Consider the following 60,948-nt stretch of genomic DNA (forward strand, 5'->3'; position numbering starts at 1 on the left):
AGACATTGTTTAAATTAATTACTTAATTGCCACAGTCGTTCCCCTCCCAGTGGTGCAAAGGGACAAAGAAAAAGTGGAGACATTCAATGCTTTTTACTTCAGTCTTAAATAATACTGTCAGACCTTGGGCTGCCCAGCCCTCTGAGTGAGCAGACCACGAGTGTGGGAATGGTGACTTTCCATTTGCAGACACTGAAATTGTAAGGGACCAGCTGTATCAGCTGAATGTTCATAAGTCCATGGGTCCTGATGGGATTCATCCCAGAGTACTGAAGGAGCTAGCGAATGTTATGGCAGGACCCCTCTCGATCATCTGCCAAAGGTCTTGGGAGTCTGGGGAGGTCCCTGCTGACTAGAAGCTAGCCAACGTTATTCCAATTTACAAGGAGGGCATGAGGGAAGACCCAGGGAACTACAGACCTGTTAGTGTAACCTCAGTAACTGGAAAAATTGTGGAGAAGATCATACTGAGTGCTATTGAAAGTCATTTAAAGGACAATGCAACCATCAGGCACAGTCAACATGGATTCACAAGGGGAAAGCTCTGGTTAACTAACTTAATATCCTTCTACGATAAGGTCACTCACCTAGTGGATGAAGGGAAGGCGGTGGATGTAGTTTATTCTGGATTTTAGTAAGGCTTTTGATACTGTCCCTCACAGCATCCTTCTGGACAAGTTGTCAAACTGTGGGATGAGCAGGTACATGGTGCGCTGGGTGAAGAACTGGCTGAACAGCAGGCTCAAAGGGTTGTGAGTGGGGCTACATTTGGCTGGTGACTGGTCAACAGCAGTGTTCCTCAGGGTTCAGTTCTAGGGCCAGTCCTGTTCAATATATTTATCAATGATCTGGAGGCAGGAGTTGAATGCACTATTAGCAAGTTTGCTGATGATACCAAACTGGGAGGTGCTGTTGACTCTCTCATGGGACAAGAGGCCTTGCAGAGGGATCTAGACAGATTGGAGCACTGGGCAATGATTAATGAGATGAAATTTAGCAAGTTGAAAGGCTGGATTCTGCACCTGGGACAGAGTAATGCTGGACACAAGTATAGATTGGGAGAGGAGTGGCTGAAGAGCAGCCCTGCAGAAAGGGATCTGGGGATACTGCTTAACAGCAGGCTCAACATGAGTCAGCAGTGTGTCTTGGCAGCCAAGAGGGAAAACCGTATTCTGGGGTGCATTAAACACAGCATAACCAGATGGTCGAGAGAGGCAATTATCCTGCTGTATTTAGCATTGGTGCAGCCTCACCTTGAGTACTATGTGCAGTTCTGGGCCCCACAATTTAAGAAGGATGGTAAGGTCCTTGAATGCGCCCAGAGGAGGGCAACCAAGCTGGTGAAAGGGCTGGAAGGCATCTCCTATGAGGAGCGGCTAAGGACTCTGGGTTTGTCTAGTTTGGAGAAAAGGAGGCTGAGGGGTGACCTCATTGCTCTCTGCAGCTTCCTGAGGAGGGGAAGTGGAGAGGGAGGTGCTGATCTCTTCTCCTTGGGATCCAGTGACAGGATGCGTGGGAACGGTTCAAAGCTGCACCAGGGGAGGTTCAGACTGCACATTAGGAAACATTTATTTACCGAGAGGGTGGTCAGACACTGGAACAGGCTTCCTAGAGAGGTGATCGATGCCTCATGCCTGTCAGTGTTTAAGAGGCATTTGGACAATGCCCTTAATAATATGCTTTAACTTTTTGTCAGCCCTGAAGTGGTCAGGCAGTTGAACTAGATGATCACTGTAGGTCCCTTCCAATGGAACTATTCTATTCTAAGATTGAACGTGCAGTAGGAATGGGACAGGGCAGGCAGGGCCATGAGACAGTGGCTTCAGGAGTGACCTGAACCCCTGCTCCATATTCAGCCCTGTTCAGGGCTGGACAGGGAAGAGGTGAACTTCCACTCTAAGGAGACAGTGAAAAAGTCAGTGCTTGCCTTGTATTTTTGCCAGTTTATTCTAGCACAGAGAAGAGTCCTGGCTCCTACAACAAGCCAGCTCAGGCCGGTCCCTGAGCCAGGGATTGCCACAGCAGGGACCCTCCCGTTTCCAAAGGAAGCTGTGAAGCAGCTTTCCCAGCCCACAGCTTCTATTTCGGACCCACCCACCATGCCAAATTCCTCCTCATCTCCCCTTTCCCAGCACAACCACTCCCTCCACGAGGGCCAGGCCCTGCCAGGCTGCCACCTTTACCTCACTCAGACAAGAGACAGAGTCCCTCTAACCACACTGACCTGTGCAACCATGTTGGTGACATCACCAGTGTTGGCGGGCAGCAGGACAGTGTTGGAGTCTTTGGCAAGTTTGAAGAAGGCGCTCACGAGTCTCTCTGCCACAGAGAGAGAGGCAGCAGTGTTGCTGTGCTGGGGAGAGAGGGCCAAGGCTCAGCAGTGAAGAGGTGAGTCACATACCACCAAGAGCTCATCTGTGCCCCTACCCTCAAGCCCACCCCGAGCTGGTAGCAGCCCCCAAGACAACAAAACTCCTCACTGCTACTGAAGACGCCAGGGAACATCAGAGAGAAAGCTAGGTGCTACCGTGGCCTTGGTTTCATCTCCCCCAGTGCTAGCGCCAAAGCTGTAGCTGCTCCAAGGAACCATTGCTCACCTGCTGTGCCAGAGCAGCTGCCAGAAGCTGAATAAGCCTCAGCCTCCGCCCTGGCCTTGACCGGTACGGCACTGGCTTCTCCTGCAATGAAACACAGCAAAATGCACATCAGAACCACAACAAAGTGCTACTAAGGAGCAAATCAAGACAATTTTGTGCATGCAAAGCCTCCTCTTCCAAAACAACAGCATGCTGATACTCCTGCAACACACCTCCTGCCACCCCAGGCTGCAGGGCAGCAACACAAGCTGGAGCTCAGCTCAAGTGCACCAGCAAGGAAGGATCAGTGTAGCTGAGGAAGCCTGGCCTACAGACAGTGATGTGGTCTGCTCCTTGGGAGCATCACCCCTCAGTGAAGAGGGCTACAGATCCCCCAGGCCTCACATGTTCTAGCCCAAGGCACTACCAGCAGCTTTGTTAATTTGTTCGACCTTCTCAGCTTCTGACACCAGGATCTGGGCCTGCTTCTGCCTCTCAGTCATGTTGATAGCCGATTCCTGCGTCCCCTCTGACTCCAGCACCATTGTCTGCTTCCGTCGCTCTGCCTCCACCTGCAAACACAGGTCAGATGCCAGCCTGCCACGGCTGTGCTGAGGAAACCCCATCCACAGGGCAAGTGCAGCAAGGACACACTCCTACATCCTGCTTGGGCAAGCATGGCTTAGCAGAGGATAAGAACACAGCTACAAAACACCAAGCAATCCCTGGTGAGGGCTGGTTCTGCTTCTCATGCTGCACAGTCCTCCCCAGCCCGGTCCACGCCTAACCAGCCACTTCCCCCTCCTCCCCTTCCAGCCCAGAGATCTGGCACTCTGATTTTCTCAAGGGGAAACCTTCAGCTCTGGGATTTTCCTCCTGCAGAGCCCAGCAGGGATTTTAAAGGGAGCTGTCAGGGCCCTGGTAAGACCCCACCTGGAGTACTGCGTCCAGCTCTGGAGCCCCCAACATAAGAAGGACATGGACCAGTTGGGGAGGGTCCAGAGGAGGGCCACGAAGATGATAAAAGGGCTAGAGTACCTTTCCTATGAGGACAGGCTGAGAGAGTTGGGGCTGTTCAGCCTGGAGAAGAGGAGGCTCTGGGGAGACCTTATAGCAGCCTTCCAATACCTAAAGGGGGCCTACAGGAAAGATGTGGAGAGACTGTTCATTAGGGCCTGTTGTGACAGGACTAGGGGTAATGGTTTCAAAACAGAGGTAGATTTAGATTAGATATTAGGAAAAAAAAATTTATGATGAGGGTTGTAGAACACTGGAACAGTTTATTCAGAGAGGTGGTAGATGCCCCATCCCTGGAAACATTCAAGGCCAGGTTGGATGAGGCACCTGATCTAGTTGGAGATGTCCCTGCTCCTTGCAGGGGGGTTGGACTAGACGACCTTTGAAGGTCCCTTCCAACCCTAACCATTCTATGATTCTAATAGGGAAGAAAAGAAAACTCGTGGGTTGAGATAAAGGCTGTTTACTAGGATAGCAAAAGAAAATATAATTATATATATATAAAACTAATGATAATAATACTAATAGAAAAAAGCAATAATAATTTTAAAAACCCAAACGAACAAAAACAACGAATGATGCACAATTTCTCACCACCCGACAACCCGATGAATGATAGAGCCTGTCCCGAGCAGCAATCACAGAACAAAAAAAAAAAAAAAAAAGAGAAAAAAAAAAAAAGTAAACAGCGAGAGAGGAAAAAAAGAAGCCGCTCGCTGGCTCGTCCCCCCACTTGAGTACTGAGCATGACATTTATGGCATGGAATACTCTCTTTGGCCAGTTTGGGTCAACTACTCTGGCTATATTCCTCCCAGCTTCCTGTATCTGCACATTAGCAAAACCTGGGAAGACAGACAGTGTCCTTGGTCTCTTTAGCAAGAACTAACAACATCAGGGTGTTTATCAACATTCTTCACATATGAAATACAAAACACATCAGCTACTGAGAGGAAAATTAACTCCATCCTTGCCGAAACCAGGACAGTATCCACCCCTTGTTCCATACCATCTACGTCATGCTTTGATACATACACACAGATACTCCCTCAGTCTATGGGCCATTCCTCAAAAATGTCTGTTGACTTCATTTAGTCCACGACTTTGGGCTCCATCTGTCATAACAGTCTTTCCAGGCAGGAGGGATGGTACGTAGTATTGGATTGTTGCATGCTGCATCCAGAGCTTGCAGGTGGTACATCTGGCATGACTGGTGTATCATATCCATGATCTGCAAGTTGAAGATGTTGATCTCGAGGAAGTTGTTGGGTGCCAGTTCGGGTTCCATCACTGCTCAGTTTCATCAAAGTTCATTCTTCACTGATCAGGGTAATTCTTGCTGCAATACCTTTGACAGGACATATAACAACTATAGAAATGATGCCATACCAGTATTACACAGTAGTTAACATCATACAGTTCAGATTATTGGCTATTTTCACCTAGAATCAAAACTCTTTGACATATGCATCGGACTTCCCCATCCTCTCACATTACCCACCAAGTACACCCTGGTCATAGAGCAAAAGCAATAACACACAGGGGTTTGCCTTTGCCCAGAGGAGGAATAACCCAGACTGTTTTTCCCAACGTATTCCTTACATGCACCATATGGACTTGACCTCCTTGTACAGGATGTAAAAGTTCAGATTGGGCAGGGCCAGCTCGATTGGTGGATCCCCGAGTGTTGACTAACCAGGTGGCTTTGGCTAAATGTGTATCCCAATGTTGGAAGGTTCCACCACCCATTGCTCTCAGGGTAGTCTTTAGCAGTCCATTGTACTGTTCAATCTTTCCAGAGGCTGGTGCGTGATAGGGGATGTGATATACCCACTCAATGCCATGCTCTTTGGCCCAGGTGTCTATGAGGTTGTTCCAGAAACGAGTCCCGTTGTCTGAGTCTATTCTTTCTGGAGTGCCATGTCGCCAGAGAACTTGCTTCTCAAGGCCCAGGATGGTGTTTCAGGCAGTGGCATGGGGTACAGGATATGTCTCTAGCCACCCAGTGGTGGCTTCCACCATTGTAAGCACATGGTGCTTGTCTTGGTGGGTTTGTGGGAGTGTGATGTAATCAATGTGCCAGGCCTCTCCATATTTGTATTTCAGCCATCATCCTCCATACCACAGAGGCTTTAACTGCGTGACTTGCTTAATTACAGCACATTTCACATTCATGGATAAGCTGTGCAATAGCGTCCATAGTCAAGTCCACCCCTTGATCATGAGCCCATTTCTATGTTGCATCTCTTCCTTGATGGCCTGAGGTGTCATGGGCCCACCGAGCTAAAAATAGTTCACCCCTGTGTTACCAGTCTAGGTCCACTTGGGAAACTTTAATCTTAGCAGCCTGATCCACCCACCGGTTGTTTTGATGTTCTTCAGTGGCCCGAGTCTTGGGTACGTGGGCATCTACATGACGCTTTCACAACCAGATTCTCTAGTCGGGCAGCAATATCTTGCCACAATGCAGCAGCCCAGATGGGCTTGCCTCTGCGCTGCCAGTTGCTCTGCTTCCATTGCTTTAACCACCCCCACAGAGCATTTGCCACCATCCATGAGTCAGTGTAGAGATAGAGCACAGGCCATTTTTCCTGTTCAGCAATATCTAAAGCCAGCTGGATGGCTTTCACCTCTGCAAACTGACTTGATTCACCTTGGCCTTCAGTGGCTTCTGCTACTCGTCGTGTAGGACTCCACACAGCAGCTTTCCACTTCCGATGATGTTTTCCTACAATATGACAGGACCCATCAGGGAACAGGGCATATCATCCCTCATTTTCTGGCAGATTATTATACAGTGGGGCTTCTTCAGCACATGTCACCTCTTCCTCTGGCGGCATTCCAAAATCTTTGCCTTCTGGCCAATCTGTGATTACTTCTAAGATTCCTAGGCGATTTGGGTTTCCTATTCGGGCTCGCTGTGTGATCAGTGCGACCCATTTACTCCACGTAGCATCAGTTGCATGATGCGTAGATGGGACCTTCCCTTTGAACATCCAGCCCAGCACTGGTAGTCGAGGTGCCAGGATGAGCTGTGCTTCTGTACCAACCACTTCTGAAGCAGCTCGAACTCCTTCATATGCTGCCAGTATCTCTTTTTCAGTTGGAGTATAGCAGGCCTCAGATCCTCTATATCCTCGGCTCCAAAAGCCCAGACGTTGACCTCGAATCTCCCCCGGTGTTCTTTGCCAAAGACTCCAGGTAGGGCCATTCTCCCTGGCTATGGCATAGAGCACTGTGATGGTTTAGCCCAAATCACCACACAGTTTCTCGCTCACTCTCCCCCTCCCCAGGGGGATGGGGGAGAGAATTGGGAAGGAAGGAGAACTCGTGGGTTGAGATGAAGACAATTTACTAAAATAAAAGGGAAAACTACAATAACAGAATATAAGGATATTAAAAATATACAAAGTGAACAATATGTGTTTTCTCACCACCCGATGTCCCAATGACCGATACAGCCCGTCCCGAGCAGCGATCACGGAAACAAAACCGAGCAGCAAGCAAAGGAGTAAAAAGGGAGCCAGCAAGGTAGGGGGAACGATGCCAGCAAAAACAAGCAGGAAGGATGGATGCCAGGAAGGCAGATACCCACCCTGGCCTGCCCCCACTTATATACTGAGCATGACATTTATGGCACGGAATACTCTCTTTGGCCAGTTTGGATCAATTATTCTGTCTGTCTTTCTCCCAGCTTCCTGCATCTGCACATTTGCCAGACTTGGAAAGCAGGACGGTGTCCTTGGTCTCATTCACAACAACTGGTATCATCAGGGTGTTTATGAACATTCTTCACACACAAAATCCAAAACATACCAGCTACTGAGAGGAAAAATTAACTCCATCCCTGCCAAAACCAGGACAAGTACGTTTTTCACATCTTTTCCTGTCCAGACTGGCCCAAGGGCTACTGCATGAACAACCTCCTGTTTAGTTTGTTCAAAGGCTTGTCGTTGTTCAGGGCCCCATTTAAAATTGTTTCTCTTTCGAGTCACTTCATAGAGAGGGCTTACAATCATACTGTAATTTGGAATATGCATTCTCCAGAAACCCATAATGCCCAAGAAGGCCTGTGTTTCCTTTTTGTTAGTTGGTGGAGCCATAGCTGTTATTTTGTTGACCACATCCATTGGAATGTGACAACGTCCATCTTGCCATTTTACTCCTAAAAACTGGATCTCTTGTGCAGGCCCTTTAACTTTGCTTTGTTTTATTGCAAAACCGGCTTTCAGAAGGATTTGGATTATTTTCTCTCCTTTTTGAAAAACTTCTGCTGCTGTGTTGCCCCATACAATGATGTCATCAATGTATTGCAGGTGTGCTGGAGCTCCACCCTTTTCTAGTACAGTCTGGATCAGTCCATGGCAAATGGTGGGGCTGTGTTTCCACCCCTGGGGCAAACGATTCCAGGTGTACTGGACGCCCCTCCAAGTCAAAGCAAACCGTGGCCTGCATTCTGGTGCCAAAGGGATGGAGAAGAACGCACTCGCAATATCAGTGTTGGCATTCCACTTGGCTGCTTTTGACTCCAGTTCATACTGAAGTTCTAGCATGCTTGGCACAGCAGCACTCATTGGTGGTGTAACCTCATTTAGGACACGATAGTCTACTGTTACTCTCCATTCTCCATTAGATTTTTCACACTGGCCATATGGGACTGTTAAAGGATGACTGCATCTTGCTGATCACTCCCTGGCTCTACAGTTGACAAATCAGCTTACGGATTGGGATCAGGACATCTCGGTTGGTGTGATATTGCTGCCGGTGCACCATGGTGGTAGTGACTGGCACCTGTTTTTCTTCGACCCTCAGCATCCCCATAACGGAAGGGTCCTCCGAGAGACCGGGCAAGGTAGACAGCTGTTTATTTTCCTCCGTTTCCACAGAGACTGTACCAAAAGCCCACCGGTACTCTTGTGGGTCTTTGAAATACCGTCTTCTGAGATCTATACCAAGAATGCACAGAGCATCTGGGCCAGTCACTGCCGGAGTTGACCAGCCAATTCATCCATTGTTGGTCCCTCTCAGTCTTTCAAACTCAGTACTGCCAATGAGTTGGCATATGATGATGGTACGCTCCGTAGAAACCTCCTCCACATGAGCCGTGTGCACTGGATCTTTGGGTGACTCCTCACTGTCTAGGTCACTATAAACGACTTCCAGCACAGATAACTCCCTCAGGTACTGGATACCTCTCTCCGTGGTGGTCCACTTGCCTGGGTGATAGGTAACATCTTCCTTGAAGGGATATCTTTCCTTCATAATTGACAGGAGTCACCTCCAGAGGCTGAGAGCTTGTTCACCTCTTCCAATCACTTGGTCAATGCCCCCTTCCCTAGAAAGAGATCACAGCTGTTTAGCTTCCTTACCTTCTAATTCCAGGCTACTGGCCCCACTATCCCAGCATCAGAGCAGCCAGGTGACAAGGTGCTCCATCCTAGCCGAAACCAGGACACCAGCTCACCTGGAAGACTGTTGAGGGAGCATTTGCCAAGTTCAGATCTCATGGTGGTCTGGGCCACCTGGGTCACTGCATACTCAGGATTTTCCACCCCATATCTGGCAGAAGAACCAGATGGTAGTGTCAAGAGAGACCCCAAATGAGGCAGAATGGGCAAATCCTAAGCACTAAGATGAGAAACCTGCCACAGACACCTCTGCCAAAGAAAAGCAGGGTCCAGAGCTGAGATTGGCCTTCCCCTCCTCCTCTCATTCCCTCAGGAGGGAACAGGGTGCTCAGTCCACCCGCCTCACAGAGCACAGCAAACCAAGCAGAGGCTGAAGCACACGTCACGGAGAGAAGCGAGCCAGAAGAGCCAGGCAAACAGTGCTTGAGGAGCTGCCAAGGCAGCCAGCTGGGTGATGCAGCATACACAGACCGTGCTGGGTGCAGCCAGAGACACTAGGAGGCTGTCAGTTTGACTCATGCTGAGTGTCAGCGCAGCAGGGACAGTATCATGTAGGGGTCCATAACCCGCAGATAGAGCACACCGTCCATCTGCAGGGTGACATTATGTGCCAGGAGAGAATGACACATTCTGTTTAGTGAAGCAGCAAAGTAAAGCCATGGCAACCCCCTCTCTCTCAACAGAATTAGGAGAGCTGGGCAGGGTCATCCCTTTCCTTCCTGGCGTCAACAGCATTGCATAGAAGAGGGATTGGCTGAAACAGATCTCCTTATGCAAAGGGCTTTGTAGAAAGTATCCCGACATTCCCTACAAAATGCCTCACTTTGACATTTTAATACACAAGAAGTCTCAGGTCTCCAGATCAAAACATTTAATACTGTAGTTATGTTTAAAAATAAAATATTTAAGGGAAAAATAATAAAAAGCTTAATACTAAAATTGTAACAGAGCTGTCCATTAACTTGATCTGAAGTCTTTTTTTACAGAAACACAGGAGAGATTTTTCTTGGTTCAAGACAGGAAAACATCTGAAATCTGAAAAACTGATTCCTGCCCAAGTGCGTTCAACCCAGCAAGAAGGGGCAGCCACAGAGAGCAGACAGGACCTCCTAGGGTTCTCCCACTCACAATGCCACAAGAACAGTCCAGTTTGGGTGCCCAGGGACAGGGCTGAGTACAGAGTATGGGACATCTCCACTCTTCCCTGTGGTGTCCCTTGCTCACCCTGGATGCAGTGGAAAGAAAAAGGCAGGACACAGAAGCTGTTGCTTACCTAGGGTGACAGCTGACTGCTCTGGAACATTAACGATGATTTATTTGAGACTGCACATAATGAATTTGATCCAGTAGAGGGATGAGGAAGTTCAAACCCTGGAAAAAGGGTGAGATTAGATGTCTGAGCCCTCTAATTTGGGGTTTCACCCTCCCAGAGAGCTCAGCCAGACTAGAGAGGGCTGTGCAAACAAAGCTCAAGTATACTACATGCTGTAGATGCTGCAGGCAGAGCAGACATGCTTCCTACACAGAGGAAATTTAGGTTTCTCAGTGCTTTTAACACCTCACCAAAGGAAATTAGTCTACAAGCAGCCAAAAGGATCCAAATCTGGAAGAATAAGCACACCATCCCCCAAATTCTCGTGCAAAAGACGTGCCTCGCTACAGCTTTAGGAACCTGCTGAATCCAGAAGGGAAGAAAAGCAGCTCCTTACAGTCTCAAGAATTCAGTGAAATTTGCCCATCTTCTCCACCACCCAAGCCTCCTGCTGTGGTACAAAGAGCACTCCAGTATTCATGGGCAGGCCAGAGTTCAAGTGGTATAGTGCTGGGGCCAACCACGCTGAACGCTTCAGCTGTTGGGAGCGCTGGAGAAAGGAAAGAAACAGGATGGAGGCTGACTGCTGGCACCTCAGAGCCTAGTACCATCCCTGCACGAGCACAGACACACCTGTGTGCTGTGCTGGGCAGCCCTGCCCCAGCCCCTTGCATGTGACAACCCTCCTCCTCCAGGCCCTTTTCTCCCATCTGGGATTGCTACTCGTGGCCCCGATACACCAGGACAAGAAACATCACTGACACCTCGAACAAGCACACACCATGAGGGGACATGGGCTGTCCCCAGGATCAGTGCAAGTGTCAGGGTCTCACCCCAGTGTTGGAGCTTTCTCCACATCTTCCCTTCCCTCACATCCCTGCATAGAGGGAGGAATAAAGCCTCTCTGATACTATAAGGGAAAGGAAGGTGTGGGGTGGGGTCTCTTCTGCCCCACTCAGCCCCCTGTAACCTGGTCAGGCTCCTTCCTCCCATTCCTCTCCACCTCCAACCTTGGTCCCAGATCCCCCTTGCCAGCCTGCCCCTCCCCAGCTGTGTCTACCTTCTGGCTCCCCCCAAGGACCTGCTCCCCCTGGTTACTCTCTCACCATCCTCCCCACAGCCACAACCCCTCACTCTCCCCAGCCTCTCCTCACTACCTCCCATGCTCAGCTCCCCACAGCCTCCTCACTAACCCCCATATCCCGCCCCCCCAACCCACCCCGCAGGTCTCCGCAGCCCCTCACATTCATTTCTTCTACACTCATTTCCTCCCCAGCCCCACATCCCCCAACCCATCCCCCCCTCCCCCAGTTCACCTCACCACTCCTCATACCAGGTTGACTTCAGTCCCCCAACACCACTTCCCTAACCAAACTCCCACCCAGCCCCCTCAGTACCCCCATACCCATTTGCCCCCCGGCCTCCTCTGCGCACCTCAATACCCCCATTCCTACCCAGCTCCCCCTAGCCGAGCCCCCATGAGCCTCTTCCATCCCACCCTCCACCCATCTCCCCAGGGCTTCCTCAGAACCCTAACGCCGGCTGGCCAGTCGGCTCTCCAAAGCCTCCCCCAGCCCCACCTGCAGCAGGCCAGAGGCGAGGCGAGGCGAAGCCCGGCCCGACACCCTGCCCACACCAGCGTCGAGCCATCGCCATTCCCTCCACCGCCCCGGAAGGCCTCCCGGGGGGCCCTGCCTCTTCCGGGTGAGCCGCCCAGGATACCCCGGCCCGCCGCAGCGGCCGCTGCCCCTGGTTCCGCCGTCCCCGGGAGTGGCGAGATGCGGTGGCTGGGCTCGATTTACAAACGGGCGTTTATTAAATTAAAAACAAACACGAAAAGTACCGGTAAAGCCTCGCCAGGCAGATGCCAGCCTCCCCGCTCCAGCTGGGCCACGGCGAGCAGGGCCGTGGGGTGAGGGGGGAACCCCCCCGGGTCCCGGTCCTGTGGGATGGGGGGGCCTCCGGTGCCGGGGGGGGGCACGACCCTGGGACCCTGGTGCATGAGGCAAGAAGTACCCCAGGACTCGGTGCTGTGGAGGGAGCAGGCCCCCACTGTATGCGAGGGGGAGGGAGGGGTGAGTGGGATCCCAGCCCCTCCCAGCCCAGCAGGGCCAGAGCCTCTCAGTCTCCCCATGGAAGGGGAGAGCAGGGCCTTGCCCCTCCAAGTGTGGCAGAGGCCTGTCCTGTCCCGTCCCATCCCCATGCCCCAGCTCTGCCAGCCGAAGCTCTGGCAGAGTGATGTGAACAGAGGGTGGGCTTTGGTTAAAATGATGGCTGTCTCAGGGAGCCCCTGGTCCCAGGATCATGCCTACTCCAGCAAGGCTGCAGCCTGACAGTCCTTCCTGCATGAGCCTAGCAGAGACCTCAGTTCATGGGGATTACACAGATGGGGTACATGCAAGCTCATTTTTCCTTTGTCCCCTGCCCCTCTCACCTCTCTGACCCACCTGGGGCTCCTGAGGCTGCAACAGGGACAAGCACTGCTCCAGATCACCCCCAAACACCCTGAGGGTCCAACCTGACTTCCATTTGATGCCCTCTGCTGCTTCCCCTCTTCCCAGGGACTAAGCCAGGGCTCCTGCCCATCCTCCAGCCATCATGCCGCCAGCAGACCCCTGCCCAAAGCCATCTCCAGGATGGGATTCACCCCACACATGCAGATGGTGCAAGGCTCTGATTTTTTGGCAACCTCTACCTTCTCTCAGATCATAGAATCACAGAATGGTTAGGGTTGAAAGGGACCTTCAAAGGTCATCTAGTCCAACCCCCCTGCAAGGAGCAGGGACATCCCTGACTAGATCAGGTTGCTCAGAGCCTCATCCAGCCTGGCCTTGAACGTTTCCAGGGATGGGGCCTCCACCACCTTTCTGTGCAACCTGTTCCAGTGTTCTATAACTCGCATCGTAAAAAATTTTTTCCTAATTTCTAATCTAAATCTACCCCCCTCTATTTTAAAACCATTACCCCTTGTCCTATTGCAACAGGCCCTACTAAACAGCCTTTCCCCATCTTTCTTGTAGGCCCCCTTGAGGTACTGGAAGACTGCTATCAGGTCTCCCCAGAGCCTCCTCTTCTCCAGGCTGAACAGCCCCAACTCTCTCAGCCTGTCCTCATAAGAGAGGTGCTCCAGCCCTTTTATCATCTTCATGGCCCTCCTCTGGACCTTCTCCAACTGGTCCATGTCTTTCTTGTGTTGGGGGCTCCAGAACTGGACACAGTACTCCAGGTGGGGTCTCACCAGGGCAGAGTAGAGGGGCAGAATCACCTCCCTCGACCTGCTGGCCACACTCCACTTGATGCAGCCCAGGATGCGGTTGGCCTTCTGGGCCGCAAGGGTGCATTGCCAGCTCATGTTGAGCTTCTCATCCACCAGCACTCCCAAGTCCTTCTCCTCAGGGCTGCTCTCAATCCATTCCCCGCCCAGCCTGTATTTGTGCCTGGGATTGCCACGACCCAGGTGCAGGACCTTGCACTTGGCCTGGTTGAACTTCATGAGGTTGGCACGGGCCCACCTCTCCAGCCTGTCAAGGTCCCTCTGGATGGCATCCCTCCCTTCCAGCGTGTCGATGGCACCACACAGCTTGGTGTCATCGGCAAACTTGCTGAGGGTGCACTCTATCCCACTGTCCATGTCGCCGACAAAGATGTTGAACAGGGCCGGGCCCAGCACGGACCCCTGAGGGACGCCACTCATCACTGGTCTCCACGTGGACATTGAGCCGTTGACCACCACTCTCTGAGATCCACAGCATATGTGGGCTCTGGAGGCTCCTGCTGGGAGGGCTGTCCCCATGCTCCTGCAGAGAGCCCCAGGTCCCCATCCATGGGACAGCCACGTCTCTTAGCCCCAGGAGCCATGGTAACAGCCAGTTCCCTGCCAGCCACAGATTTCTTGGGCTCTGGCTTGCCCTAAAGGGGTGGGAGGGCAAGTCCAGGCCTCCCCAAGCTGCCTGAAGTGGGGCTGGCCCCACAGAGCTGGTACCCAGTAAGTCTCAGCCTCTCCTGGGGCTTTTAACACAGCCCCAGCACAGGAGCTGCACCCTGGCCGAGAGGTGGGTCACCCTCTCCTTCCACAACCTGAGGTGTCATCCCCGGTCACCCTCTGTCGTGGTTTTGCTTAGTGAGGGGGGACCTAAGGTGGTAGCTTCTGTAGGAAACTGCTAGAAGTTGCTCCCCTTTGTTCAGTGGACTTGGCCAGGCCTAGGGTGGACCCACTGCTGGCCAAGGCCGAGCCGATTGGTAGCAGAATGTTCCGTGATAACGCCTCTGCGATAACGTATTTAAGAAGGGGAAAACAGAAAAAAAAAAGAGGAGAGAAGATGTGAAGAAGCTGAGCAGGGGCAGAGGCGCAGAGGGGGAGGCGCAGGCCTCATGGGCCTTGCAGGCCTCACCCTCTGGCCTCTCGCCAGGCAGCCGACTGGGCCCAACTCGGTCCAGCCTGGCTGCAAGAAGTGGAAAGGAGATGAGAAGTGAATAAGATGTAAAAAAAGATCCTGAGAGACATCTACCAGCCTGTTATGAGGAACGGCTGCAGACGCCAAGGTCAGTTCAGAAGGAGGGGGAGGAGTAATGCGGCTCCTGGCCAAGATTCCCCTGCAGCCTGTGGTGATGACCATGGTGGAGCAGGTTGTCCCCCTGCAGCCCATGGAGGTCCACGGAGGAGCAGAGATCCACTTGGAGCCCGTGAAGGACCCCACACCGGGGGAGGTGGATGCCTGAAGGCAGCTGTGGCCTGTGGAGGGCCCGCTGGGACAGCTGTTCTAGAGGGACTGCACCCGTGGAAGAGATGACCCACGCCGGAGCAGTTTCACGAAGGACCGCACGATGGAGCAGGGGAGGAATGTGAGGAGTTCTTCCCCTGACCATGAAGCAGCGGCGTGAAACAACGTGTGATGAACTGACTGCAACCCCCATTCCCTCTTCCCCCCTGTGCCGCTCAGGGGCGGGGGGAAGGTAGTAGAGATAATGTTAAGCTCGGGAAGAGGGAGGGGTGGAGGGAGGTTATCTTGTTCTCTGTCTCATTATCCTGCTGTTTGTAGTAATAAATGAATAGTTTTCCCCAAGTCGAGTCTGTTTTACCCGTGACGGTAACTTTAAGGATTTCTCCCCGTCCTTATCTCAAACCTCGAGCCGTTTTTCCTTATATTTTCTCTCCCTGTTCTCTCGGAGGGTGGGGGGAGTGAGAGAGAGACTGCGTAGTCTGGTCCTGATCAGGGCTGAACTACGACACCCTCACAGCCCCCACAGCCCCGCTGCAACCTGGGCAGCCCTGTGCTGCTGAGGGCAGCCTCCCTGCTGCCAGTGGCCTCATCCAGCACTGAGAGAATGGGGAGAAGAACAGCACAGCACCTCCAATCCTCCGCACAAGCCTCCTCTGTGCTCCCAGTGATAATAAATACAAATTCTTCCACATGTTCTGCTCCCAACCCTGGGACCGGTGTGGGCAGCCTTGCCCAGAGCCCCCAGCCCAAGTCTTCACTCCCCCCTCCCCAGCTCCAGCCACATCTCTGAGCTGGGAGCAGCACTGACAGAAGGCTTGGGCACGTCCCTGGAGCGCTGGGGCTGCTCCCCAGCCCCTGTTCCTCCTAGTGAAGTCCCCTCGTTGATCTCAGCCCTGCCACAGGGCACAGGCACGGCTTCTGTGCTGCTTAGGAGGACAGGGGCACACAGGGAGGGCGATACTTCAAGGTAGTGCTTGCTCGCTGGCCCTTTACTCATCTCTCCCCGAGGTGCTGGGCTGGAGGCTCCCTGGTGGCCCTGGGGGATGGAGAAGGTCAGGCTCGGGGTGAGTAGCAGGGGTTCCTTGGCATCTCTGTAAAGGATTTCAATTCATAGGGGATTCCCGAGTCAACCTCGATTTACTTGCGGGAGAAAAGCAGCCGGATGTTGTCATGAAGGTAGATCTTCCCCGACTTGGAGCTGTGAAACCTGAGTGGAGACAAAAGCAAGGCGGAGGGACCTTAGGCTCCCAGGCAAGGGCAAGGCAACCTTGGCAGGGGGCACGACCCCCTTGCCTACTTTTGTTACATGACATAAACGTTGAAAATTAAATATCAATATTAGGTGATTCTTGCTAACTATAGAACTGTAGCCACATAGGTTAAATTTTATATGACATTCATTTGTTCTTAGAGGGAGTGGGACCTTAGAGGTATTATAATACCCATTTGTTAGAAGTTAGCCTAGCATGTCGTTAAAACAATGGTAAGTCCCAAACACCACCTGTGAAAATAGGCCCTGAGCCATCACTTTGGAGCCAGGAAAATCAAGGAGCAATGCGACCTGTTCTCAAGACCATATATGGAGGTTTCAAGGAGGAGTTTGACCAGCGAATTCGAGGAGGGGGTGTTCTGATGATCACCAAGACCACCAAAAGACCCTCAACTCAAAAGACTGAGCATGCGCAAGTGGGTGGGGAATATTATAATAATTTCTTGGGAAGTTGATATTTATGTATAATATTTCTCAGAAATTTAGTGAATATGTATAATTAATGTGTATTTAACATGTGCTGTTGATCAAACAGGTGCGCACGCTAGGTGGAGCGATCCCCCGTGCGCCCAGCGCTGCAATAAAGAAGTGCCTGCTTCTTAACTTCTCATTGCTGTTAAGGAGTTTTATTCCGGATTTCGGTAACACTTTGGTCCCTGGTCAAGGTGGCCATGCTCTGGTTGCCTTCAGAGGGACAGAGACTGCTGCCCTGAGGCAGGGCAGCAGCTCCAACCTCCCTGAAAAAGCAGACAGTCTCTGTTCCTCCCCAGGGACAGGGGGTCAGGCTGTCATCCTCCCACTTTGGCAGGAGGGCCTGCAGGTTTGAGGGAGGCAGGGACACATGGGAGAGGAGCCTAGGGGTGACCCTGGGGCAGGTGCCCATCCCTCCCAGCGTGCCCTACCTTAGGTGTATCAGGTAGCAGAGGACTCCGCGGGGTGGGCTGCTACCAGGTGGGTTGCTGGGGGCCACAGTGGCCCTTTCCTCCTCTCCCACAGGCACTAGGAAGATGCGGTGGCGTAGAAAGGGCATGTGGTTGGCCGGCATGTCCTGGAAGTCATACGTCACCAAGAACATCTTCACCACAGTCTTGTTGGGGTTAAATCCTCTAGGGGTAGAGGATGAGACTGGGAAGGGCACAGGAATGGATCCATAGGGCAGGGCTGGGGCATCTGGGAGCAGTGCCAGTGGGCTCAAGGGCCCAGAAAGCCCTACCAGCCCCAGAAGGCTTAGCCTGAGGCCCACAGGTCAGTCCTTTACACGTACCTCCACTCCCGTGCTCCCATCCCATCCCATCCCCATTGCACATACATGCTCTCCTGCCAAGACCCCACCAACCTATTCCTTCCCTGCATCTCATAGAATCATAAAATCACAGAATCATAGAATCTTTAAGGTTGGAAAAGACCTCTAAGATCATCAAGTCCAACCATGAACCTAACAGCACCATGCCTACTAAACCATGTCCTGGAGTGCCACGTCTACACGTTCTTTGAACACCTCCAGGGATGGTGACTCCACCACTTCCTTGGGCAGCCTGTTCCAGTGCCTGACCACTCTTTCAGTAAATAAATGTTTCCTAATATCCAACCTAAACCTCCCCTGCCACAACTTGAGGCCATTTCCTCTCGTCCTATCACTAGATACTTGGGAGAAGAGACCAACACCCACCTCTCTATAGCCTCCTTTCAGGTAGTTGTAGAGAGCAATGAGGTCTCCTCTCAGCCTCCTCTTCTCTAGACTAAACAATCCCAGTTCCCTCAGCCGCTCCCCATAAGACTTGTGCTCTAGACCCTTCACCAGCTTCATTGTCCTTCTCTGGATGCGCTGATCTCCCATCACCTTGTCTCCCTCCAGCACTCCGGGGACCCTGTGCACCCCTCCGCTGTGCTTTCTTGGCAGCCACGTACCCCCTCTGCACAGAGCTTTCTGGCTGCTGCCCCTACCAAACAACGTAATGGAGTGTATCCACCTTGGGGAGCAATCGGAGCCCACCTGGCCCCCTCCCCATGGCACTGCCAGAGGCCAGGGGACGACTCACCACTTGGATGGTTCCAACTTTAGGGACACTGTAACCCTTCTTTCCCAAGGCCTCCAAGTTAATCACTCCCTGGGGCAAAAAAAAAAACACGAGAGAGGGAGAAAGCCTGTTGGATACCTGGAGAGCCAGGGGCACTTAGTGAACAATCCAGACCGAATGGAATTGTTTTGTTTTTGAGTAGCAGGCCTCAAGGACATCACTGAAGCCGCTTGTGAGAAAGTACTGAAGCTGCCTGTAAGAAAAATACTGAAGCCACCTGTGAGAAAATAATGAGGCCGCCTGTGAGAAAGTAATGAAGCTTCCTGTGAGAAAGTAAATGAAGCAACCTTGAGAAGAAGGAAAACAGCTGGCATACGTGACTGGGGGCTGAACGTGATAGAGGGTGCAGGTGGAGAGAGCCATGCGCGTGAACAAAGAGACTTAACGAATCATATTTTAGCTAGGAGCGCGTGCATGATATAGTTAACCAATTAGTAGAGAGCTTGCGCATGATACGGATTTAGAAGGGCTATATTAACCGGGATGTATCAACAATAAATTGGCATTTGCTTGATCATATTGGTCGTCAGCAGTGTCCGTGACTTCTGCTTCAGCAGGTGGCGCCTGAACAGGGAGGTTCACCTAGAAGCGTCGCTGGGAAACTTGTCAACTCCTTCGCCTGTGCCACATCGAGACCTGCCAGCGTCCAACCTATTCGTTCCGAACGGACCATCGGGTGAGATCAGTCTTTTTGCACCTTTACAAGGGACGCCGGCGGGAGGGGCTGGGGATTTGAATCCGATAGTGTGATGGAAAGAGGTGATTCGAGATGCTTTGATAGAAGGAGAGCCTTTGCCCATGGCATTTCCAGTTGTGACTGATAATACCGGGAGAGGTGTGTGGCAGGCATTAGACTGGAAAATATTGAAGGAAGCTAAAAGTGCAGTTACTCAGTATGGGCTAAAATCATCATATACTCAATCTATGTTGCAGCATATTTTTTTGTCACAGTTGTTAACTCCTTATGATATTAGAATGATTGTCCAGATGCTTTTGCTACTGTCACAGCAGCTGCAGTTCTTTCAGTACTGGCAGACTGCTTGTGATAAGGCAGCTGCAACTCCTCGACAACAGGGTGATCCATTATTCGGGGTGCAAACTCAAATGCTGATGGGAGCGGGACCCTACACACGATCTGATTGGCAAGCGCGATTTGCTACCGAAGTATTAGAACTGGGCCAAGATTTGGCTTATAGAGCGCTTGCTAGGGTGTATGATGAAAAGTCCGGACCTGCCTTTACGTCAGTAAGGCAAGGTCCCACAGAACCATATGGGAAATTTATTGATCGGTTGCACGCTGCAATAATGGGTCACCCTGATCTGGATGATGACATGTAAGTAAAGTTCTTAGATATGCTTGCCTTTAATAATGCTAATGAAAAAACTAAGAGAGCCCTTAGTGTGCTGCCAAAAGGATCTAGTACAGGGCAACTACTGGAAGCTGCCGAGCGAATGTTAGAAGAAGAAAAGGCTACAGTCATGGCTGCTGTCGTAGGTGCAGCAGTTAAACCCTTGGTACCAAAAAAGCAGGCAAAGAGAAAGAACAAAAGGTGTTTTAGTTGTGGCAAATTGGGTTATTTCACTAAGGACTGTTTGCGATCGGGAAACAGGGCACGGAGCGCGTTCCACCCACGCGCAACGACACAAGTACAGGGTGCTTGGACCGCTGCGCGGCCGCCACAGTCGGCAGTGCCGGAGTGGACTTGACAACAGCAGTAGATGTGACATTAACAACTTCAGAGGTTCAACTAATTGATTCTGATCTGCAAGGACCGTTAGGGCATGGGTTAAGTGCGTTACTTATAGGCCGTTCATCAGTGTCTCGAAAAGGCATATTTATAGTGCCTGGAATTATTGATGCAGATTATTGCGGGACTATAAAGATTATGGTGTATACACTAACACCACCCCTTACCATACCAGCACAATCAAAGATAGCACAATTGGTACCATTTCGCGCATGTGTTCCTAGGGCACACTCGGTTGTCCACGGCCGGGGAGGCTTTGGGTCCACCGGCGCGCCAAATGTCTTATTGGCAATCGATATCGCCAGGGGAAAGCCAGAAGAAAAGGTCACAATTAAACATCCAAATGGACAATCCTTGGCGCTGTCGATGCTAATTGACACGGGTGCAGATGTTACCATTATTCCTGCAACAAAGTGGCCCTGTAATTGGCCATTGGTACCGGCAGTTACCACCGTGGTAGGGGTGGGAGGCGCACAGCGCACGATGATCAGTAAATCAATAGTGTCATTTAATTTTCAAGATGGTACAGTAGTTACCACAAGGCTGTATGTAATGCACATGCCTATAGCTGTTTTAGGTCGAGACGTGCTGTCCCAAATGAGAGCCCAGCTTGTAACCCAGCCTTTTTAGGGGCGGCCATGGTCAAGCAGCCTATTTTAAAACTCACCTGGACGACGGCAACCCCAGTGTGGGTAGACCAGTGGCTGCTAAAGCAGGATAGGCTGCAAATATTACAGAGCCTAGTACATGAGCAATTGGAAGCAGGTCATATTGTGCCCTCTATAAGCCCTTGGAACACCCCCATTTTTACTATTCCAAAGAAATCGGGTAGATGGCGACTGCTGCATGATTTACGTGCAGTAAACGCTGTCATGCAGGATATGGGAACTTTACAGTCGGGATTACCTTCCCCTGTAATGATCCCTGAAAATTGGGATTTACTTATTATTGATTTCAAAGATTGTTTTTTCACCATTCCTTTACATCCAGATGACGCAGAAAAATTTGCTTTCACGGTACCAGCAGTTAACAAGCAGGAACCTGCTAAAAGGTATCAATGGGTGGTGCTACCCCAAGGCATGAAAAATTCCCCCACAATGTGTCAGAATTTTGTCGCATGGGCTCTGCAGCCATTTCGGCAAGAGCATCAGTCTTTGTTAATCTATCATTATATGGATGACATCTTAATAGCAGGCGAAAAAATGAATGCAGAAAAAATATTACAAGAGCTAATAAAAACTTTAGAGCCAAAAGGACTAAAAATACCCCCTGAAAAAGTACAGCGTCAAGGCCCATGGCAATATTTAGGCTGGGTAATTACTGGAAGCACGGTGCGACTGCAAAAAATACAAATTCATACAGACATTAAGAACCTCTCAGATGTTCAGAAATTGATGGGAGACATACAGTGGGTAAGATCCATCACTGGAATCACTAATGATGATTTAGCTCCTTTAATGCCCCTGTTGGGAACTACGACCAAACCAAATGAACGGCGAACTTTATCAGTAGAACAGAAACAGGTGTTAGACCAGATTGTAGAAAAAATTCTAACAGCTACCACACAAAGAAAAACTAATGCTTTACCTTTACAGTTTTTGATTGTTAATTCGTCACCAAAGCGACAACATTTAATAGGGCTCATAGTGCAAGCAGAAGAACAGCACATTAGAATTTTGGAATGGGTATTTCTATCTTACCAACCCAAAAACACAGTTTGTACAAGGGTCGAGCTGTTAGCTAACATGATTATAAAAGGCAGAAGAAGGATTTTGGAACTGTCAGCTCAAGAACCTACAAGGCTATTTGTACCAATAGCTCAAAATTATTTGGACTGGCTGTTAGCAACTTCAGAGATGCTTCAAGTCGCTTTAGCTGACTACCCAGGTGCTGTAACTAATCATTATCCATCAGCCAAACTTTTGTCACTATTGCAAAACCAAGACTTTGAGGAAGCCCCTCGCAGGTCGGAAGTACCAGTAGAAGGACTCACGGTATTTACAGATGCTGGGAGGAAATCTAAACGAGCTGCCATCGCTTGGTACAGTAATAACCAATGGAATCATCAAATTCTTACAGGTTACATCACGGACTCCCTGCAGACGCTCGAACTGAGAGCAGTGGTGTGGGCCTTTCAACAGTGGCATGATGAGCCTCTAAATGTTGTTTCAGATTCATTATATGTGGTGAGCACGACACAGCGTTTAGAACGTGCCATGATAAAAACAGTAAAAAATAATACTTTGTGTATGTTATTGATGCAGCTGTTGTTTTTGCTAAATCAACGCAGAGAACCTTATTTTATAACACACATTCGCAGTCATCAGTTTAACCAAGGCTTGTCTATAGGAAACAACATAGTAGACAAGCTAGTCACTGCTGCATGGAAAAATCAAACAGTTAACCTGTTTGAGCAGGCTTGTTTATCTCATAATTTCTTACATCAATCTGCTAAAGTGCTAGTGAAACAATTTGATTTAAAATTCTCAGATGCTCGAGGAATAGTGCAGTCCTGCCCTGCTTGCCAAAAATCGGGAGTTGGTCTAGGCCTTGGGGTCAACCCTCGAGGTTTAGGCGCCTTGCAATTATGGCAAATGGATGTTACTCATATTGCAGAATTCGGACGTCAGAAGTATGTGCATGTCAGTATTGACACTTACTCGCATGCGATATGGGCCACTGCTCAAACAGGGGAAACAGCCAAACATGTTCTGAAGCATATGCATGCTGCCATTGCCGCACTAGGAGCTCCTCAAGAAATCAAAACTGACAATGGCCCTGCATATGTTTCGCAAATGTTTGTACGCTTTTGCCAACTATGGGGTATTCGCAGAGTAACAGGTATTCCTCACTCCCCTACAGGCCAAGCCATTGTAGAGCGTGCACATGCCACCTTAAAATCGCTTTTGCAAAAACAAAAAGGGGGAGAGCCGGCACCCTCTGAAAGGCTTGCAAAAGCACTTTATGTGCTAAATTATCTGAGATTAACAGGAGACCATGAATCTCCTCCAATTGTAATTCATCATATGTCATTGCAATCTGGACTGCAGAAAAGTGATTCGGTGAAGGTGCAATACCGGGATTTAAGAACTGGGGAATGGAGAGGTCCGGCAGAAGTGAAAATGACTGGTCGAGGTTATGTTTGCGTTTTAACAGACGAAGGACCACGATGGGTTCCAAGTCGATGGGTGAAACCTTGGAAGGAAGACCTGGGACAGCAGGATGCATCATCATCATCCTCCTGATGCTGGTAACTGGGTGTGTTGGTGAGACTGTAGACTTACATCATATTGACCCCAGACCAAACATGTGGCTGACATTTGCCAACATTACAAACCACTCATCGTTTTGTGTGTCAATGGCTACTCCTGCTGATCCTTTTCGTACGTGTCTGATTGGTACTCCCTATTGGAATCCGGATGACTGGAAAGGATGGGTCAATAATCACACTGTTTTGAATGAGACTGTGGTGAATCAAACATGCCACGCAAAGATGGAGTGCGCCAGCCTCCGCCCTGGACAGAAACCGGTGTGTTGTTCTGGGAATAGCAATCAAATTGGAATAGCTGCAGCATTGGTGATTAGGCATTTAAATCGTAGTTTGCCTTGGGATCCACAAGAGTTAGATCTAATGGGATCCTTAAATGGTTCAGGGTCTCGTTTTATGCTGGGAGGTCCCCTTTTTACAGAAAAGGGGGTGAATACAGCATGGAACAGGAACCAATGGACTGATGTAACTAGTAAAATGACTGACGCCCAAGGAAAACCTGTGAATACTTATCAAAGCAGCTCAGGAGATTATTGTAATGGAGCAGTGGGATCAGAAATCAAAGGTTCAAAGATGCCTCTTTGGGTGAATGACACGGCCAAGGCCATACCCCCGGGATACTTCTTAATTTGTGGGGATCGGGCCTGGTCAGGAGTGCCAAAAGGGGCTATAGGAGGACCATGTTATTTTGGAAAATTGATAATGTTTGCTCCATCTATGAAAGTATTGCGAAATCGTACTCGAGCAAGGAGATCACTAGAAGTATTAGCTCCCAACTGTGATGGCAATTTAACCCTGTTGGGTACAGCTGAGCCTATAGCATTATCTATATTTGTTCCTTGGGCGGCATCTGCAAAAGCTTTAGCTAGCTTAAATAAATTAGCTTGTTGGGCACAAAAGCAAATGAATTTAACCTCTAGCATGTTATCGGGATTGTTAGAAGACATGGATAGTATGTGTCATGCTATTTTGCAGAATCGGGCAGCTGTTGATTTTTTGTTATTAGCGCATGGACATGGATGTGAAGATTTTGAAGGTATGTGTTGCATGAACATTTCTGATCACTCTAAATCAATACACTATCAGTTGGCAGAGTTACGCCGGAACATGCATGCAATACAAGTGGAAAATGGACTTTCGGACTGGCTGAAATCATTGGGGGTCACAGGTTGGCTAAAAGATTTGATAGTACATGGGCTGGTAATATTAGTGGCTTTGCTGTTGACACTAATGATATTGGGGTGTATTTTAAAATGCTTTGTGAAAGTTATGGAACGTATGATGACTGGGGTCTGGATTGTTCAAAAACAAAAAGAGGGATTTGTTGGATACCTGGAGAGCCAGGGGCACTTAGTGAACAATCCAGACCGAATGGAATTGTTTTGTTTTTGAGTAGCAGGCCTCAAGGACATCGATAAGGCCGCTTGTGAGAAAGTACTGAAGCTGCCTGTAAGAAAAATACTGAAGCCACCTGTGAGAAAATAATGAGGCCGCCTGTGAGAAAGTAATGAAGCTCCCTGTGAGAAAGTAAACGAAACAACCTTGAGAAGAAGGAAAACAGCTGGCATACGTGACTGGGGGCTGAACATGAAGCAGGGTGCAGGTGGAGAGAGCCGTGCGCGTGAACATAGAGACTTAACGAATCATATTTTAGCTAGGAGCGCATGCATGATATAGTTAACCAATTAGTAGAGAGCTTGCGCATGATACGGAATTAGAAGGGCTATATTAACCGGGATGTATCAACAATAAATTGGCATTTGCTTGATCATATTGGTCGTCAGCAGTGTCCGTTACTTCCGCGTCAACAAAAGCCCATGGAGAGCCCATCTGGGACTCAGCATGGGGCCACAAGCCCTTCTCACCAGGAATGCCTGGCACAAGGTGACAAGACGATGCCCAGCTCAGTCCCTCTCCAGACGGAAGGATGAACAAGCAGCAACAGAGAGGTGACAGCAAAGCAGCAGCCATGAGATGGCTGGGCAGCAGCCTACCTGTTTATACACCTGCAAGGGCTCCTGCTTCTTTCCCTCTTTGCTTTGTGGGTTAAATATTGTTCCCAGCACAGCGGTCTCCTCAGGTAGGTGGCTGCTTGAGCTGCACTCTCTGGAGAGGGGCAGCCCCCGAGGATGCGCAGTGCCCAGGTACAGCCCCCACTCACCTCCCCCATGGGCTCAGCCCTCCCTTGTCTGCGTACCAAGAAAGGTGAGGGTGCACTATGTTTGGAGATGTCGAAGTAGGTGACATCAACGGGCAGGGTGGCGTGCTGGGGGCAGTAGGACCCACTGGCACCGATCTCTGCTGTGAACCCCTCGATCCTCCCCAATGGCACAAAGCGCCCTTTCAGGATGGACTCCTGAGAGAGGAGGGAAGCATTAGGGACCTTCAAACACCAGTCCTGCCCCTCACCTCTAAGCTGTAGGTGAGATCACCCCCATCTCCACTGCAACCACGTCTGCTTTCCCTCGTGTGTCTTCCGGCTCTCCAGAGGCTGCTCGTGAATGGCTCTGGCTGCTTGCTCCAAGACAGACTCATCCTGAACTCGTGGGCTGAAACCAGCCATCTAACACAGAGAAGCAGTGAGAGCGCCTTGGCTCAGCTGCTCAGCTCCATGGCGGCCATCTCAGCAGAGTCTGGGATCCTAGCGTGTCACCCAAAGATCTGCTGGCTGAACCATTCCGCTGGCAGATGGTGGCTGTGTGAATGGCCACTACATGCCAGGCCCTTGGGGACAATCAGCCCCATGCTGGGATTCCTGTTGGGCTCAGCCTCCAATGCCCATCGCCAGCCCAGCCCAGAGCCCACAGGACTCGCGTCCCTCCCTGGCAGGTGGGTGCCGTTACCTCAAAGTTGCCCAGCAGAGCATGGCTGATGGTGGTGGTGGTGGCCCAGGGCACTGTGGAAGACCTGGTACCCCTCTGGAGACTGTTCCAGAGATGTCGCCTTTGAGAGAGGAGCGATCAGTGTCAGATCGGAGAGCACGCAGCACTGGGCTGCCTGTGTCCCTGGGGGTGCGGATCCTTCTCCAGGTCCCCCCATCCCTTTCTTTGGTGGAGGCTGAACCCACTTTCCTACTCCCCAGGGGCAGAAGAAGCCTCCCTCCACCTCACAGCCTGGGGTCTTGTGGAGGAGACATGCCTAGGGGAGGGAAGGGAAGAGGATTCGTCCCAACTCAACCCTCTCATGGGGCTGTAGTGTGCTGGGGTGGCCGGGCACCCCGGGCCCCCACAGCTGGCCCTCAAGGCTGCTGAGACACTCACGATTTGAGGCGCAGCCTGCTCTTCAGCCTCCTCTCAACCCCAGTGCAATCCACAGAGCTCTGGAGGGGGCACAAAATAGAGAACTGTGTTAGGGCAGCAACCAGGGACTGTGCACCCCCCAGGAGGTACCATCACCCCTTGCCCTGCCCCACAGCCCCATGAGGGTCCCAGCAGATCAGACAGGCCATCAGTGGCCTCCACGGGGGGCAGTCGGCAGGGCAGTGCAAGGGCTGAGGTGGGGACATAGGGCTGTCCAAACTGAGACCTGTCTGCAAGGGCAGGTCTTTACCCTCCCAAAGTGGCTCTGCTGGGAAAGGGGGTGTTGGTACCCAGCCTGAGGGTGCAGTGTGCAGCTCCCACCCTGCAAAGCAGGTCTCAGGGCCAGCCCCAGTGAGCAAGACACCCTCAGACATAGCCATGCACCAGCACCCCCTTGCACCTCCCAAGGAAGAAAAGCCCTGTCCCCAGGCAATTCATGCAAAGTCCTTGGTAATGCTGCTGGGCAGAGGAGTGTGCTGCCCACCCCTGCCCACAGACAGGCTCCTACAGCTGTAGGGCAGGGGGTTAAAGCCAGGGGCACACTGCAGCTTCCTTTTAAAGAATAGGGGGGGACACCTTCCCTTCTGGAAGCCACATAAAAGGAGCTGGCTAGCATGACCAGGTTGGAAAACCAAGGGAAGCTGCTGGAGGGCTTCACTCTGCAAGGGCAGTGCTAGTGGCAGCCAGGCTGGGGGGATAGTCACCAAAAAGAGCACATGGGCAGGGATGGAGCTGTACCCCATGGACAGTGCATCCTGGCTCCAAGCAGCTGTTGGTTCCTGTGGGTCCCTGCACCATGGATGCCCCAGGGAAGGAGAGGAGCGTACCAGCTCTGGTGTGAGCCTGCTGCAGCCTCAGCCGGCAGGACACAGTGAAGGCAGGGAGCTGGTGAGGAGGGGCTGGTAAGCAGGGAGGAATTGCAGGCAGCTCCTGAGCTGCCAGGGTAGTTGCAAACCTCTGGAGTCTGCTCCATTTCTGAGAGCTTATGGCACCCTGAGGACATGCCACAGGCACCCCAGAATTGCAGAAAAGCCAGTGCACGCAGCACTGGGGCTCCCACTCCCTGGCCAGAGCATGTCCAGTCCTGCTCCCTGCCACCAAAACCCTTGCTCAGTGGGCAGAGTGCCCTAATGGATATCACGGCCAGGGACCCAAGCCATCCCACCTCTCTGCTTTCTTCTCCCCTAGGCAAGCATAGGACAGCTGCTCTTTCCAAGCCTGCCAGTAAATCTGGCTTAACGTGAAGCTGTTAGACACTGACTGTGGCACCATGCCGTGTGTCCAACTCTTGCTGTCATGGAGAGGTCATGTCCCGTTCAAATGAGGCTCTCCAGGCCAGAGAGCTGGTTGCAAGCAGAGGATTCAGTGACTACGAGGTGTCAAGAGCTGGTGACAACCTACAGAAAGTGTGCCCCAGGGCTGGCTGTCAGCCACTGCCCTGCTCATACAAGTGCTGTGGCACTGGGACAGAACAGTGCGCTGTGCCACGATGGACCACATGCCCACGAGGACCACGTTTTGCTCACGAGGACAGCCCTGAGCTCTGGCTGTCCCCAGGCCATTCCCTGTCTACCCCCACGAGCGACACTCACCTTGGCCATAGGAAGCAGGTGATTCCAGAAAGGTGCTCCCTTGGCATCAGTGTTGCGGCAGGCTGTAGGCACCAGATGGCATGGCAGGGCCCTCTTCTTCCTCATTGGTGGGGACAGGCTCTTGTCCTCAGAGCAGGAGTCGACCACAATCTCGCCAGCGGGCAGCAGCTTCCTTTTGGCTGGGCAGCTGCTGCTGCCAAGCCAGCTGCTCCCACAGGGCATCTTCTCTGGGGAGCTCAGGTTGCTGGGCTCGGGGCTGAGCACTGTCTGTGGAGCTGGGGGCTCCTTGCACCCATTTGTTAGATACCTGGAGTATCAGGGGCACTTAGTGAACAATCCAGACCGAATGGAATTGTTATGTTTGCGAGCAGCAGGCCTCAAGGACATTGCTGAAGCCGCTTGTGAGAAAGTAATGAAGCTGCCTGTGAGAAAATAATGAGGCCGCCTGTGAAAAAGTAATGAAGCTTCCTGTGAGAAAGTAATGAAACAACCTTGAGAAGAAGGAAAACAGCTGGCATACGTGACTGGGGGCTGAACATGAAGCAGGGTGCAGGTGGAGAGAACTGTGCGCGTGAACAAAGAGACTTAACGAATCATATTTTAGCTAGGAGTGCGTGCATGATATTATGGGTTAAGATCAGAGGACAGGGACGGACGGGGGATGTTACGGTGGGGGTCTGTTACAGGCCGCCTGGCCAAGAAGACAGAGCGGACGAGGCGCTCTATAGCCAGATAGGAGCAGCCTCACAGCGGTCACGAGCCCTGGTCCTCATGGGGGACTTCAACCACCCTGACATCTGTTGGAGAGACAACACGGCAGGGCACAGGCAGTCCAGGAGGTTCCTGGAATGCGTGGATGATAACTTCCTCCTGCAGGCGATAGAGGAGCCGACAAGGAGGGGTGCCATGCTGGACCTTGTGCTCACCAACAGGGAGGGGCTGGTGGGGGACGTGAAACTGATGGACAGCCTTGGCTGCAGTGACCATGACGCGGTGGAGTTCAAGATCCACGGGGCGGCAAGGAAACTGCACAGTAACTCTCTGCCCTAGATTTCAGGAAGGCGGACTTCGGCCTCTTCAGGGACCTGATGGGCCAAGTGCCATGGGAGGCGGCCCTGGAGGGAAGAGGGGCCCAGGAAAGTTGGTCCATATTTAAGGAGCACCTCCTCCAAGCTCAGCAGAGGTGCATCCCGATGAAGAAAAAGTCGGGCAAAAAGGCCAGGTGGCCAGCGTGGATGAGCAAGGAGCTCCTGGACCAACTGAAAGTGAAGAGGAAAGCCTATAGAGGGTGGAAGCTGGGACAGGTAGCCTGGGAGGACTACCGAGTGACTGTGCGAGCGGCCAGGGATAGGGTGAGGAAGGCTAAAGCCCTGATGGAATCGAATCTGGCCAGGGATATAAAAAGTAACAAGAAAAGCTTTTACAGGTATGTAGGGGACAAAAGAAAATCCAAGGAGAATGTAGGCCCCCTCCGGAAGGTAACGGGTGTCGTGGTTACCCGGGATGTGGAGAAGGCTGAGGTACTCAATGACTTTTTTGCCTCAGTCTTCACTGATAAGAACTCTTGTCTCCCCACCCAAGCTGTGGAAGGCACAGGCAGGGACTGCGAGGATGAAGAACCGCCCACAGTGCTCGAAGAGCAGGTTCGAGATCATTTAAGGAACTTGAAGGTGCACAAGTCCATGGGGCCTGATGAGATCCATCCGTGTGTCCTGAGGGAACTGGCGGATGAAGTTGCCAAGCCACTGGCCATCATATTTGAGAAGTCGTGGCGGTCTGGTGAGGTCCCCGATGACTGGAAGAGGGGGAACATAACCCCAATTTTTAAAAAGGGGAACAAGGAAGACCCGGGCAACTACAGGCCGGTCAGCCTCACCTCTGTGCCTGGCAAGGTCACGGAGCAGATTCTCCTGGAAACCATGCTAAGGCACATGGAGAGCAAGGAGGTGGTTGGTGACAGCCAACATGGCTTCACCAAGGGCAGATCGTGCTTGACCAATTTGTTGGCCTTTTATGACGGGGTAACAGCATCGGTGGACAAGGGACGGGCAACGGATATCATCTACCTGGACTTGTGCAAGGCATTTGACACTGTCCCGCACGACATCCTTCTCTCTAAACTAGAGAGGCATGGGTTCGATGGATGGACCACTCGGTGGATAAGGAGTTGGCTGGATGGCCGCACTCAGAGAGTGGTGGTCAACGGCTCAATGTCCAAGTGGAGACCGGTGACGAGTGCTGTTCCTCAGGGGTCCGTGTTGGGCCCGGCCCTGTTCAACATCTTTGTCGGCGACATGGACAGTGGGATAGAGTGCACCCTCAGCAAGTTCACCAATGACACCAAGCTGTGTGGTGCCGTCGACACGCTGGAAGGGAGGGATGCCATCCAGAGGGACCTTGACAGGCTGGAGAGGTGGGCCCGTGCCAACCTCATGAAGTTCAACCAGGCCAAGTGCAAGGTCCTGCATCTGGGTCGTGGCAATCCCAGGCACAAATACAGGCTGGGCAGAGAATGGATCAAGACCAGCCCTGAGGAGAAAGACCTGGGAGTGTTGGTATACGAGAGGTTCAACATGAGTGGGCAATGCGCCCTTGCGGCCCAGAAGGCCAACCGCATCCTGGGCTGCATCAAGAGGAGTGTGGCCAGCAGGTCGAGGGAGGTGATTCTGCCCCTCTACTCTGCCCTGGTGAGACCCCACCTGGAGTACTGTGTCCAGTTCTGGAGCCCCCAACACAAGAAGGACATGGACCAGTTGGAAAGGGTCCAGAGGAGGGCCACAAAGATGATCAGAGGGCTGGAGCACCTCTCCTATGAGGACAGGCTGAGAGAGTTGGGGCTGTTCAGCCTGGAGAAGAGGAGGCTCCGGGGAGACCTGATAGCGGTCTTCCAATACCTCAAGGGGGCCTACAGGAAAGAAGGGGAGAGGCTGTTTAGTAGGGCCTGTTGTGATAGAACAAGGGGTAATGGGTTTAAATTAGAAGGAGGTAGGTTTAGATTAGATATGAGAAAAAAATTTTTTACAATGAGAGTTGTAGAGCACTGGAACAGGTTGCCCAGAGAGGTGGTGGATGCCCCATCCCTGGAATCGTTCAAGGCCAGGCTGGATGGGGCTCTGAGCAACATGATCTAGTCAGGGATGTCCCTGCTTCTTGCAGGGGGGTTGGACTAGATGACCGTTGAAGGTCCCTTCCAACTCTAACTATTCTATTCTATTCTATAGTTAGCCAATTAGTAGAGAGCTTGCGCATGATACGGAATTAGAAGGGCTATATTAACCGGGATGTATCAACAATAAATTGGCATTTGCTTGATCATATTGGTCGCCAGCAGTGTCCATGACTTCCGCGTCAGCACCCATTGGCCACCACTGGCCATTCCTCTTCTCCGCTAGCCCTGCTGCTGTGAGCTAGGCTGCTCCCTGGCTTGTCTCTCTTCCCACCAGAGTCCAGCTGGGGAGTTTGTACAATATTGTGCAAATCAAGGTAAAGTAGGTTGTGGCTACTCACCCACTCCCTGTTATCCCCATAATCTGTGAGCTGATCCCCTGGTGGGCCAGGGCAACTGACGTGCGGAAAACGGACTCCACAATCTGTAAGATTGTAAAGTAGGTATGTTTATTCAGCGCTGGGCAGCACGAGGGGGGGTAGTCCCACCAAAACCGTGCGCGCCTTACGTGGCAACTCACTTTAAATTTATACAACCAAGTGTTACATATACATAAAGTTTCACAATACGCCTATACATATGCATGACCTATCCCCGCTTCGTATTAAAATTAGTCCCAAGGGGTCATTTTCATAAACTCCTCCTGTCTGGGCTTCCGCAGTGCCTCCTGGTGGTGGTCGTCGGGGGTCGTGGGGATGAAGGCAGGTGACTCCTCTTTGTCACCACTAGTAACCTTCTGTTCTTGCGCAAACTCAGTTATCCCTTGGCTTTCATTCAAGCTGCAGGGTCAGTTTTAGCTGGTTCTTGAAGCGACCCCCCTAGTCCTTACCAGGAACTGTCTTTCCTGAAGAATTGCAAGACTTTCTGCTTCAAATAGTTTGCACAATGGTTAGCAAATTATTAAGCAAGTAGTTAGCAAAACATTAAGCACTATTTATCAACTTGATTCCTTAGGATGCACAGCAATAATTAATCAATGCCATATCTACCAAAATTTCTTTAACTCCTTCTCTCAGTCCCCCCTTTTCTAGAAAATTAGTAAATTCTTTTACTGTATTTAATTCTAGTATAGTGTTTCTCTATCTAGCATTTTCTCAAAATATTTGTTAGACTCAAGCCTTTGTCGTAATTGGTTTCTTTTCCATTCACTGTAGGAATCTCCTGTATTCTTAAAACACCACAAGCCGCATCGAATTGCTATACAAAGGATTATGGATAAAAGGATGATTGCTATTATTGTAACAAACAATTGTTTTAACCATGTTAAATTTGGCAGCCAGGAGGTTAACTTCTCCCAGAGTTCGGAAAAACTCCAAGAGGTGTCATCTTGTGTTATCTCATGTAGGATCTTTGCTTGCCTCCTGATCTCCCGGAGGTCATCGGTAATCCGCCCAGTCTGGTCTACATACATACAGCAGTCAACGTTGATTACTGTGCATACTCCTCCTTGTGAGGCCAATAATAAATCTAAGGCCATACGATTCTGTGATATTATCTTTGATAACCCTGTCACTTCTTCTTGGAGTGCAAGAATAGCATCTATTGTTCTGTTCTCTATTATTTCTATTACAGCTGAAATATTTACTATGGCCTTTTCCAATTTGCTTACCCCTAGAGATGGGATCAGCCACCGCACAAAGCTATGAAAACCCGTTGGCCTTTCTATTAGGGGATTGTTTGTCCTCCAGCTCCTAATTAAATTGATTCTCTGTTTTCTCCTTACGGGACTCTGTGTTGTTTTGTCAATAATAGTGATGTTGGGGACCAGACCGCCTAAAGTACAGGCTCCTCGCCATCCTAGAGGCAGAGTCTTACAGGCTGCTGTGCCACACAACCAGTACCATCCTGTTCCCAGTGGAACCGGAAGACCAGTATAATTAAACGATTGAAATACTGGGTCAATATTCGTCATGTTCAATGAGATAGTTTTGTTAAAATTTAGATACTCCCCAACAAACGTACCGTTTCCCGAGCTTACCAGGCAGCGGTCTCTTGAGGTATTGATTGCTATCGTGTTTATTTCCAACTCCCAGCCCCACGTGGCTTGAGTATCTTTACTAAGAGTGGTACTTTCCCAAAAGATCCTATTTGTCCAGGAGACATTCAAAGACAATGGGATACCTATTAAAGGCACTCCATGACCAGAATGCCTTGGCATTTGGGTACAAACCCAACAATCGGTCTTGTTTAAGATTTTAGTGATGTTTTGAGTCAGCTGAACATATAAATTCCCTTGCCAAGCAGCTATGTTCATCATTTGTAGATTTACCAGGACTACACAAACCTTAATCCACATTCTACCTTCTCAGTTTAAGCTTTAGGGGTCCCTGAACTTCAGAAGTCCAGAGTTTTTGTGGTGCCTTTTTTACCCTAGTGTGGTGTATCCAGGCATTCTGCTCTCTGATCTTGATTGCTGTGAAGGAGGTGAGGAGTACCTGATATGGTCCTTCCCACTGTGGTTCCAAGGTTTTTTCTGCAAGAGACTTTACATATACATAATCTCCAGGTTGTATATCATGCACAGGTTCATCTAGACCTCTTCTCTGGGTCCCAATTACATGCTTTCCAATTCTATTGAGCTGTTTGCTCAATGCCACCATGTAGGAAGTCATAATTTCATCCCCAGCTTGCATAGACATCCCCCTCTGTATCCCATAGGGTCGTCCATACAAAATTTGAAAGGGACTCAGTCCTTTCTTCGCCCTTGGTCTCGTTCTTATACGCAAAAGGGCTAACGGGAGAGACTGAGGCCACGTCAAGTTTGCTTCTTGTCCCAATTTCACAATTTGCTGTTTGATTAAGTGGTTCATTTTCTCCACTTGGCCACTCGACTGAGGGCGGTATGGGGTAGGAAGTTGCCAATCTATACCCAAATGGTGGCAAATTTGTTGTACTACTTTTGAGACAAAATGTGGTCCTCTATCAGAGGATAGGGTTGCTGGAACCCCAAAACGTGGTATTATCTCTTGTACCAATACTTTAGTTACCTCCCGAGCCTTAGCTGTTCTGGTTGGGAAAGCTTCTGGCCAACCTGAAAAGGTATCGGTTAATACCAGCAAATATCGATACCCCCCTTTTCTTGGAAGTTCTGTAAAATCAACCTGCCATTGTTGTCCAAGCCCATTGCCTTTTCCAATCTGGCCCACTTCTGGTTTGGGAGTATTTTTAGGATTAGTCTGGAGGCAAAGGTCACACTGTTGAGTCACCTGTCTCACCGTGGTATATAAATTTCTAGCCACAATTTCTCTTATTAAATGTTTATACAGAGCCTCTGTTCCCCAATGCCTTTTCCTATGTTCCTCCCGTATCAAGTGCCACAGTAAACAAGAGGGAATGATTAGTTTTCCCTGTGGGGTATAAGCCCACCCCTCCTCATTATATGACCCTTCTAAGTCTGTAATAAGTTTCTGATCTTTCTTGGTATATTCTGGTTTACCTTCTAGGGAGATTTGCCTATCAGGAATTAGAGCCCCTTCTATTTTTACCTTTGTTTTGGCCACTTGTTTTGCCTCTCTGTCCGCCAGCTCATTCCCTTTTTCCAAATCTGAGCTTACTTTCTGGTGTGCCTTAATATGCATAACTGCCACTTTCTCAGGGAGCTGGACAGCTTCTAGTAGCTTCAGAATTTCTTCTGCATGTTTGATATTTTTTCCCTGGGAGTTCAATAGTCCTCTTTCTTTCCAAATTGCTCCATGTGCGCGCACGACTCCGAAGGCATATTTTGAGTCTGTATAAATGTTCACAACTTTGCCCCGGGCCAATTCCAGGGCTCGGGTTAGGGCAATTATTTCTGCCTTCTGTGCGGAGGTGTTCATGGGCAAAGGCCCTGACTCTATTACCTCTTGACTGGTAGTGATGGCATATCCCGCATGTCGATTGCCATTTAAGACATAACTGCTCCCGTCTGTGAACCAGTTTTCCCCGTTTTCCATGGGGCTATCCTTCAGGTCTGGACGGCTTGCATATGTTGCTTCGATGGTTTCCAAACAGTCATGATGCACCGGTTCTCCTGTGTTCCCGCTAAGAAAAGAAGCTGGATTGACAATGTTAGTGACCACGATTTCCACATCATCCTGTTCTACTAATACAGCTTGATATCTCAGAAATCTTTGTGGAGAGAGCCAGTGCCCACCCTTTGCTTCCAGTACTGCTGATACTGTATGAGACACCAACACAGTCATTTTCTGGCCCACAGTAAACTTTCGGGCTTCCTGTATGTTCAGTATCACAGCTGCAACCGCCCGTAGGCATCCAGGCCAACCCTTTGCAGTTGCGTCTAACTGCTTAGAGAGATAGGCAACTGCCCGTCGATATGGACCCAGATCTTGTGCTAATATTCCCAGGGCAATGCCCTGCTTCTCATGGGAGAAAAGAAGAAACGGCTTACTCACATCTGGGAGTCCTAAGGCCGGGGCCAACATCAACGCCTTCTTCAGTAGCTCAAAGGCTCGTTCAGTCTCCTTGTTCCATTCAAGGTGCTTCTGCTCAGTGGCTGTCAGAGCATACAGTGGTTTAACAAGCAGTCCATAATTATAGATCCACAATCGACACCACCCGGTCATTCCCAGAAAAGTCCATAACTCCTTTACTGTCTGAGGTCTCTGAGTTTGGCATATCGCCTCTTTGTGGGCCTGTCCCAAAGTTCTTTGTCCCGCACTAATTTCATAACCCAAATAATTCACTTTACGCTGCATTACCTGGGCCGCCTTCTTGGAGACACGGTATCCCTGGAGTCCCAAGAAATTCAACAGACTCACCGTCCATGCCATACAGTCTTCCTCTGTTTTGGTGGCAATCAGGATATCATCCACATACTGCAACAATTTTCCTTTCTCAGACGGGGTTTCCCAGGATTCTAGGTCTTTCGCAAGCTGATTGCCGAAAATGGTAGGACTATTCTTAAATCCTTGTGGCAACACCGTCCAAGTGAGCTGGGTCTTCCGACCACTTTTAGGATTTTCCCATTCGAATGCAAACAATTTTTGACTGGCTTTATGGAGAGGGAGGCAAAAGAAAGCATCCTTCAAATCTAAAACAGTAAACCAAATTAGTTCAGGTGTCAACACAGTCAGTAGGGTATATGGATTGGCCACTACTGGGTAGAGATCTTCAGTTATCTTATTCACCGCCCGTAAGTCTTGGACCACCCGATATGACCCATCGGGTTTCCGAACAGGTAATATAGGGGTATTGAATTCTGACTCACACTCCTTTAATAGTCCTAACTGCTGAAATTTTTCTATCACCGGCTGGATTCCTTCCCTATCTTCCTTCTTTAGGGGATATTGTTTAATTCTTACCGATTGTTGGCCTTCCTTAATTCTAACTTCAACAGGTGGAGCACTTTTCGCTCTTCCAGGTACGTCGGTAGCCCATACCCCCGGGTACACTTGGTTTAGGATTTCCTCATTAATTTTCCCTTCTGAGGGGAGACTGGTTAAGGTTAGACTCAATATCTGAACATGTTGCTGATCCTTTACCTCCAGAGTAATTTCTCCTTTTTCAAATGTGATTTTTGCTCCCAATTGTTCCAACAGATCTCTTCCCAAAAGTGCTTTTGGGGAGTTGGGCATATATAAAAATTTGTGGATGCCCCATTGTTTTCCCAATTTGTATTTTAGAGGCTTGCAAAAATATGCCTTTTCACTTTGGCCAGTCGCTCCTTTTACCATGACATAATCGGTTCCCAGGGGCATCAAAGCTTGATTCAGAACCGAGTATGTTGCCCCTGTATCTACTAAGAATTCTACTTCTTGTTGCTTTTCCCCTAGCTTAATTATAACCAGTGGATCCGCTAGGGTAGATTCCCCAGGTTATCATAGAATAATAGAATCGTTAGGGTTGGAAGGGACCTTCAAAGGTCATCTAGTCCAACCCCCCTGCAAGGAGCAGGGACATCCCTGACTAGATCAGGTTGCTCAGAGCCTCATCCAGCCTGGCCTTGAACGTTTCCAGAGACGGGGCCTCTACCACCTTTCTGGGCAACCTGTTCCAGTGTTCTATAACTCGCATCGTAAAAAATTTTTTCCTAATTTCTAATCTAAATCTACCCCCCTCTATTTTAAAACCATTACCCCTCGTCCTATTGCAACAGGCCCTACTAAACAGCCTTTCCCCATCTTTCTTGTAGGCCCCCTTGAGGTACTGGAAGGCTGCTATCAGGTCTCCCCGGAGCCTCCTCTTCTGCAGGCTGAACAGCCCCACCTCTCTCAGCCTGGCCTCATAGGAGAGGTGCTCCAGCCCTCTTATCATCTTCGTGGCCCTCCTCTGGACCTTCTCCAACTGGTCCATGTCCTTCTTGTGTTGGGGGCTCCAGAACTGGACACAGTACTCCAGGTGGGGTCTCACCAGGGCAGAGTAGAGGGGCAGAATCACCTCCCTCAACCTGCTGGCCACACTCCTCTTGATGCAGCCCAGGATGCGGTTGGCCTTCTGGGCCACAAGGGCGCATTGCCGGATCATGTTGAGCTTCTCATCCACCAGCACTCCCAAGTCCTTCTCCTCAGGGCTGCTCTCCATCCATTCCCCGCCCAGCCTGTATTTGTGCCTGGGATTGCCATGACCCAGGTGCAGGACCTTGCACTTGGCCTGGTTGAACTTCATGAGGTTGGCACAGGCCCACCTCTCCAGCCTGTCAAGGTCCCTCTGGATGGCATCCCTCCCTTCCAGCGTGTCGACGGCACCACACAGCTTGGTGTCATTGGTGAACTTGCTGAGGGTGCACTCTATCCCACTGTCCATGTTGCCGACAAAGATGTTGAACAGGGCCGGGCCCAGCACGGACCCCTGAGGGACGCCACTCGTGACCGGTCTGCACATGGACATCGAGCCGTTGACCACCACTCTCTGAGTGCGGCCATCCAGCCAACTCCTTACCCACCAAGTGGTCCGTCCATCAAACCCATGTCTCTCTAGAGAGAAGGATGTCGTGCGGGACAGTGTCAAAGGCTTTGCACAAGTCCAGGTAGATGATGTCTGTTGCTCGTCCCTTGTCCACCGATGCCGTCACCCCATCATAGAAGGCCACCAAATTGATCAAGCACGATCTGCCCTTGGTGAAGCCATGCTGGCTGTCACCAACCACCTCCTTGCTCTCCATGTGCCTTAGCATGGTTTCCAGGAGAATCTGCTCCATGACCTTGCCAGGCACAGAGGTGAGGCTGACCGGCCTGTAGTTACCTGGGTCTTCCTTATTCCCCTTTTTAAAAATTGGGGTTATGTTCCCTCTCTTCCAGTCATCGGGGACCTCACCAGACCGCCACGACTTTTCAAATACGATAGCCAGTGGCTTGGCAACTTCATCCGCCAGTTCCCTCAGGACCCATGGATGGATCTCATCAGGTCCCATGGACTTGTGCACCTTTAGGTTCCTTAGATGATCCCGAACCTGCTCTTCGAGTACAATGGGCGGTTCTTCATTCTCGCAGCCCCTGCTTGCACCTTCTACAGCTTGGGTGGTGGGACAGGAACTCTTGTCGGTGAAGACTGAGGCAAAAAAGTCATTGAGAACCTCAGCCTTCTCCATGTCCTGGGTAACCAGGACACCAGTTCCCTTCCAGAGGGGGCCTACATTTTCCCTTCTTGTTGCATTTTATATCCCTGGCCAGATTCAGTTCTGCCAGGGCTTTGGCCTTCCTTACCTTATCCCTGGCCACTCGCACAGCCTCTTTGTAGTCCTCCCAGGCTACCTGTCCCCGCTTCCACCCTCTACAGGCTTCCTTCTTTACTTTCAGTTGGTCCAGGAGCACCTTGCTCATCCACGCCGGCCTCCTGGCCTTTTTGCCCGACTTGTTCTTCATTGGGATGCACCTCTGCTGAGCTTGGAGGAGGTGCTCCTTGAATATAGACCAACTTTCCTGGGCCCCTCTTCCCTCCAGGGCCGCCTCCCATGGCACTTGGCCCATCAGGTCCCTGAAGAGGCCAAAGTCCGCCTTCCTGAAGTCTAGGGCAGAGAGCTTGCCACGTAGTTTCCTTGCTGCCCCGTGGATCTTGAACTCCACCGTGTCGTGGTCACTGCAGCCAAGGCTGTCCTTTAGTTTCACATCCCCCACCAGCCCCTCCCTTTTGGTGAGCCCAAGGTCAAGCATGGCACCCCTCCTTGTCGGCTCCTCTATCGCCTGCAGGAGGAAGTTGTCATCCACGCATTACAGGAACCTCCTGGACTGCCTGTGCCCTGCCGTGTTGTCTCTCCAACAGATGTCAGGGTGGTTGAAGTCCCCCATGAGGACCAGGGCCTGTGACCGTGAGGCTGCTCCTATCTGCCTATAGAGCACTTCGTCTGCTCTGTCCTCCTGGCCAGGCGGCCTGTAACAGACCCCCACCGTAACGTCCCCTGTCCGTCCCCATCCTCTAATCTTGACCCATAAGCTCTCTGTCAGCTCCTCCTCCATCCCCAGGCGGAGCTCCACACACTCCAGCCGGTTGCTGATGTAGAGAGCAACATCCCCTCCTCGTCTCCCCTTCCTGTCTTTTCTAAAAAGCCTATACCCTTCCATGTTGACGCTCCAGTCGTATGTGTCATCCCACCACGTCTCCGTGATGCCAACGAGGTCGTAGCCCTGCTCGTGTGCAAGCATCTCCAGCTCTTCCTGTTTATTCCCCATGCTGCGTGCATTGGTATAGAGACACTTCAGCTGGGCCCCTGACAAAGCTGACTTGCTGGCTGGAGCTACAGGGGTGCTATTGGACCGCAGTTTAGGTTTATTTGCACTTACCTATGATCCTTCCTCAGCTTCTGGTCCCTCGGTGCTGGCACTGGCGCCATGCTGACAGCAGTGGGCTGAACTGTGCTCCCCCTCCCCCAGCAACACTAGTTGCCATCAATCTTTCTAGGTTCCCGTCAATCTTTCTTCACACGGGCTATCTTTCTTCCTGTTTGAGCCCTTTGACCTTCTTTCTTGTTCCTTGGGCATTCCTTCCTCTCTGCTACTGAATACTCTCCATGCTTAATCTAACAGTACTTCTAAATTCCTGCTTTCTGTAGGGCGTAATTTCTGAAGTTTGTGCCTTATATCCCCTGTAGATTGAGCCAAAAATAGGGAGACTAATTGCTGTACTCCTACCACTGACCCAGGATCCAGCGGTGTGCTGCGGCGCATCACATCCCTCAGTCGATCCAGGAATTCGGATGGGGACTCGGAAGGACTTTGTTTGACTGCATATAAAGCTGACTGTCGTAGTTCAGCCCTGATCAGGACCAGACTACGCAGTCTGTCTCTCGCTCCCCCCACCCTCCAAGAGAATAGGAGGAGATGATATAAGAAAAAACAGCTCAAGGTTTGAGATAAGGACGGGGAGAAATCCTTAAAGTTACCGTCACGGGCAAAACAGACTCGACTTGGGGAAAACTATTCATTTATTTCTAAAATTAGCAGGAGAATGAGACAGGGAACAAGATAACCTCCCCCCACCCCTCCCTCTTCCCGAGCTTAACATTATCTCTACTACCTTCCCCTCCCGAGCGGCACGTGGGGGGAAAAGGGAATGGGGGTCGCGGTCAGTTCATCACGCGTTGTTTTACGCCGCTGTATCATCGTCGGGGGAAGAACTCCTCGCATTCCTCCTCTGCTCCAGCGTGGGGTCCCTCCCACGGGCCACAGTCCTTCGTGAAATTGCTCCGGCGTGGGTCATCTCTTCCACGGGGTGCAGTCCCTCTAGAACAGCTGTCCCAGCGGGCCCTCCACGGGCCACAGCCTCCTTCAGGCCTCCACCTGCTCCGGCGTGGGGTCCTCCACGGGCTGCAGGTGGATCTCTGCCCCTCCGTGGACCTCCATGGGCTGCAGGGGGACAACCCGCTCCACCATGGTCTTCACCACGAGTTGCAGAGGAATCTTGGCCAGGAGCCATATTACTCCTCCCCCTCCTTCTTCACTGACCTTGGCGTCTGCAGCCGTTCCTCACAACAGGCTGGCAGACGCCTCTCAGGATCCTTTTTACATCTTATTCACTTCTCATCTCCTCTCCACTTCTTGCAGCCAGGCCGGGCCGAGTTGGGCCCAGTCGGCTGCCCGGCGGGAGGCCAGAGGGTGAGGCCTGCAAGGCCCATGAGGCTCGCGCCTCCCCCTCTCTGCCCCCCGCTCAGCTGCTTCACATCTTCTCCTCCTCTTTTTTCTTGTTTTCCCCTACTTAAATACGTTATCGCAGAGGCGTTATCACGGGACATTCTGCTACCAATTGGCTCGGCCTTGGCCAGCAGCAGGTCCGCCCTGGGCCTGGCAGAGTCCATTGAACAAAGGGGAGCAACTTCTAGCAGTTTCCTACAGAAGCTACCACCTTAGGCCCCCCCTCACTAACAAAACCAGAACACTGACCAATTTATAGTTTTGGGGATTGCCCTCTCCATTCCCTTTGAAATCCACTCCTGATACTCCTGCAATCTTTCCATATGTACAGATCTATTAACATCCATCCCACTTTGGATCTTGGAGAGGGAAATATTCCTTAACGTCCCCTCCTGTAATCTTATAATGGTCTTCGGCCAGATTCCCTGCTGTCTTTAAAATCAGCTGTTTCTCTGTCTCGGTCATATATTCCAATAATAGCTGTATATCCTTCCAATCAGGATTATGCTGTTTTACAATAAATTGGAAATGCTTAGTTACACTTACCGGGTCACTCCTATAATCTTTTGCAACCTTTTTCCATTCCCCTAGGTCAGCAGTAGAAAAGGGTACTTTAATTAACATCGTCCCGCCATCCGGCCCCACCACCTCCCGGAGAGGTGCTTGCAAAACTGTTGGAGCGGATTTCTTCCTGGTACGGGAAGATATGGGACTGTCCGGGAGGGTTGAAGCTCTGTCCAAGTCCGCATCCTGTTCCTGTGGTCGAGGAGGAGGCTTAAACAAATCAGTTAAATCTTGTTCTGGTGCCTGGTGAATCTTATTTGCCTTAGTACATCTTTGTCCAATACTACATGCCGAACAACACCGCCTCAGTTTACCTCTAAGTTCCTTGTTGTTTTCTCGCTCGAGTGCGAGTACCATAGGGTCCTGTGGGGGCACCATTCCACAGTCCCTTTGCCACTCTGGATGGTTTCGGAGGGTGAAAAACATATCTGCATACAAAACCTCATCCTATTTTCCTTCTCTCCTTAGAAACAGCATTAGTTGTAACAGAGTATTATAATCTATTGACCCATTGAGTGGCCACTTAGCCTCACCTTCTAGCTTATACAACGGCCACCACTGATTGCAATATTTGATAAGGGTCTTTTTACTTTCCGTACCTCCAGTCCCAACAATATCTTTCCAGTGGGCAAGTACACACCCCAGAGGACTTTTCTTCAATATATCTCCTTGTGTATTACCCATCTTGTAAGCTCTCCACGCAAATCACTTCCTGCAAACCCCTATAGTTTTCTCCTAATTTTCCTCCCACACGTCCCAAATTTCCGGACAAAACAGGGGATATTCCCCAGATATCCCCTACTCCAAGGAATTTGGGAAAATCCAGTAATGTACATGTGTTCCTACGGTTCAAGTCCAAACCAACTCAGGAATGTTTCTCTCCGTCCCGACATACAAGGACATTTACTAAATTTGGATGAGAGGATGGCCCCCTTGCGTTCTAACCAACCTCAGACAAGCTGGGTGGCTAGGGGCAGCTAGACCAGCCTCTCACACCACACATACACAGTTGCAGTCTCGCTTGAATTCTCACGACTCACTCACGCTCTCACAACACAGGCACTCCCACAGCAGAACGTTCTTCGCACACACATGAATTTGTCCGGACGCTTAATTAACACTCCAATTGACATCCCTTTTAGCAGCTGCAAAATATAGCTGTCCTGGTTTTGGCAGGGATGGAGTTAATTTTTCCTCTCAGTAGCTGGTATGTTTTGGATTTTGTGTGTAAAGAATGTTCATAAACACCCTGATGATACCAGTTGTTGTGAATGAGACCAAGGACACCGTCCTGCTTTCCAAGTCTCGCTAATTTGCAGATGCAGGAAGCTGGGAGAAAGACAGACAGAATAATTGACCCAAACTGGCCAAAGAGAGTATTCCATGCCATAAACATCATGCTCAGTATATAAGTGGGGGCAGGCCAGGGTGGGTATCTGCCTTCCTGGCATCCATCCTTCCTGCTTGTTTTTGCTGGCATCGTTCCCTCTACCTTGCTGGCTCCCTTTTGCTCCTTTGCTTGCTGCTCGGTTTTGTTTCCGTGATCGCTGCTCGGGACGGGCTGTATCGGTCATTGGGACATCGGGTGGTGAGAAAACACATATTGTTCACTTTGTACATTTTTAATATCCTTATATTCTGTTATTATTGTAGTTTTCCCTTTTATTTTAGTAAATTGTCTTCATCTCAACCCACGAGTTCTCCTTCCTTCCCAATTCTCTCCCCCATCCCCCTGGGGAGGGGGAGGGTGAGCGAGAAACTGTGTGGTGATTTGGGCTAAACCATCACAGTCATTTTGGCGCCCAACGTGGGGCTCGAAGGGTTGAGGTAAGGACAGATCTGACTAGAGTGTGTTAAAGTTGTTACAAGTGCTCATTATTTTATTTGAATCCCTGGTCACAATGTTGTACTACGTGTTCACATGGTTGTGTTATGTCTCTCCTAAGTTGCATCACATATTTCCTTTGGTGCTGTTTATCACTTCTCAGAAATGGATGAGAATTCTCATTTTGATTTACTGGGCACTACTGGCTTATGATATGGTATCATCACTGGTCATTAAATTAATCTGGTACTTGTTTTCGGCATTGCTGGCAACTCCGTACTTTGGATGCCATTTGGTAAGAATTATTAATAATCACACATTTTTCTTTTTCTCCCCGGAGAACCAATCTATGGGGAAGTCAGAGGAGGGTACCTTCCCATACTCCTTTACCTTCCCTTTTTCTTTTGAGCGAGTCACATCAGCTCTCGAGAATTTTGAATATCCTTGGGATGTGCAAGCCAGCATACTCCTATTGCTCTGTGTCCTAAATGGGTTTCAGATGTTGTTTAGGATTAAACAATTATTTACAAAATTCACCCGGAGATCTACCTTGAGGTTGGAGGGGCAGGGGTGGCATGGTATGTGGGAGAAGACAGGCAGGTACCTAGAGAACTTCTCACCTCCAATGGTCTGGAACTTCACTCCCGAACAACTACAGAATCCAGATGAAGTGATCGAATATTTGAAAGAAAAATGCCATAGCTATTCTAAAGAGGCAAAGCTTACTGCTTTGTGCTGGGCACTGGCTAGTATCTACCAAACACTACTTAACGTGCAGCACCCTCAGGAAGAAGGGAGAAAAAATCAACTGACCGATACCCTGGCTACTCCAGCCCCGGCTACCGGCCCTGCAGCTACTCCAGCCCCGGCTACCGGCACTGCAGCTGCTCCAGCCCCAGCTACCGGCACTGTGGCTACTCCAGCCCCAGCTACCGGCACTGCAGCTGCTCCAGCCCCGGCTACCGGCCCTGTGGCTACTCCAGCCCCAATGACAGGCACTGCGGCTACTCCAACTCTAGCTACTGGCACTGCAGCCGAATCAGAGAACCAACCTGTGTCAGTATCAGTCGCCCCTGTACAGAAGAAGAAATCTTGGAAGCGAAAGTCAGCTCGTTTAGTAAGGGATGAGGGAAAACCAGGACCATCACGAACAGAGGAAGAAGAAGAGGAACTCATGAGAGAGGAACTCATGAGAGAGGAACTCATAAATGAGACTGAAACCACCCGATCCTTATCCCTGAATGAGTTGCGAGACATACGAAAAGATTTTGGCCGCCGTCCAGGCGAGCACTTTCTCACCTGGTTGCTTCGATGCTGGGATAATGGGGCCAGTAGCCTGGAATTAGAAGGTAAGGAAGCTAAACAGCTGGGATCCCTTTCTAGGGAAGCAGGCAATGACAAAGTAATTGGAAGAGGTGCACAAGCTCTCAGCCTCTGGAGGCGGCTCCTGTCAAGTATGAAGGAAAGATATCCCTTCAAGGAAGATATTATTTATCATCCAGGCAAGTGGACCACTATAGAGAGAGGTATCCAGTACCTAAGGGAATTAGCTGTTCTGGAAGCCATTTATAGTGACCTAGACAGTGAGGAGTCACCCCAAGATCCAGATGAAGTCCGGTGCACACGGCTCATGTGGCGGAAGTTTCTACGGTGTACCATCATCGTATGCCAATTCATTGGCAATTATGCTCTGGAAAGAGGGAGAGGGACCAACAATAGATGAATTGGCTACTCAGCTCCAGCAATATGAAGACACTCTCTCTTCTTCCCTCGTCTCAGCTGTGGAGAAACTGTCTCGGGAGGTCCAGCAGTTAAAAGAGGATAGGTCCTACTCCCCGCCCATACAGAGCAGTATTTCAGCTATTAGGAGTAAACGTTTCCCTGCTCAAGAGAGACGGTACACACGGCGAGGTATCCTGTGGTTTACCTTGCGTGACCAAGGAGAGGACATGAGAAAGTGGGATGGGAAACCTACCTCAGACCTAGAGGCACGGGTACGTGAGCTGCGGGGAAAAACATTTGCAAATAGAGGTTCTCCCCGGAAAACTGCTGCTCCGGTCTCCAGTGGACAGTTCCCCAGACGGAATAGAAGGGCTGATCTTACCTATGATCCTATGGAAGGGAATTCTGATTCATATTCACAGGAAGTGAGCGATGAATATTATGAACAGGATTAGAGGGGCCCTGCCTCCAGCCAGGCGGAGGAGAGGGACAACAGAGTTTATTGGACTGTATGGATTAAATGGCCTGGCACATCAGACCCACGAGAGTATAAGGCTCTAGTAGACACTGGTGCACAGTGTACCCTAATGCCATCAAGCTATAAAGGGGCAGAACCCATTTGTATTTCTGGAGTGACAGGAGGATCCCAAGAGCTGACTGTATTGGAGGCTGAAGTAAGTTTGACAGGGAATGAGTGGCACAAGCACCCCATAGTGACTGGCCCAGATGCTCCATGCATTCTTGGTATAGATTACCTCAGGAGTGGGTATTTCAAAGACCCAAGAGGGTACCAGTGGGCTTTTGGTATAGCCACTGTGGAGACGGAGGAGAATAAACAGCTGGCCACCTTGCCCAAGCTCTCAAAGGACCCTTCTGTTGTGGGATTACTGAAGGTTGAGGAACAACAGGTACCAATTGCTACCACCACAGTGCACCGGCGGCAATATCGCACCAACCGAGACTCCATAATCCCCATCCTCAAGCTGATTCGTCGACTGGAGAGCCAGGGAGTGATCAGCAAGTCCCGTTCACCCTTTAACAGTCCCATATGGCCAGTGAGAAAATCTAATGGAGAATGGAGACTAACAGTGGACTATCGTGGCCTGAATGAGGTAACACCACCACTGAGTGCTGCCGTGCCGGACATGCTAGAACTTCAGTATGAACTGGAGTCAAAAGCAGCCAAGTGGTATGCCACCATCGATATTGCCAATGCGTTCTTCTCCATCCCTTTGGCACCAGAATGCAGGCCACAGTTTGCTTTCACTTGGAGGGGTGTCCATTGCACCTGGAATCGATTGCCCCAGGGGTGGAAACACAGCCCCACCATTTGCCATGGACTGATCCAGACTGTACTAGAAAAGGGTGGAGCTCCACAGCACCTGCAATACATTGATGACATCATCGTATGGGGCAACACAGCAGCAGAAGTTTTTCAAAAAGGAGAGAAAATAATCCAAATCCTTCTGAAAGCCGGTTTTGCCATAAAACAAAGCAAAGTCAAGGGGCCTGCACAAGAGATCCAGTTTTTAGGAGTAAAATGGCAAGATGGATGTCGTCACATTCCAATGGATGTGGTCAACAAAATAACAGCTATGGCTCCACCAGCTAACAAAAAGGAAACACAGGCTTTCTTGGGCGTTGTGGGTTTCTGGAGAATGCATATTCCAAATTACAGTATGATTGTAAGCCCTCTCTATGAAGTGACTCGAAAGAGGAATGATTTTAAATGGGGCCCTGAACAACGACAAGCCTTTGAACAAATTAAACAGGAGATTGTTCATGCAGTAGCCCTTGGGCCAGTCCGGACAGGGCAAGATGTTAAAAACATCCTCTACACCGCAGCCGGGGAGAATGGCCCTACCTGGAGTCTTTGGCAGAGAACACCAGGGGAGACTCGAGGTCGACCCCTAGGCTTTTGGAGCCGGGGATATAGAGGATCTGAGGCCTGCTATACTCCAACTGAAAAAGAGATACTGGCAGCATACGAAGGAGTTCGAGCTGCTTCAGAAGTGATTGGTACTGAAGCACAGCTCCTCCTGGCACCCCGACTGCCAGTGCTGGGCTGGATGTTCAAAGGGAAGGTCCCCTCTACACATCATGCAACTGATGCCACATGGAGTAAATGGGTCACACTGATCACACAGCGAGCCCGAATAGGAAACCCCAATCGCCCAGGAATCTTAGAAGTGATCACAGATTGGCCAGAAGGCAAAGATTTTGGAATGCCACCGGAGGAAGAGGTGACACGTGCTGAAGAAGCCCCACCATATAACAACCTCCCAGAAAATGAGAAGAGATACGCCCTGTTCACTGATGGGTCCTGTCGTATTATAGGAAAACATCGGAAGTGGAAAGCTGCTGTGTGGAGTCCTACACGACGAGTTGCAGAAGCTACTGACGGCCAAGGTGAATCGAGTCAGTTTGCAGAGGTGAAGGCCATCCAGTTGGCTTTGGACATCGCTGAACGGGAAAAATGGCCAAAACTCTATCTCTACACTGACTCATGGATGGTGGCAAATGCCCTGTGGGGGTGGTTAAAGCAATGGAAGCAGAGCAACTGGCAGCGCAGAGGCAAGCCCATCTGGGCTGCCGCACTGTGGCAAGATATTGCTGCCCGGTTAGAGAATCTCGTTGTAAAAGTACATCACATAGATGCCCACGTACCCAAGAGTTGAGCCACAGAAGAACACCAAAATAACCAAAGGGTGGATCAGGCTGCTAAGATTAAAGTTTCCCAAGTGGACCTAGACTGGCAACACAGAAGTGAACTATTTTTAGCTCGGTGGGCTCATGACACCTTGGGCCATCAAGGAAGAGATGCAACATACAAATGGGCTCGTGATCGAGGGGTGGACTTGACCATGGATACCATTGCACAGGTTATCCATGAATGTGAAACATGTGCTGCAATCAAGCAGGCCAAGCGGTTAAAGCCTCTTTGGTATGGGGAACGATGGCTGAAGTATAAATATGGAGAGGCCTGGCAAATTGATTACATCACACTCCCACAAACCCGTCAAGGTAAGCGCCATGTGCTTACAATGGTGGAAGCCACCACTGGGTGGCTAGAGACCTATCCTGTACCCCATGCCACTGCCCGAAACACCATCTTGGGCCTTGAGAAGCAAGTTCTCTGGCGACATGGTACTCCAGAAAGAATTGAGTCAGACAACGGGACTCATTTCCGAAACAATCTCATAGATACCTAGGCCAAAGAGCACGGCATTGAGTGGGTATATCACATCCCCTATCACGCACCAGCCTCTGGAAAGATTGAACGGTACAATGGACTGCTGAAAACTACACTGAAAGCAATGGGTGGTGGGACCTTCAAAAATTGGGATAAACATTTAGCAAAAGCTACCTGGTTAGTTAACACTCGGGGATCCACCAATCGAGCTGGCCCTGCCCAGTCAGAACTGTTACATATTGTAGAGGGTGATAAAGTCCCTGTAGTGCATCTAAGGAATATGTTAGGAAAGACGGTCTGGGTTATTCCTCCCCTGGGCAAAGGCAAACCCACCCGTGGGATTGCTTTTGCTCAGGGACCTGGATATACTTGGTGGGTGATGCGGGAGGATGGGGAAGTCCGATGTGTACCTCAAGGAGATCTGATTTTAGGTGAGAACAACCAATAATTTGAACTGTATATAATCATTTCCATAGTTCTTATATGTCATATCAAAGGTATTGCAGCAAGAACACCCTGATCAGTGAAGAATGAGTTTCAATAAAACCAAGAGAGATGCAACGATGATGGAACAGGAACTGGCGCCCAACAATTTCCTCAAGATCAACATCTTCAATTTGCAGACCATGGACATGATACACCAGCCACGCCAGATGTACCAACTGCGAGTTCCAGATGCAGCATGCAACAGTCCCATACTACATACCATCTCTCTTGTCCTGAAAGACTGTTATGACAGATGGAACCCAAAGTCATGGACTAAATGAACTCAACAGACTTTGGAGGGATAGCCCATAGATTGAAGGAGTTACATCTATGTGTGTGTATATGTATACGCATGACGTAGATGGTATGGAATAAGGGGTGGATACTGTCCTGGTTTTGGCAGGGATGGAGTTAATTTTTCCTCTCAGTAGCTGGTATGTTTTGGATTTTGTGTGTGAAGAATGTTCATAAACACCCTGATGATACCAGTTGTTGTGAATGAGACCAAGGACACCAAGTCTCGCTAATTTGCAGATGCAGGAAGCTGGGAGAAAGACAGACAGCATAATTGATCCAAACTGGCCAAAGAGAGTATTCCATGCCATAAACGTCATGCTCAGTATATAAGTGGGGGCAGGCCAGGGTGGGTATCTGCCTTCCTGGCATCCATCCTTCCTGCTTGTTTTTGCTGGCATCGTTCCCCCTACCTTGCTGGCTCCCTTTTGCTCCTTTGCTTGCTGCTCGGGTTTGTTTCCGTGATCGCTGCTCGGGACGGGCTGTATCAGTCATTGGGACATCGGGTGGTGAGAAAACACATATTGTTCACTTTGTATATTTTTAATATCCTTATATTCTGTTATTATTGTAGTTTTCCCTTTTATTTTAGTAAATTGTCTTCATCTCAACCCACGAGTTCTCCTTCCTTCCCAATTCTCTCCCCCATCCCCCTGGGGAGGGGGAGAGTGAGCGAGAAACTGTGTGGTGATTTGGGCTAAACCATCACAATAGCCTTCAAAATTGCAAGAGGCCCGCTTACCCTTCTCCTGCTTCTCATATGCCGATCATCAGCAGGTCCGTCCTGGCTCCCGACAATGGGATGCAGCGGTTACCTCGGACTCACTCGATCTACTCCCAAGATCGCTAGCGGCTGCTCTATCGGTCAGCAAGTCCCCCTTTGGCGCCCCAAACTAACCTGGGTACCCACCCAACAGGGACTATGCTGCATGCCAGACGTCTGCGCGATTTACCAGCTGCCCCGGCCACGCATGACAGGCCCTTCAGTAAAACATACCATTTGGTCTACGGCTTCAGGAGGTTGTTGTCTGCTCCTGCGGTGAGCGGCTGGCAGCGGAGGCTCCTCTGAGGAAAGTGCTCGGGGCGCACCTAGGGGCGTTCGCTCCGCAGTCGATCCCGCAACCAAGCAGAGTGCCTCCTGGCTGGCTCGCCAAACTGACGTGCGGAAAACGGACTCCACAATCTGTAAGATTGTAAAGTAGGTATGTTTATTCAGCGCTGGGCAGCACGAGGGGGGGTAGTCCCACCAAAACCGTGCGCGCCTTATGTGGCAACTCACTTTAAATTTATACAACCAAGTGTTACATATACATAAAGTTTCACAATACGCCTATACATATGCATGACCTATCCCCGCTTCGTATTAAAATTAGTCCCAAGGGGTCATTTTCATAAACTCCTCCTGTCTGGGCTTGCGCAGTGCCTCCTGGTGGTGGTCGTCGGGGGTCGTGGGGATGAAGGCAGGTGACTCCTCTTTGTCACCGCTAGTAACCTTCTGTTCTTGCGCAAACTCAGTTATCCCTTGGCTTTCATTCAAGCTGCAGGGTTGGTTTTAGCTGGTTCTTGAAGCGACCCCCCTAGTCCTTACCAGGAACTGTCTTTCCTGAAGAATTGCAAGACTTTCTGCTTCAAATAGTTTGCACAATGGTTAGCAAATCGTTAAGCAAGTAGTTAGCAAAACATTAAGCACTATTTATCAACTTGATTCCTTAGGATGCACAGCAATAATTAATCAATGCCATATCTATTAAAATTTCTTTAACTCCTTCTCTCACAACCACCTCTCATGTGCAAAGTACTGCAAGCAATGTGCCAGGAGGAGGAGGAGACATCCTGTGACTTGTCCTCTCTGCTGGCCTTGGGGCTGTGGCTAGCGATGCCCTCACACTGGTGCTCCAACACCCGCAGCCCGCTGTGGGAGAAGTGCTGGGCAGAGCTGCACAAGGATAGTTCTTCCACCAGCAGACCATCCTCAAAAGTATCATCATCGTCCAGGGTAGCCTGCCCAGGGTCCCCGTTGCACTTGCCATCCACTCCCCTGCCACCCCAGTGAGTTTGTTTGGGATCTCGCCCCCTCTCTGGAGTTCGCTGCTTGGGGTAACGCCTCTTGACGGCTGGCTGGCTGCCTGCCCACTGTTCCGTGCTCTCGGAGGAGCTGGAGAGATGGGAGAAGATGGAGACCTGGTAAACCTTCTGGCGCTTGATCTCTGTCTCGTTGTAGCCCATGAGGATGCCACGGTGGGTGCAGCACTGCGAGGAAGGCTCCAAGGGTGCCCCTCCACTGGGCTGGGACAGGCTGGGGTCTATGCCATGCTCTAGGGGTAGGGATGTCTCCACGTGGATATGCCACATGGAGCCTTACTTGCCTGGACTTCAAGTGGAGCTGGAGTCAGAACAGCCCATGCAGCAGCAGAAAAGGGACTGTAAAGTGCCACAGGTCACAGTGCAAGGACAGGGGGTGGGAGATGGACCCCACCTCGCTCAGGATGTCTGGGTGAGCCCTCCACTATGGAGTGCACTGCAGTGCAGCATCTGGAAAGAGAGAGTAGGAGGACGGAGATCAGCCTGGGATCCCTGTCCTCGTACAGCCTTTTGGCCGCAAAGGATCTGCCAGGACTTGGGTAGCTCCCAGTACAGCCCTGCTCGGATCTTCCTCTCCGGGGATGGGAAGAGGAACCAGGCTGGTGTGGCTCTCCAGGGAACCCTGTGGCATCACCCACCTGCAGGATCAGCACTTCCTTCCTGGCCTGGGCATGGAGGGGAGTCTCCAGCTGGGCTGGAGGCTACTGGGGACAAGTGCAGAGAAGGGGGCCTGCCCTCTGCCAGGGACTTGATGTGCTTGTGCTGTTCTGGAGCGCAGGAGTCAGGCAGGTCAGACCAGTCAGGGGCTCAGGCCTGTAAATCACCCCTTTGGGCAACAGCAACAAGATCTTCCAGTGTTTGCCAAGAAGACCTGCTCCGGACGCAGGTGCTGAATGAACATGAGTCAGCAATGTACCCTTGCCACAAAGAAGGCCAACAGTATCCTGGGCTGCATTAGACAAAGTATTGCTAGTAGGTTGAGGGAGGTGATCCTTCTCCTCTGCTCAGCACTGGTGAGGCCACATCTGAGAGCGTGCAGCAAAGGGCCACTAAGATAATTAAGGAATTGAAGCATCTCTCCTATGAGGAAAGGCTGGGAGAGCTGGGATTGTTCAGCCTGGAGATCTGAAGGCTCAGAGGGGGAACTTACTGATGTATATAAATACCTGAAGGGGGAAGTGCAAAGAAGATGGAGCCAAGCTCTTTCCAGTGGTGTCCAGTGACAGAACCAGAGGCAATGGGCACAAACTGGAACACAGGAGGTTCTGTCTGAACATCAGGAAACACTTTTTTTTTTTACTGTGAGGGTGGCCAAGCACTGGAACAGGTTGCCCAGAGAGGTTGTGGAGTCTCCATCCTTGGAGATATTCAAAAGCCTCCTGGACATGGTCCTGGACAATGGCTCTAGGTGGCCCTGCTTGAGCAGAGGGGTTGGACAAAATGACCTCCAAAGGTCCCTTCCAACCTCAACCCCTCTGTCCTGCAGCAGGCGGTCATTGGCACAACTAGCTGAAGACACCTGCCAGCCAGACACCTCCCAGAAACGGTGTGGCTGCCATGGAACAGCTCCCACCATCACAGTGTGCCTCTGAACCTCTGCACTGTCTTCTCCAGCTCTTCAGTCTGCGCAGTGGCTCTGAGGGGAAGGAAAGGAGATGGAAGGCTGGAGTGATTCAGATGCTTACCAAAAGAAGGGCAGGAGAGTACTGCCTGACTGCAGGGTCACACAGGCAGAGAAGGCAGCATTGAGGCTTAGCCTCTCCCAACCTCCCAAACCCAAAGGCCACATACATCTAGGCCATCTCAGGCAGTGCTATCACCTTGATTTCCATTTAAACCACAAATACTTTAAGCTAAGCTGTGAACTCTCATACCTTGCTCATATTTTACTCCCTTTTGCGTGCCTTCCTGTATGAAAATCTGTGCATACAAACATATCTCTGCTGCTTTTTGGTGACCATTTAATGGCTTGCTTTCCAGGACACTGCAGATCACCAGCAACCTCTGGGCCCCCAGCTAGCCGCTGGTCTCATGTCTACTTCCCACCCCTTTCATCCACAGCACAGGACGCTTTCTGGCCCTGCAGACAAGGAGAAGAGCTTGCGATTGCTTTCTTCCCAATAAGAGATGCCCAGCAGGGAAGGCAGAAACTGTGAGACTGACAGCCCTGAGCCATGATGACCACCCACCAGCTTCCCCCAGCACAAAGACAGCAGTCCTTTCATGTGCACAGCACTCACCTGCTCAGAGGTGCCCTTGATGTATGAAGGAGATTTGCAGATGCAATGCAGCTCCCCTGCAGTCATAATCCACCAGCACCGCAGCTTTGATGCCTGGAAGGGGATAAGGAGAGTCAGCCCGGGCAGCAGCTCATAGTGCAACACCTTCAGAGTGGGCAGGAGCCCTCAGGCACCTCCACCCTCAGCCCATCTGTTGCAGGGGCAGCCTGTGAGCTTTGCCGGCCCAGGAATCTCCAAGTGAAGGAGGAAACGCTGCCCATCCCTGGGGGCCATGCCCTCCCCACCTCCCTCCCCATGCAGCCCTTGGCTGGGAGCTCACTGCAGTGGCTGTCCAGAGGAAAGCCACCATCTGTCCTGCTGGGCATACCTACCACAAGCACTGCTTTGAATCTGGAAACAGCAGGGCCAGGCAGATGAACAAAATCCCCAAAGGGATGCTCAGAGGCACCAAACACCCAAGTGCACCCCCTTTCTGGCACCCTGCAAGTTCTGCATCCTGTCATCTTGCAGGTGGGAAGTCAGCTTCAGCAGGTCACTCACTGTGCTCGCTGCCTGACCTCGCCTGCCCCAGAAAACAGACTCTTCTTTCATTTCCAATAAGATTTGTAATTAACAGGCACTCATGGCTAATCCCCAAGAGCTGGCCAGCCCAAAAGTCACCACCAGCATGCCAAGGAAGGGCACTGCTAGCAACCAGCCAGAACAGAGATGTGACATGTCAGCTCCCAAGGAGCACTCACAGCAGGGCAAATCAATGCCATAGCATAACAAACCTCTGGTCCAAAGCCTCAACAAAAGCTCTTTGTAAAGATCAGCTCCTCCTGGCAGGTAGAAAAGCAGGTGAACACCACACAGCTGTGGGCAGACGCTGAGGCAATAACACGCTGTGCTTTGCCTGCCTGGGGGAGATTTGTACCACAACTTGCGTGGCACAGTCAAATGCTGGGAAGCAAAATCAGTAACCGGCGGCAAGAGTCAGCACGATGTGTCAGGAGAAAGCCATATCCTTCCTGTGCATGCCCATGGTGGAACAAATATAGTTTCCCTTGTTTCTCCTTCCCATGTTCCTCTGCAGTCACAGCCCTTCCTGAATCCTCATGCAGGCAGGCTGAGCCCTTTGCTCCCCAGCAGCAGCTGCCTTTCAGGAGAGTGAGTCCATCAGGAGAGGCTGACATGCTGACCCCATAAATCCATCCCAGCTGAGACCTCAATGCCAGTCACCAGATGATGCTAGCACTAGTCAGTAGTGCACATGCCTAGCACAAGGGGCTGCACCTCATTTTGCCAACCCAGATACTGTCACCTGAAGCATTGTGCTGGGAAATGCCAGGATTCCCCAGCCCACCCCAAAAGTATCACCAAGTACACCTTGGGACCGCCTTGTACATCCTCCCAGAGGGCTGCCTGGCAGCCTGGGACAGGGAGCAGCTGGAGCACAGCACTGCTCCTCATGCTCTTGCAAGACATGGTGGTCAGGGGAGGTTCCCTTCTCCCTTCCCCTAGTCTTTGGGGTTTCTCTTGGCTGTGTTTAGCTTTGCCTCCCAGGGCAGCTCCTCCCCACTGAGAGCCCAGCCAGCTCACAGCAGGGCTCAGGCTTTTACAGCATCCGGTGGGAGCCCACTGTCCCCATATAGAGCCAGAGAGCAACATGGGGACCAGGGACTCCTGCATCCACAGCAGGGATGGGGAGACAGCACCTGGTCACCTCCAACTTCTCCTCCTCCTAAGCCGGGCATCTCTGGAGCCCTGGTTCTGGCCACCTGGATGAGACAGAGCCAGGTCCAGGTCCTCACCAGCTCAGCTGAGCAGCACAGGTACCAGCCCCTGGACACAGCACGTGGAGCTCCATGTGCCCAAGCCAAGGATTCAGCTCCTCCTAAGCCCAAGTGATTGTGATTTTGTTGGTGTTTCAGCCTGTCCTGGTGCTCTAAGATAGGACTTAAAGGGCTTTGCCTGTGGGGGGAAGCCCAGCAAGAGCTCCTCCTGCACTCTGCCCTGCTCCTGCCAAGCTCCCAGCCCTCCTTGACAGTCAGAGGGCAGGAGGAGGCCTGTGGTTTTCCAGGGTCTCCCAGCACCTGGGGTCAGAGCTATACCAAGCATGGCTTTCCTCTCTTCCTCCAGCCCAGCGAGGCCTAAGGAAGGGCACTACACTTCAACAGCCACGATACACCTGATGCCAAAGGACCTGCAGGGAGGGAGTGTGTCCCAGGTGCTGGGGCAGAGACACTGCATTCCCCAGGGACACCAAGCCACCAGACCCTGATGTGGGATGACACAGCCAGGCCGGGGCGGGGGGGGGGTCAGGGACTTTGCTTACCTGCTGGTTTCATTCCTATTAGCACATCTGGGGGGACCCAGAATTAACAGCCCATGGTCTCAGTCTGGTGGTGATGGAGCAGGACAGCAGGTGAGGAGGGGTCCCTGGCTGGGCGATGCAGCAGCTGTACCACATGCCGGGCTGCAGCTTGCAAAAGGATCTGTTGCTCTTTTAACTGTACTGTACTGGCCATAAAGGAAGCAGGATGGGTGTAGGGGCAGCTCTGCCAGGCAGGGGGGCATCTGCCAAGGGGCAGGACAGGCAGAGCCCTTGGAAAGGGGAGCCTGGCAGGTCTGGCAGCACAGCACTGCTGCAAGGAGGAGAGCAAGAGCTGTACCCAAAGGAGCCATGCTCACCCAGTGGGGATCCATGTGGCTTCCCAGAGCAACACTGTCAAGGGGACACACAGATGAGGAAAAGAGACTTTGGTCTGGGCATTGCTGCGTGGGGCAGAGCACCATTCCTGGGGACTAGCAGGGCCAAGAGGGGTCCTTGCACCATTTAGACCACAAAAAACCCAAAACCAACCACAAACTAGTTTTTGCTGCCTTCCTCCCTCCTATTCCCTTTCTTGGGAAGTGCTAAGGAGACCTTCGCAGCCTCACTGAGGGTGAAGCAGGAACCACACAGCCAGGAGAGAAGCGCTGTCTGATATCATAAAATCACAGAATGGTTAGGGTTGGAAGGGACCTTCAAAGGTCATCTAGTCCAACCCCCCTGCAAGGAGCAGGGACATCCCTGACTAGATCAGGTTGCTCAGAGCCTCATCCAACCTGGCCTTGAACGCTTCCAGGGATAGGGCCTCCACCACCTTTCTGGGCAACCTGTTCCAGTGTTCTATAACTCGCATCGTAAAAAATTTTTTCCTAATATCTAATCTAAATCTACCCCCCTCTATTTTAAAACCATTACTCCTTGTCCTATCGCAACAGGCCCTACTAAACAGCCTTTCCCCATCTTTCTTGTAGGCCCCCTTGAGGTACTGGAAGACCGCTATCAGGTCTCCCCGGAGCCTCCTCTTCTGCAGGCTGAACAGCCCCAACTCTCTCAGCCTGGCCTCATAAGAGAGGTGCTCCAGCCCTTTTATCATCTTCGTGGCCCTCCTCTGGACCGTCCCCAACTGGTCCATGTCCTTCTTGTGTTGGGGGCTCCAGAACTGGACACAGTACTCCAGGTGGGGTCTCACCAGGGCAGAGTAGAGGGGGAGAATCACCTCCCTCGACCTGCTGGCCACACTCCTCTTGATGCAGCCCAGGATGCGGTTGGCCTTCTGGGCCACAAGGGCGCATTGCCGGATCATGTTGAGCTTCTCATCCACCAGCACTCCCAAGTCCTTCTCCTCAGGGCTGCTCTCAATCCATTCCCCGCCCAGCCTGTATTTGTGCCTGGGATTGCCATGACCCAGGTGCAGGACCTTGCACTTGGCCTGGTTGATCTTCATGAGGTTGGCACGGGCCCACCTCTCCAGCCTGTCAAGGTCCCTCTGGATGGCATCCCTCCCTTCCAGCGTGTCGACGGCACCACACAGCTTGGTGTCGTCGGTGAACTTGCTGAGGATGCACTCTATCCCATTGTCCATGTCGCCGACAAAGATGTTGAACAGGACTGGGCCCAGCATGGACCCCTGAGGGACGCCACTCATCACCGGTCTCCACATGGACATTGAGCCGTTGACCACCACTCTCTGAGTGCGGCCATCCAGCCAACTCCTTACCCACCAAGTGGTCCGTCCATCAAACCCATGTCTCTCTAGTTTAGAGAGAAGGATGTCGTGCGGGACAGTGTCAAAAGCTTTGCACAAGTCCAGGTAGATGATGTCAGTTGCTCGTCCCTTGTCCACCGATGCTGTCACCCCATCATAGAAGGCCACCAAATTGGTCAAGCACGATCTGCCCTTGGTGAAGCCATGTTGGCTGTCACCAGCCACCTCCTTGCTCTCCATGTGCCTTAGCATGGTTTCCAGGAGAATCTGCTCCATGACCTTGCCAGGCACAGAGGTTAGGCTGACCGGCCTGTAGTTACCCGGGTCTTCCTTATTCCCCTTTTTAAAAACTGGGGTTATGTTCCCTCTCTTCCAGTCATCGGGGACCTCACCAGACCGCCACAATTTCTCAAATACGATAGCCGGAATAAAACTCCTTAACAGCAATGAGAAGTTAAGAAGCAGGCAGTTCTTTATTGCAGCGCCGGGCGCACGGGGGATCGCTCCACCTAGCGTGCGCACCCATTTGATCAACAGCACGGGTTAAATACACATTAATTATATGTATTCATTAAATTCCAAGAAATAATATGCATAAACATAAATTTTCTGAGAAACCATTACATCATTTCCCCACCCACTCGCGCATGCCCAGTCTTTTGAGTCGAGGGTCTTTTGGTGGTCTTGGTGGTCATCAAAACGCCCCCTCCTCAAATTCGCTGGTCAAACTCCTCCTTGAAATCTCCATAGATGGTCTTGAGAACAGGTCGCGATGCTCCTTGATTTTCCTGGCTCCAAAGTGATGGCTCAGGGCCTATTTCTGCAGGTGGTGTTTGGGGGTGTTTGGGACTTACCATTGTATTAAAGATATGCTAGGCTAGCTTCTGGTTCTGGCCAGGATAGAGTTAATATTTACCTGAGCTGGCTGGAGAACTGAAGCTGGTAGCCCCTATGGCTGGGATAGTTAACTAATTAGCTAACAGCTGGGGTTAATTTACCCAAATTAGCCAAAGGGCTATTCCATCCCATCTGACATCATGCTCAGTATATAAGTGAGGAGGGTGCTGAAGGGAGTCTCTCTGCTACTTGGAAGAGACTGGATGTGGAGTTCTGTTGTGAGCTATTGTACTGTATTTGTGTTCCATCACTGTCTTGTTTTCTTCTGTCATTACTGTTAAATTTACTTTTTGTTCAATCTCAACCCGCGTGTTTGGTTTTTTTCCTGGTTTTCTTTTGTTTGTCAAATCTCCTCCTATTCTCTTGGAGAGTGGGGGGAGTGAGAGAGAGACTGCGTAGTCTGGTCCCCGTTGGGGCTGAACTATGACACAAATGCATATTATAATATCTCTAGGGTCCCACTCCCTTTAGGAACAAACGAATTTTATGAAGATTTAACCTATGTGACTACAGTTCTACAGTTAGCAAGAATCACCTCATATTGATATTTAATTTTCAACGTTTATGTCATGTAACATTTCCCCTCTTTGAGACTTATTTTTTTCAATAAGTCTCATTTACTTATAACTAATCTCCATAATCAGTAAAACAAAAAGTATTATTAACATTACTAATAAAATTCCTTTGATAGATTTCATTATTTTTGATATGATTTTGTCTAATTCATTAAAAATGAGAGACTGTTAACTTTAAATGACATGTTTCTTTAGAAATCCATTGTTTCTGTTTTGGAGGCTGTGCTTCTTGACTCTCAAATAATGAATCCAAGAATCAATATCTTCAAATTTAGGGGCTGTATATATTGCTAGAAGCACCTGATATGGTTCTTTCCATTCTTACTCAAGAGATTCTGATTCCCAAATTTTCAGGTACACAATCTCCTGGTTGAAAATGATGAACTGGGGAATCTAAAGAAAAGAGGCTCTGTGGCAGTTCCATATCCTTTTAAAGCATTCAGAGTTCTTCCAAGGGATATCAAATACAATTCCATTTCATTATCCCCAGTAGCAGTCACATTTTGAACAAGGGTTAGAGTCTGATAAGATTTTCCATACATTAACATATAGACTAATTTTAGTCCTAGATCTGGATTGAATCTTGATTCTCGGAAGTGCTTAAGGAAGAGCATGAGGCCATTTTAAAGATATTTTCTGACAAATTTTACTTGTCTATTAGATTGTGGCCTTCAAGGAGTGTGTAAATTCAATTTGATTCCCAGAATTTTGCTCAATATTTGAATAATTTCAGACACAAAATGAGGACCTCTATTTGATTATATTCTTTTGGGGATTCCAAACCATGATATTATTTCTTTTAACATATTTTTAGCCACTTCTCTTGCCTATTGGTGCGACAGGAAAAAATCTTTTGGCCATATTTACTAATACCAATAGATATCTATATCCATTTTGTTGTGGCAATTCTGAAAAAAATCAATCTGCCAATAATTTTCAGGCAAGTTTCCCATATATATGGTTCCTGGGGGTGGTTATTTAATATTTCTCGGGTTATTCTTTAAACAAGTTTCACACTTTTTGTTACTGATTTTATTAGCTTTATTATCCTAACACTAATCACCTGTCTTCTTAAATCACTGATCATTGCCTGTATTTCCCAATGAATTTTTCTATGCTTTTAGCTTTGATTGTGGTGAGACCACAACTTGATTTTTAGGACTAATGATCATTTTTCATATTTATTTGAATTGATTTAGCTAATTCCAAATCAACCTTACTGTAATTTGGGGTTTGTTGTTCAAATTTCACTTCTTTAACTGGTATTATTGTCATGATGCCTTTTTCTGCTCTCTCCTTTGCCTTTTGATTGACTAATTTATTTCCAATATTCACTGGGAAATTCCCAAATTGGTGGGCTTTGCAGTGCATTATTGCAACTTCTTTGTGTTTCTGCACCACTTGGAGCAATTGCAGAATTTCTTCTTGGTGTTTAATGGATGTTCCTTGTGCTGTCAGCATTCCTCTTTCTTTCCATGTGGCTCCATGGGCATGTACTACTCCAAAAGCATACTTTGAATCAGTCCATATATTCACT

General features: G+C 50.3%; 1 protein-coding gene and 1 pseudogene across 1 annotated transcript; both read right to left on the bottom strand.

Annotated features, from left to right (window-relative positions):
• Positions 1 to 16,085: 16,085 nt before the first annotated feature.
• Positions 16,086 to 51,950, bottom strand: LOC147596795 (atos homolog protein B-like; annotated as a pseudogene).
• On the bottom strand, positions 32,118 to 33,365 carry LOC147596796 (endogenous retrovirus group V member 2 Env polyprotein-like). Its single transcript, XM_086769445.1, has one exon. It carries the CDS (start codon positions 33,363 to 33,365, stop codon positions 32,517 to 32,519), a length of 849 nt encoding a protein of 282 aa, XP_086625571.1. The 3' UTR covers positions 32,118 to 32,516.
• Positions 51,951 to 60,948: the final 8,998 nt, after the last annotated feature.

This window comes from Chlamydotis macqueenii, chromosome W (assembly GCF_036417535.1).
Source record: "Chlamydotis macqueenii isolate bChlMac1 chromosome W, bChlMac1.mat, whole genome shotgun sequence".
Classification (NCBI taxonomy): Eukaryota; Metazoa; Chordata; class Aves; order Otidiformes; family Otididae; genus Chlamydotis; species Chlamydotis macqueenii.

Excerpts from the sequence above, each read along its gene's own strand:
- LOC147596796 (XM_086769445.1), bottom strand. The coding sequence starts at position 33,365 with ATGACGAATATTGACCCAGTATTTCAATCGTTTAATTATACTGGTCTT.